The sequence below is a fragment of the Semicossyphus pulcher genome, unplaced genomic scaffold (assembly GCF_022749685.1).
Source record: "Semicossyphus pulcher isolate SPU_LCO1_2020_fin unplaced genomic scaffold, fSemPul1.0.p SCAF_41, whole genome shotgun sequence".
NCBI classification, from domain to species: Eukaryota; Metazoa; Chordata; class Actinopteri; order Labriformes; family Labridae; genus Semicossyphus; species Semicossyphus pulcher.
Window position 1 is genome coordinate 643,454 of NW_027211717.1, and position 70,847 is coordinate 714,300.

General features: G+C 41.8%; 3 protein-coding genes across 4 annotated transcripts; 1 reads left to right on the top strand and 2 right to left on the bottom strand.

Moving 5' to 3' along the window:
- Nucleotides 1-2,980: 2,980 nt before the first annotated feature.
- On the bottom strand, nt 2,981-12,090 carry nmi (N-myc (and STAT) interactor). The gene is made up of 10 exons (XM_069680788.1): nt 12,002-12,090; nt 11,885-11,919; nt 11,683-11,775; nt 10,255-10,413; nt 10,057-10,173; nt 9,590-9,752; nt 8,482-8,588; nt 8,172-8,358; nt 7,775-7,878; nt 2,981-3,766 (listed from the first exon to the last, which is right to left on the bottom strand). Exons 2-10 carry the CDS (start codon nt 11,909-11,911, stop codon nt 3,569-3,571), a joined length of 1,155 nt encoding a protein of 384 aa, XP_069536889.1. The 5' UTR covers nt 11,912-11,919; nt 12,002-12,090; the 3' UTR covers nt 2,981-3,568.
- A 1,243-nt stretch (nt 12,091-13,333) lies between these two features.
- Nucleotides 13,334-22,150, top strand: ubxn4 (UBX domain protein 4). The gene is made up of 13 exons (XM_069680776.1): nt 13,334-13,524; nt 14,184-14,286; nt 14,765-14,793; nt 15,060-15,178; nt 16,511-16,703; nt 17,371-17,449; nt 17,549-17,603; nt 17,865-18,029; nt 18,408-18,535; nt 18,702-18,804; nt 18,938-19,069; nt 19,176-19,390; nt 21,344-22,150. Exons 1-13 carry the CDS (start codon nt 13,443-13,445, stop codon nt 21,480-21,482), a joined length of 1,542 nt encoding a protein of 513 aa, XP_069536877.1. The 5' UTR covers nt 13,334-13,442; the 3' UTR covers nt 21,483-22,150.
- A 255-nt stretch (nt 22,151-22,405) lies between these two features.
- On the bottom strand, nt 22,406-38,413 carry itgb2 (integrin, beta 2). Of its 2 annotated transcripts, XM_069680761.1 has the most exons (16): nt 38,389-38,413; nt 36,572-36,623; nt 35,948-36,045; nt 34,613-34,814; nt 34,024-34,194; nt 31,665-31,906; nt 31,214-31,372; nt 30,969-31,064; nt 30,796-30,885; nt 30,543-30,680; nt 30,273-30,463; nt 29,698-29,930; nt 29,384-29,603; nt 29,005-29,219; nt 27,493-27,659; nt 22,406-23,556 (listed from the first exon to the last, which is right to left on the bottom strand). In XM_069680761.1, the coding sequence occupies exons 2-16, from the start codon at nt 36,618-36,620 to the stop codon at nt 23,491-23,493; spliced, it is 2,337 nt and encodes a 778-aa protein (XP_069536862.1). In that variant the 5' UTR covers nt 36,621-36,623; nt 38,389-38,413; the 3' UTR covers nt 22,406-23,490. The 2 variants fall into 2 exon arrangements, with proteins under 2 accessions (XP_069536862.1, XP_069536863.1); XM_069680762.1 differs by lacking the exon at nt 38,389-38,413 and having other exon boundaries at nt 35,948-36,073; nt 36,572-36,589.
- Between the last annotated feature and the right edge of the window lie 32,434 nt (nt 38,414-70,847).

Genomic DNA, 70,847 nt, shown 5'->3' on the forward strand with positions numbered 1-70,847 from the left:
AGTTGTCATCAGAATGATAATAAAATCTGCCTTTTTCTAAGTAGGGCAAGTGATATGTTAACCAATTCATGACTAAAGTTAAAAGATTATTTGCACACATAGTAATTGACAAGTTTCAACTTTAATTTGATGTCATTGATATCATCAAGGCAATTAAATAATTGCTTACTACAGAGAAATCTGGAACTTCTTTTTTTTCTTTCTATTTTTTCCCACCCATGTCTACAACTGAAGCTGGGGGCACCTCCCTACCAGTCCTGCTCTGCCTGCTTTCTTTCTTTGGAAGAAATCCAATTTGTTTTCATGCTGCAATAGTAGCACGCAAATCTTACTTTACATTTTGCACAATACATTTAAATATGCATGCATGAACGAATGCGACATGCAAAACTTACTCGGGCCTAAAAATGTACAAAAGACAGATTGACATACCTAAGGTTAGCTATTATGACAATAATCAAACAGTCGGGTTTGCTAGCGAGCCGGGATGATGACAGAGACCTGCAAAACATTATCATGTCAATGAAAAAATACAAGGGAAACATTAGTTAACTACAGTTAAAAAGTTTTTAACGAAAATACCATAAAGCAGCCGACTCTCACTTGTTTAGTCCAATATGGGGGATTTATAATTTCCTTCCAGCAAGAGGGGATGGAGGATTCAAAATCTGGGCTGACCAGAGGCTACAAAAAATAGGAGATATTTACAATCCGGACGGTACACAACTGAATGTCTTTTGAAGAAATTGTTGTCAAATATAATATAGCCCCTAACCAGTTCTTTAATTACTAACAATTGAGAAACTTCATAACAACACAGCAAAATCAATCAGTAACTATCCCAGGACTGCAGTGAGAGGGGCTTAATCTCCAAAATGCATAATCTTCTGGTAGGTGAATCCTTAGAAACGTCAGTAAAAAGGCTGGACGCATGGAGAGAAGATTTGCAGGAAGACATCAGTACTGAGGAGTGGTTAACTGGTTAATGTGTACATATATGACTCCAGATAAGCTTAATAAATTCAACAGTGCTATACCAGATGTTTGTATAAAATGTGAAAAGGAAAGGGGCACACTGTTTCACTGTTTTTGGCAATGTTCTCAAATAAAGTTCTGGGAAGAAGTGAGACAGCACATTGAAGATATGTTAATCAGACAAATACCTTTAGATCCAAAGCTCTTCTTATTGGGGATACACCCAGCTACCATTAATATAAGAAGGGAACAGCGAATATTTTTAAAAATAGGCCAGTTGTTGGCCCAAAGAGTCATTGCAGTAACATGGAAGGAGGTGGATAGGCCGAGGATAGGTAAATGGATTTCAGAATTATCTACAATTCTGCCCTTAGAAAAGATAACACATGCTAATAAGGGTAAACAATCAGTCTTTCACAACATCTGGGACCCCTTCATACGTTTTCTAGAAAGAACAGACTTATCCCATGTGGTGGAGGCACCCAGAGGTGACCAATAATGTAGCCCTCTGCAGTTCACCTGGACAAGATATATGGTGATAGGTATACAATTTTCTGGCATTTACCCAACCTAGGATGATCCTCAACCTACAACCTTGTATCATATTCATTTATGTATATTTGTTGCTTTTTTTGTTTTATTTAGTTATTTTTATTGTTATTCTTTATTCTTATTTATTTTTTACACATGCATGTATGTGAATTTGTGTGTGTGTGTGTGTGGGGGGGGGTGTTATGTTTTGGTGGTTGTATGTACAGACGTGGGTTAGCGTTAACACATCACATGTGGAGTGCTAAATCCTGTTAAAATAAATAAAGATATTGTTACGCAGCACTAACCACTGCATCACCATGCTGTCTGATAATAATGATAATAACAGAAAAGAATCAAAGAGAAGCAGTGATTTTATCCATTTTATCTTTTATCTAATAACTACAGACAGAGTTACACGTGTAAGTGTTAGTAACACAGTCAGATGATAAAACACTTAATGATCTTATGATTCTTTAATGATCATGATAGACAGTAAAACAGAGAAATACACAGTCTAACCACAAACGCTAAAAAACTATATATAAATGTGTGATTACAAATGAGATTTATATGTGATTAAATCCACACACTCTGTAAGATTAACGTAAACTACTGAATTAAACATAAATATAAACATGATCAAACATGAACATGATCAAACATGGTCAAACATGAACATGATCAAACATGGTCAAACATGAACATGATCAAACATGGTTAAACATGAACATGATCAAACATGGTCAAACACGATCAAACATGAACATGATCAAACATGATCAAACATGGTCAAACATGAACATGATCAAACATGATCAAACATGAACATGATCAAACATGGTCAAACATGATCAAACATGAACATGATCAAACATGATCAAACATGGTCAATAATGATCAAACATGAACATGATCAAACATGATCAAACATGAACATGGTCAAACATGATCAAACACGATCAAACATGAACATGATCAAACATGATCAAACATGAACATGGTCAAACATGATCAAACATGAACATGATCAAACATGATCAAACATGAACATGATCAAACATGAACATGATCAAACATGATCTAACATGAACATGGTCAAACATGATCAAACATGAACATGGTCAAACATAATCAAACATGAACATGATCAAACATGATCAAACATGAACATGGTCAAACATGGTCAAACATGAACATGGTCAAACATGGTCAAACATGATCAAACATGAACATGATCAAACATGATCAAACATGAACATGGTCAAACATGGTCAAACATGGTCAAACATGATCAAACATGAACATGGTCAAACATGGTCAAACATGATCAAACATGAACATGATCAAACATGATCAAACATGAACATGGTCAAACATGGTCAAACATGATCAAACATGAACATGATCAAACATGATCAAACATGAACATGGTCAAACATGAACATGATCAATTATGATTAAACATGACCAAACATAGTTAAAGTAACAATCTCAAACCTTTTCATTTAAACAAACGTTTTAAGCCCCTATCTATTGCCGAATGAGGTATCACCCTAAATCACAAGTAGCGCCCAGTTAGCGACACGTTTTCCATCACCCAGCAGTGGTTGGTCTGCCAGACAGTGTAGGTGGAGCTAAGCGGCTGTACTTCCGGTTTCTGTAGCATTGTGAGGGAACAGTAATCTACTATGGCCGAACAAAAAAAGAAAAGATGGATGACTACAGATACAACTTCAAAAAGAAGTGAAAATCCAAAGAAGAAGAAACAAACTCGACGCTCAGATGAAGCAAACAGTCTACAAACGAAAGCGGGGAAGATCAAGAGTTAGAACCATGACAAAGGGAGATAGAGTGCTCTCACAACTAACAATTATCACCAGTGGGAGGCGCTCAAGAGCACTAAAATTGAAATCTTCGAGATTGTATCTTTAATCATGATTATGATGATGGTCGAACATGAACAAAAACATTAAATCAGGTCGTTTCCTCCGACACAAAATCAATAACTCCCACACAGACAGAAAGAAAACAGACAGGTGTGGAGGGGTTGTCCTCCTCATCACTCCTCCTCCTCACAGGTGAAGAAGACCTGCAGATCGCTTCTTCCTCTTGGGGCGTACAGGAAGCTGTCAATCTCTCCTCCGTAGTTACTCGGTTTCTGGAAGTAAATCTCCAGGTAATCCTGCAGGTCCTCCGGGTCCAAAACCTCCTCGATCCCGTCCAGCACAATGGTTCTCCTCGCTGAGCCGCAGAACGTCTGAAACACACAGACACTTTCATCACTCCTCTTCATCTTCCTCCTCATCATCAGTCCTACTCATCATCGTCATCATGTTTAACATGGATCAGATTGTTCATGCTAACCTCTGATTACAGATAACAATTTATTTCATGATATTTTTAGAAACTTTCTGCTACTTAATTCAGACAAACTGAAGTTATTGTGCTCGGTCCAAAACACCTCAGAGATTCTTTCTCTAATGATATAGTTGCCCTAGATGGCATCAGCCTGGCATCCAGCACTACTGTTAGGAATCTGGGAGTTCTGTTTGATCAGGATATGTCCTTCATCTCCCACATAAAACAAATATCAAGGACAGCCTTCTTTCATCTTCGCAACAAACATCAGACACATCTTGTCTCAAAACGATGCAGAAAAACTAGTCCATGCATTCGTTACTTCCAGGTTGGATTATTGTAACTCGTTACTATCAGGCTGCTCTAATAAGTCACTAAAAACTCTGCAGCTGGTACAAAATGCTGCAGCACGTGTGCTGACAAGAACTAGAAAGAGAGATCACATCTCTCCTGTATTAGCCTCTCTGCACTGGCTTCCTGTAAAATCTAGAATAGAATTTAAAATCCTTCTTCTTACTTACAAAGCTCTTAATGGTCAGGCACCATCATATCTTAAAGAGCTCATAGTGCCATATTACCCCTCTAGAACATTGCGCTCCCAGGATGCAGGCCTGCTTGTGGTACCTAAAGTCTCTAAGAGTAGTGTTGGAGGTAGAGCCTTCAATTACCAGGCCCCCCTCCTCTGGAACAATCTACCAGTCAGGGTCCGGGAGGCAGACACCCTCTCTTCCTTTTAAAGCTGCAGCAGGTAACATTAATAAAACTAACGTTTTCTCATATTTGCTCAAACTGTCACTTTCAACATGCAGTCGTACATGAGAGAGATAATCTGTAAAAAAAATCATGCTCCTCTGGCTCCTCCTACTGCTCCTAATGGCATCTGTAAGAATCCAACGCTCCTGAAACACAACAACCAATCAGGCTGCTGTCAATCACACGCTGCGCAGCACCACTCCTCCGCGCATGCTCACACGGGCAAGCTCAATTTGTTCAGTGTGCGCAGCGTCAGCCGGTTTGTGTCCACAAAGGCTGAAAAACAACCACCAGGAATGAACAAACTGCCCATCCCTCCACTGCCAACGAGACTGACACTACAAAGAGCGTTACACCGAAGAAGAGACATGAGGAGGAGCAAGCTAAAGAGAAAGACTTGGACCGAGACAGAAACAAAACGAGAGTAAACATTGGAGCGGCGTTTCTGAGGTGGAGAGAGCTACGGGAGCTGAGAGGATCAAAAAGCGATGCTGAGTTAGACACTTCTGCTCGACAGGTAATTACCCCAGCTTCATTTCTGCTGTCTTTGTTTCACATTTTCTCAGATGTCTGCGGTTACTGTGACATTGTGTTGCGTTGCTGTTGCAGTCGGGCGTTAGCGTTAACGTTAGCTTGTTCTCAATGCGGCTGCTGTTCAGCGTTGTTGATAAAGCTTATAGTTAGGGCTTGTCATGTCCGCCTGTTAGGTTATGTTTTATTTTATTTTTCCTCCCGTTTCATGTCTGGTATATCCTGTTTTATTTTGAAATCACTCACCCCTGTCTCTGTTCGAGGTCTGTGTCCTGCCCCTCCCCCATCGTGTGCTCACCTGCTCCTGATTGTGCTCTCCCCAGCTGTGTCTCATCAGCCCCATTACCTCGTGTATTTTACCCTCTGTCTTCTTCTGTCTCGATGCCAGTTCGTTTGTACCTCTGTGCCGCGTTCCAGCATTCTGTTACCAACTCTCGTTTTTGAATACTGATCTGACCCTGTTTTGCCTTCTGACCTTGCCTTTTACTGTCTCATGTTTTTGGATACCTCTGCCTTATCTGACTGCTCATCTGTGTACCAAACCCTGCCTGGCATTAAACTGTGTGTTTGCATTTCAGTCCTTCCTCTTGGTTCCTGGTTCATGACAGGCCTGGCTCAGGCTGGGACCAGCCCAGAGTTTTGCTGCTATATGCTTAGATTGCCAGGGGATCTGACACACCGAGCTCCTCTCTCTCTGTCATATTAATGCAGCTCATTAACTCTGTATCTTCTGGTCCCATTAACATTACTAACCACATATCTTCCCGGGAGTTCTCGTGCTCCCTTGTCTCTTAGGTTCCTGGGGATCGTTGCTGCAGACCACCTGCTGCTGTGGACCTGCTCGACTGCAACAACTACTAACATCAGCCTTCCCCATAGTATCATTATTGTTGCTACTAATGCTAATAGTAGACCTGTTGACTTCAACTGTTACAATTACTGTTGTCAGCCTTTATCATGAATATGCTGTTCTTGCTAATCTTGACACGAGTGTGCCACTATTATTGGCATCGTAACCATAAGTATGTATTATCTGTAGTTGTTGTTGCTCTCTCTGCCTGTGTCTATCCTGCTCCTCCCTCTCTCCCTCTCTCCCTCTCTCCCTCTCTCGGCCCGTCCAGTCTCTTCAGATGTCCAACATGAGTCTGGTTCTGCTCGAGGTTTCTGTCTGTTAGAGGAAGTTTTTCTGTCACTATGCTGAATGTTGCTCAGAGCTGCTCATGGTGATTCATGTTGGTCTCTCTCTGAATAACAAAGAGTACGGTCGAGACCTGGGGTCCGTTTCAGAAAGGAGGTTCAACAAAGCCTCAGTCTAACCCCGGACTGTGGTTTGACTTACTCTGAGTTAAAATTCGCTGGCTTTTTGGTTTCAGGACAGCTGATCAGAGTTAGTTCAATCAACTCTGAGTAGGTTCAGCCGGAGTTAAGTGCGTGCACGCTGACTATAAAAAGCCAGCATTAATGGAGCCCCGACACCACGATTCACCATGGCAACGGTACACAAAAAGAGGTCCTCCTACGTCACACCAGTGGAGCTCGAAATCCTCACGCGGACTTTCAGCGAATACGAGCATGTTTTTAGAAACGTAAAGTAACACGGCTGCAGCTGCAAAAGAGAGAGAAGCGGCTTGAGTGAACGCGTCAGTTTGAACTGGTCTGTTTATTTAATACTTAATCACGACCGGAAGCTAAAATTTATATTAATTTAGGAGCAATGCAGCGGGAGAAAAAAATATACATGGAAGCAGCTAAAAATAAAACAGCAGAACATCATTGAAAGGTGCGGCTCAGGCAGAACAGGCTCATGGCTGAACCTCACTTCAGTCAGATTTTAAATATGAAACAGATTAAATATCATTCAGTGGCTGTTTTAATGTGCATCAGCTTTATCCCTAACATGATGCTGACTTCACATACATTATAATTTATGTTGATTAAACTGAATGTGTTAGTTTAAATAAATACAAAATCCAATAACTTACGGCGTCTTATCTGAGCGCTCTCGGCAGTGGTGGTGGAAAATCTACACATGATGACTTTGACACAGATTTGTCTTTAGATTTTTTTATCATAATTATAAAAGACTTTTGCAAAGCAGTCAGAGCAGCACAGAGACGCAACGTTTCTTCTTTTAATTTGTAACCGCTCAAACACACGCGTGAGACGGGCTGAATGAACGAGGAAGTGAATGAGGGTTTTATATTCTAGAGGGAGGAGACAGAGAGAAACTCTGAGTGTCCTGAAGAAAACCTGCTTGTGACCAGGTGAGGTTCACAGACTCAGTTACCATAGTAACCAACTCAGAGTTAAAGTTACCTCTCTTTCTGAAACGGCAAACCCGAGGTTTCCCTCATTTCAGGGTTAACAAACTCGGGGTTTCACTAAACCCGCTTTCTGAAACGGACCCCAGCTCTGTCTGTAAAGTGTCTGAGAAAACTTTGGTTGTGATTTGGCGCTATACAAATCAAATTTGATTTGACATTAATGAACAAAATAAAGTTTTTAAAACCATAACCCCACCAAGTACTCTTTACTGTATGTTAGTATTACATCATGGTACCACGTCTTATATGTTAGTACTGTATTTCAGTATATATGTGTTATTACAGTATCTGTATGTTACCTGAAACTTGCGTAGCTCATATTTGTAAACGTGTCCCACTTGAACGTTGGCCTCAGAGTCCAGACCCACACGATACTCCCTCCTCAGGGCCAGACTGTGTGCAACTACACACACACACACACATAAGCACACACACACACACACACACATACGCACACACACACACACACACACACACACACACAAACAGTTAGTACTTATGACCCACAAACATGAAGTCATTTAAAAATTTGTTCAAAGAGAAACTTTTAGACTGAAGCGAACATACTAAGTATCATCACTTTATTATACACTACGCCTCAGAATCTGTCAGTCTGTCACTTCCTGTCTGTGTGCCACTTCCTGTTTGTCTGTCTCCTCCTGTCTGTTTGTGAATTCCTGTATGAGGTTTTTTTACCTCCTGGGTGGAGGAAGGTGATCTGTGCCGTCTCGGTGTTCTGGTCGTACTGCACCTCCTCCACCTCTCCTCCCCCTCGGCTCGGTCTGGAGAAACTGATCTCCAGCCGGTCCTTCATCCTTTCCTCTGGCAGGGAGGACGGGACATTATAAACAGACAGCTGCTTCCTGGATACCTGCAGGAGAACCTGAATCATCACACAACAGAGTTGAATATTACTGCTTTATGTCACAGGGTATTATACAATAATATACTGACACACACACACACACACACACACACACACACACACACACACACACACACTAACCTCAAACTTGGCAGCAGGGTCGAGACTGATTCGGTTTGGTTTCACATTTAGAGTCACACGATCACAGGACACAGAGCAGTTCGCCATCTTCAGGATCTGAGATGCAACTGCAGCACACAGATATTCAGATACACAGATACACAGATACACAGATACACCAATACTGAGATACATAGATACATAGATACAGATATACTAAGATACACAGATACACATTTGACAGCTCTGTTGACCTTGATCTGTTCCGGATTAGCAGATTAGAGGAGGAACGGCGAGAGGAGACGTAACTAAAACAATCACTACACTGAAGTTTCCATACCTGTGAACGTTAACTTCAAAACAACACAAGAAGCTGTTCTGCTGTTAAACATGCCGGCGTGCAGGATCCTTGCTGTTTTTTCAGGAAGTTCAGTGTGTGTTTGGGTTAGTGGAAGTGGCTACGGCGGCTCCACCCGCTAATCTCTACTCTGGCTCCAAATGACGTCACCATCACAAAATGGCAGCGCATATCACAGGGGCTGTTTTGGCATCGATTTCATACAATGAGAGCAGATGGAGACGCATTGTCCATCTTTATATACAGTACAATCATTGGCCCAGATATATTGATCAGTCTGGATATATTGATCAGTCTGGATAAATTGATCAGTCCGGATAAATTGATTGTGCAGATATAAAACAGAGTTCACATGATCAGCTGTAAACTGAATAAAACCAGACGTGAACAGCAGTAATGAGGTTTTTTATTGTTTCTATGAAAACAATCATATTAAAGAATGTTTCTACTTTATTTAAAGGCTTTGTAGTTCTCTCATTGATTGATTCAGATGAAGTCACATTCGGACCTCCAGCTAAGCTTCAGTTTACGTTTGAATTCAATGTTTTGACCTCAAAACTGAGTTTATTCATACAAAATGTTAATTTTGAGTTTATTTGTGAACATTTATCACTTTCTGTTTTCACTTATCATTTATCATTAATGTTAAAATAAAGTGACTCAGTGTCGTTTAACTTTAAACATTTATCAGACTTCAGATTTATCATAATCATTATTTCTGTTTTCACTCATATTAAATATGTATAATAAATCTCTCTGAGTCTAGTGTACCTTTCTCCTCCTCGAAGGTGATGAGCGCCTGACCTCCTCGCAGAGGAGCAGAGGCTCTCTGACTGATGACAAACTCTCCTCTGATTGGCTGACAGTTGTCCTCCACCTGCTCGTCACTCTGATCAATGAACTCAATCTCCGAGTCTGGAATCTGAGCGTAGATCTGAGGGGTGGAGGAACACATTTCAATAACTGTTGTGGGGTTTATTTCATTTCAGTATAACTGTTGTTGTTTTAGATTGATTATGTGTGTAAATGTCAATGTACCGACATAATGTTCATCATCAACAGATTAAAACAGTTGCAGTTTGAGAAAAAGTCAGTCTGTTCATTAATAACATCACAACATGAGTCAGTACATTGACACATCTTACTTTTGGATAGTTATTAATAATCAGACTGAGTCGAACAGATTTCAAGAACGTTGCAGGCTGTTAGTTGGTCCTCAGGACTCTCTCCGTCCTCACCTTGAACTTCTGCTTCAGTCTGGCAGACTCCGCCTTCTTTGCCTCCAGTTTATCTTGACGTGTCTTCAGTTTGTGGATCAGATCCTGTTTGTGTTTACTGAGACTCTGAATCTCTCTCTATCACAGAATCAACAGATACAACATGAGTTTGTTTTTTGTTCATACTTTATTATCATGTCAGGTGTTACTCGACTGTACCTGAATGGCCTTCAGGCTCTCAGTGAACTCCTTCTTTAACTCCTCCTCTTCTTTAGAAAGAGCCATCATCTCCTGCTGAGCCTTCCTCTTCACATCCTCTTCATCAAGTTTCTCCAGAGTCAGACGGGCTTTGTCATCCTCAGCTTCTTTGCTTTTCGTCTGAAAGAAAAACAGGAAGCGTTCATCGTGAAGACACCTGACAACGGCCTGCTCAGAGAGTGAGACCTCCTGTTACAGGACGAAGCAAATACAGATTAAGATGATGGTGATGGATTAACAGATTCATCCAGTAAGCAGCATGTTAGGCAGCAAGTGAACCCTTTGTCCTGAAGTTGATGTGTTGAAAGTGGAAAAGTGGGCAAGTGTAAAGATGTGAGCGACTTTGACAAGGGCCAAATAGTGATTACTAGACGACTGGGTCAGAGCATCTCCAGAACTGCAGCTCTTGTGGGGTGTTCCCGGCCTGCAGTGGTCAGTATCTACCAAAAGTGGTAAAAAGAAGGAAAACTGGACAACTGGCAACAGGGTCATGGATGGCCAAGGCTCATTGATGCATGTGGGGAGCGAAGGCTGGTCCTGTGTGATCCGATCCAACAGAAGAGCTGTTGAAGCTCAAAGTGCTGAAAGAGTTAAAGCTGGTTCTGAAAGGTGTCAGAACACACAGAGCATCACAGGTTGTTGTGTATGAGGCTGTGTAGCTGCAGACCGGTCAGGGTGCCCATGCTGACCCCTGTCCACCGCTGAAAGTGCCTACAGTGGACACATGAGCATCAGAACTGGACCACGGAGCGATGGAAGAAGGCGGCCTGGTCTGATGAATCACGTTTTCTTTTACATCATGTGGATGGCCGGGCGCGTGTGCGTCTCTTACCTGGGGAAGACATGGCACCAGGATGCACTATGGGAAGAAGGCGAGCCGGCGGAGGCAGTGTGAGGCTTTCGATGTTCTGCTGGGAGACCTTGGGTCCTGTCCTTCATGTGGATGTTACTTTGACACGTACCACCTACCTGAACATTGATGCAGACCAAGCCCACCCCTTCACGGAGACAGTATTCCCTAATGGCAGTGGCCTCTGTGGAGCGTCTGTGGGATGTTCTGGACAAACAAGTCCGATCCATGGAGGCCCCACCTCGCAGCTTACAGGACTTAAAGGATCTGCTGCTCACGTCTTGGTGCCAGATACCTCAGCACACCTTCAGAGGTCTGCTGCAGTCCATGCCTCGATGGGTCAGGGCTGTTTAGGCAGCAAAAGGGGAGCTACACGATACTAGATAGGTGGTCATAATGTTATGGCTGATCGGTGCATTTGTTTATTTATTACAGTATTTATTGTTTAAGTACTACAGTTTATATTGTTTATGTACCACAGTATATATTGTTTATGTACTACAGTAGAACAGTGTAATATTCAGTGCTTAACCTCTTACCTTCCAGGTCTCGAGCTCCTTCTTGGCCTCTTTCAACTCAAGGTCTTCCTCACCCGGAACCCTCTGAATCCCCGGACCCATAACCTGGTCCACCTGATAATACAATTATATATAAATACAGTATAAATATATAAATTTAAAAAACTGTCTAATTAATAAACAGACTGCGCACGAACTGTTCAGAAGGTTTAGTCGTTCTTACCTCGCTATTTTTCGCCATGTCAGCCATGATCCGATCTGAAGGACGGAAACGAAACTTTGTTAAGAAAATAAGAGAAACAAAACCAGTCATATAAAGTGTTTAGATGCTGTAAAATACCTGTTCGGTATATTTGCTGATTAATCCTTCTGTCGGAGAGTTTTAAGGAGAGAAAACAGACAAACGGCGACAGCAGTGACGTTTCTGACTGAATCAGATCAAAAGTGAAAGTTAAAACTGAAGTCGACTCATACGACAGGCTCTGTGGTATGGAAGTCCAAGTGGGCCAATAAAAACAAAAATAAACATTGTTAAACTCTGTAAACAATCGAAAGTCTAAATATTGCTATTTGACTCAGTGTTTCCTGTCCTGCAAATTTTAACTGAATGCATTGAAATAGATATTATTATTATTGTTATTATAAGTGCAAACAATCATATTTAATATCATCAGTGTTATTCTTTAGTTTCACACATAAACACAGCACCACTGTGGCTGTCACAAATTGCAGAAGATCAAGTACACTGGACCCAATTTTTTTAAAATTTGGAAATGTTTTTATAAAGGCAATCAAAATGTTATACAATGGCAACAACAGCTCTGTCAAACTGCCCTGTGGTACATCACCCAGATCTGACATAAAGAGAGGAATTCGCCAGGGCTGTCCCATCTCTCCCTACCTTTTTGTACTTGTAGGTCAAGTTCTTAATTTATTAATAACCCAACATTCTTTTAAAGGCATTAATTTTTATGGTAGGCAAATTAAAATATAGCAGCTAACTGATGACACTACGATTTTTTAGAAAACAAAACAGAAGTCTCCAAAGCCTTATCTGTCATCAAATCATTTTCTGAAATATCTGGTTTATATCTTAATGTAAATAAGTGTGAAATCCTTGCCCTAAAAGGCACCACAGACACAGAGATATGTAGTATACCAGTTAAAGACTCGGTAAAAATATTTGGGAATTATAATCACGCAGGATGATAAGAAATTGATGAGTGATAATGTGGACCCAGTAATTGCTTTTATTAAAATGAAATTCAATTCTTTGTTAGCCAGAGATTTATCTCTTTATGGTAGAGTTCTTCTCAGCAAAGCAGAGGGACTGTCAAGAGCCTCTCATGTCTTCTCTTCTGTCGATGTCACCAAACAGAAGACGTCTTGTTTCGACAAGCTTCTCTTTAACTTTGTTTGGAAAAATTTGCCACATGAGGTGAGAAGACGGTGATGAACAGAGGGAGGTCTTAATGGGAATATATGTCAGATTTTTGTGATGATTTGCTGGTTCGCCGGCGTAATTTACCGTTTGGTTACAAAACACAATGCTTTGTGAAACTGACTTCGAAATATTTTGTTCAAAAACCAGTTTCAATAAAAACGGTCACATGGAAAAAAAAAAAACGGTCACATGACCCAAGCAGGAAGTGTCGTCTGCCAGCTGATCTGTTTAGGCTCGGAAGTAGAAACTGACAGCTGACTCTTCATGAATTCATGTAACTGTTCGCTTAGGTGGTTAGCAGCGTCTCCAAACAGAGGCAGAGACACAGCTAGCAAACATGCTGTGGTTTGAGGGCTCCATTCCTGACGCCATTGCCGCTGCTAAACAGCGGAGCTCCGTCTTTGTCGTTGTCATTACAGGTATGTGTTTGTCGGTTAGCAGATAGCTTACGCTAGCCTGCACATTCATCAAGTTATAAAGAAGCACAGCGCTGGCATGCTAGCCTGCTAGCCATGACAGTTGTACTAAGCTATTAGTCAGCTAGCTGAACCCACCAGCAGATAAATGAGAACTGTTGTTACTGATGTTTGAGGACAAAAAGACACAGTAACTATATTTCGAACAGTGATGCACCAGCTGCTAATGTTGGTTAGCATACTGCAATTTTTAACGCTATCGTAAGAGCTGTCAATTTGTCTACAACAGCACATATCCGGATTAAGTTACCGGAAGACTGAGCACAGGTTGGTTGATTCCTTTAGCTTAGCATAGTCGTAATACAGTTCAGTTATTTTTAAAGAGAGATTATAACTGGACACATCAGGACTGACACTGCTGACACGCGGGTACAAATGACATCCAATCAGCGTCTTTACAGTCATGTAAATTAAACGTCATCAGTGTGAACTGAGTCATTCTTATATAACAGTAGTAATAGTATTAGTAACGGTATATATAAATACAGGTTATATATGAATTTAGGTTACATAAAGTTTGTAGTAATAGTATTAGTAATATGTAGGTTGAATGTGTTGATGGTTTAATGTTACTAAACTCATCACTGTCTCTCTGTGTCCAGGGGACGACGAGCAGTCTGCACAGCTGATGTCAAGCTGGGAGGAGGACAAAGTCTCAGAGGCAGCAAACAACTGCTGTGTGGCCATCAGAGTGGATGCAAAGAGGTGCTGATGTGTTTACTTCTGAATAACAGTTAAATGGGGGGTGACTTCTTCTAAGATATTAACCAAGTATGTTAGTAAGATGTCAAGATGGTTTTTTCTGCTTACTATTTATCTGATTGGTAACTGGTATAACCTTCATGAAGCTGACTGTACCAGAACTAACCCAATAGATAGATTACATGGATGGATGGATAGATTACATAGATTGATGAGTGGATGGATGGATGGATGGATGGATTGATAAATTCCATTGCTTGATAGATGAATAGATAGATAATAAGTAGATAAACAGATAAATTCCCTCATGCTTGTTATTGATGTATAAAAGAGGCCCTGCAGTCTTCTCACTCTCAGATAAAGAATAGATACCTGAATATCCTAGTCTAAGTATTCACCTGATCCGACAGGTGTTTGATGTGGTACATTTAAACACACGTGATAAAGTGTTAATATTTCTCCATGCGATTCTTTTTCACAGTGAGACATGTGTGCAGTTCTCTCAGATCTGTATCCTTTTATTTCATAATATAAAGGCTGATTTACTGTTGAGCTGTTACATAGAGGTAGTTTTACTGATGAAAGGAAAGTTATTATTTTCCATGCTCATCATAACTAATTATAACTTTGACAGGTCATATCATCAAGACTGTTTTCTTTTTACCGTTCTTTAATATCATGGTATGACTGCTGTGATTAGTCTCCCATGAGACTGACTGTTTATGCTGCTAATGTAAGCACTGGAGGGGGCTTATTCCTTAACCCCCCATGTGAAGATCCAGTGGTGTGTATACCGTCAAGCTTTTTCATCGGCGAGAACGGGATTCCTCTGGAAGTCATCGCTGGCAGTGTGTCTGCCGAAGAGCTGATGAAGAGGATCCACAGAGTGAAGCAGGTACAGGAGGCGAGGCTGGCTTACATAGTGAAATATACTATACACAGTGAAATATATTTACATGCAGTGAAATATACCAATCAATCAATCAATCAAATTCAATCAAGGCTCTACCTCCCACACTACTCTTAGAGACTTTAGGTACCACAAGCAGGCCTGCATCCTGGGAGCGCAATGTTCTAGAGGGGTAATATGGCACTATGAGCTCTTTAAGATATGATGGTGCCTGACCATTAAGAGCTTTGTAAGTAAGAAGAAGGATTTTAAATTCTATTCTAGATTTTACAGGAAGCCAGTGCAGAGAGGCTAATACAGGAGAGATGTGATCTCTCTTCCTAGTTCTTGTCAGCACACGTGCTGCAGCATTTTGTACCAGCTGCAGAGTTTTTAGTGACTTATTAGGGCAGCCTGATAGTAACGAGTTACAATAATCCAACCTGGAAGTAACGAATGCATGGACTAGTTTTTCTGCATCGTGTTGAGACAGGATGTGTCTGATTTTTGTTGCGAAGGTGAAAGAAGGCTGTCCTTGATATTTGTTTTATGTGGGAGATGAAGGACATATCCTGATCAAACAGAACTCCCAGATTCCTAACAGTAGTGCTGGATGCCAGGCTGATGCCATCTAGGGCAGCTATATCATTAGAGAAAGAGTCTCTAAGGTGTTTTGGGCCGAGCACAATAACTTCAGTTTGTCTGAATTAAGTAGCAGAAAGTTTCTAGTCATCTAAATATGACTTATAAAATATATGTACAATTAAATATATTTATATACAGTCAAATATATGTCAGATTTTATACAGTGATATATTTACATACAGTGATTTATATTATGTACAGTGAAATATATTTATATAAAATATGAGAGAAAACAAAGGATAAAGGTTAAACGTAGTTAAACGAAAAGAAATGAAATATGAAGAAGTAAAACCACGACAAACACATTAACATCACATTACACACATCATCACATAAAAGCCTTTTGTTTTAAGAGGTGATTTAAAAGATGTCACTGATTCTGCTGGTCTTATCCGGAGAACTTGACTTTAGTTTGCTGTCCAAGCTCCGTCAGAGGAAACTCTTCAGCAGCACCTGTTTTTACACTCATTTATAATACCAATCATATTTATTCTGCCAACATTTTACCTGTATTACAAACATACTGCTGCTCATTAGATTGTTACCTACCTGTATGAATGAACACAGGATGTGAGGGGGAAGCCATTATGAAAGTACATCACAGCCCTTCTTAACACCTGCACTATGTCATATAGCATATAACATAAAAGTAATAGTTCTTCATAATAAAGATCTTTACCTTTTTGCTGACAGATGCACGCTCAGCAGATGGGACCAGACACGAGTGCCCCTGTCGAAGCCAGCCCATGCGACAGCGCAGCCTCAGAACTGGCTCCAGATCCAGTCTCAGAACTGGCTCCAGATCTAGTCTCAGAACCAGTCTCAGATCTGGTCTTAGATCCATCAGTGCCCGGCATGTCAGCAGCAGCACCAGAAACAACAAAAGGTGAGAGATTCTGAATCACTTGAACATGAAACTTTGATCCTCATGTTCCTGTAGCAAAAAGGCAAATATCGCATGTTACAGTTCTATGAATCCTGTGGGGCGCTAGAGGTGGTGCTTTAAGCACTGAATTAACAAAAAGTTTGACAACCTTAAATTACATATTACAATTGCCCATTGTAGAAGGGTTTGGTGGTGGACAGGGGTCAGCATGGGCACCCTGACCGGTCTGCAGCTACACAGCCCCATACACCACAAACTGTGATGCTCTGTGTGTTCTGACACCTTTCTATCAGAACCAGCAGAAACTCTTTCAGCAGTTTGAGCTACAGTAGCTCTTCTGTTGGATCGGACCACACGGGCCAGCCTCTGCTCCCCACACGCGTCGCTGAGCCTTGGCTGCCCATGACCCTGTCACAAAGTGTTTGCTGCCTCACATACATGATAAACGTACCCCACCCACTGACAGGAGCCATTGTAACGAGATAATAAGTTATTCACTTAACCTGTCAGTGGTCATAATGTTATGGCTGATCGGTGTATATATATATATATATGTGTGTGTATATACAGTATATATACACTCACCAGCCACTTCGTTAGGTACACCTGTACAATCTAAAGCAGTTGGAAATTGTAACGTAAGTAATCCAGTGAACTCTCTTTGCAGCTTCTCTCTCAGTGACTCCGGCTGAAGAAGAATCATCACATTCTCAGAGTGAAGAGAACCTGGAAGCTAAAGTGGAAAGGTGAGAGCACACCTGCACGTGATATTTAATCCGTTTACTGTCCTCTAATGTTTCTATTTTTAAAAAAAAATATATATTTAATCAATACTTTTCTGTCAGGTTAACAAAGAAACTGGAGGAGAGACGAGAGCAGAGGAAGATCGGAGAAGAGGAGGTAAGGAGACATTTAGTGATGGCGTATAATCCCAGCTGTGCCAGCAGACGGTGCTGTGCACAGTAGAGTTACACAGTATCACTGTAACATTGATACTTGACTGTAACATATAAATATATAAATATAGAGTTTATACTGTATATACTGTATATATATTATACTGTAACAGAATAGCTCAGAGTCTTTGCAGCCACACACTCAATAATACTTAATAATAATAACTATTACTATTATAAGTAATGACCGTGACCTGTGTCTTAGAATGAAATCAGGAAGGAAATCGAGCGGAGGAAGGTGGGGAAGGACATACAGGACTTCAAAAAGAAAAAGGAAGAGGAGAAGACCAAGAGACTCCTGGAGGAGAGGAATCGAGAGAAGGCCGAGGAGAAGGCTGCCAGAGAGCGAGTTAAACAGCAGATCGCCTTGGTATGATCATCCTACATCTTCTTTACAGCTAATTTTGTTTCCCCTAACCCTAACGAACATCAAATCAATTCATCAGTGGATAAAAAACAACTGAAGGGTTCAAGTACTTTAACAGCAGTGAAACAACTACACAGTGATGGTGATTGGAGTGACTTAGTGAGTGAGGACAGTATGATGTTTAACAGTGTGGTGGGTATGACATGGCTCTGTTTGGTTTTATTTTATTTTTTTAAATTTTAAGTGTTACACCTCAATTCATTCATTTTGAACTCTGCAGGTATACAGTTTAATGCTGACATTAACCTTAGTTACTCATCTGTTCAAAACCGAGTAGACATAAAACATGTACATTAACTACATGGTCCCTCTGTGCTGCAGGACCGAGCTGACCGAGCAGCTCGCTACGCTAAAATCCAGGAGGAGGACAAAGCTGCTAAACAGGCGCAGCAGCTGGTCAGACAGGCAGAGCAGGAGGCCAGGAAGGAGGTGCAGCTCCGGGAGAGGAGGTACACACTTTACACAGGAGTAATGTGTGCCTGTGTGACACACACAGTGACACAAGCAGTGGCATGTACATGCATATATCTATAAATGTATGTATTGTCTGTATGTTTGTATAAATGTGTACACTGTCTGCATGGATTTATCTGAAATATGTCCATGTGATATCAGTACTGTAGCGAGGATACAGTTCCGGCTACCAGACGGCTCTTCCTTTACTAACCAGTTCCCGTCACAGAGCAGACTGCAGGAGGCGCGACACTTTGCTGTTCAGGTCAGTTTCTGGCCGTTTCCTTACAGTCGCTGCTCTTCTAGTTGTTGATATTTAATTATTTAAGTGGCAGACTGAGTGGGCATCACAGATAGCTGGAAACCCCTCTGACTGTTTTGTGCTTCCCCTGTTTCAGGAAGTGGGAAATCGCTATGGCAACTTTTCCCTGGCGACCATGTTCCCTAGGCGGGAGTTTACCAGTGAAGACCTGGACAAGACTCTGCTGGAGCTGGAACTGGCTCCCAGTGCTTCCATAGTGCTGCTGCCGGTGAGGCCGTGTAACGTGTGTGTTGTGACGCTGTAACCTGTGTGTTGTGACGCTGTAACGTGTGTGTTGTGACGCTGTAATGTGTCTGTTATCCTGTCCTTTGCAGCAGTCCAGCAGACCTGCTAACACCGTGGCTCAGTCCTCTGGGGGTATCTGGGCAGTTCTGGGCACGCTCCTCTACCCTCTGCTGGCTGTGTGGAGATTCCTCAGCTCCTTCCTGTTTGCAACCCCGCCCCCTCCTGGCGCAGAGTCCAGGGGCCCCACCCACCACCAGTCCAACTCCTACTCAAAGTCCACACCAGCGTCCGACAAAACAAAGCGGTGAGGGATGGTCTTTGCTCTGTTACAGACAGAAATAACTTAAACAGCAGGATGTAAACGTCTGCCAGAGAATCAACCCCCTACATCTGCATTCTGAGGAATATCACATTGAACAGGTTCACAACGTGTCAAAAACTAACAACAGATCCAGACTACATTCAATTAATCTGAAATGTACCTGAAACTTTCTGAAAGCATCTTAATTTAACCTGTGAACTAAATCTACACCCAGGCCTCGTCCGCATACCGACAGGTGTTATAACAAAAGCCTCTGAGTTTTGGCCTCTGAGTTACTGCTAGTTAATCATGCTGCTAGTTTACCCTGCTGCTAGTTTATCATGCTGCTAGTTTATCATGCTGCTAGTTTATCATGCCGCTAGTTAATCCTGCTGTTAGTTAATCATGCTGCTAGTTTACCCTGCTGCTAGTTTATCATGTTGCTAGTTAATAATGCTGCTAGTTAATCATGCTGCTAGTTTACCCTGCTGCTGGTTAATCATGCCGCTAGTTTACCCTGCTGCTAGTTTACCCTGCTGCTAGTTAACCATGCTGCTAGTTAACCATGCTGCTAGTTAACCATGCTGCTAGTTTACCCTGCTGCTAGTTTATCATGCCGCTAGTTTACCCTGCTGCTAGTTTATCATGTTGCTAGTTTATCATGCCGCTAGTTTACCCTGCTGCTAGTTTATCATGTTGCTAGTTTACCCTGCTGCTAGTTTACCCTGCTGCTAGTTAACCATGCTGCTAGTTTACCCTGCTGTTAGTTAATCATGCCGCTAGTTAATCCTGCTGTTAGTTGAACATGCTGCTAGTTAATCATGCTGCTAGTTTATCATTTTGCTAGTTAATCATGCTGCTAGTTTATCATTTTGCTAGTTTATCATTTTGCTAGTTAATTATGCTGCTAGTTTATCATTTTGCTAGTTAATCATGCTGCTAGTTTATCATTTTGCTAGTTTATCATTTTGCTAGTTAATTATGCTGCTAGTTAATCATACTGCTAGTTTATCATGCTGCTAGTTTAACCTGCTGCTAGTTAATCATGCTGCTAGTTTACCCTGCTGCTAGTTTATCATGTTGCTAGTTTAGCATGTTGCTAGTTAATCATGCTGCTAGTTTATCATGTCGCTAGTTTATCATGTTGCTAGTTAATCATGCTGCTAGTTTACCCTGCTGCTAGTTTATCATGCCGCTAGTTAATCCTGCAGTTAGTTGATCATGCTGCTAGTTAATCATGCTGCTAGTTTATCATTTTGCTAGTTAATTATGCTGTTAGTTTATCATTTTGCTAGTTAATCATGCTGCTAGTTTATCATTTTGCTAGTTAATTATGCTGCTAGTTAATCATACTGCTAGTTTAGCATGCTGCTAGTTTAGCATGCCGTTAGTTTATCATGTTGCCAGTTAATCATGCTGCTAGTTTACCCTGCCTTTAGTTTATCATGCTGCTAGTTTATCATGCCTTTAGTTTATCCTGCTGCTTGTTTATCATGCTGCTAGTTTATCATGCCTTTAGTTAATCATGCCGCTAGTTTACCCTGCTGCTTGTTTACCCTGCCTTTAGTTTAGCATGCTGCTAGTTTAGCATGCTGCTAGTTTAGCATGCCGTTAGTTTATCATGTTGCCAGTTAATCATGCTGCTAGTTTACCCTGTTGCTAGTTTATCATGTTGCTACTTTATCATGTTGCCAGTTTATCATGCTGCTAGTTAATGATTCTGCTTGTTAATGATGCTGCTGGTTAATCACGCTTTTTAAATAAAACAGATCCGTTTTGTTGTTACCCATACAAGTGTTTGTACTGTGTTTGTGGTTAGTTCCATTAATAAAGGTGTGTGTGTGTGTGTGTGTGTGTGTGTGTGTGCGTGTGTGTGTGTGTGTGTGTGTGTGTGTGTGTGTGTGCGCGCGCGTGCATGTGTGTGCGTGTGTGCATGCATGCATTGCTTCCACACAGAGAATCTCTCTCCAAACAAACTCTGGAGAAGCGTCCCAAAGACTTCAAGAAAGACGGTAAAATCTGTCGGCTGAGGACCCAGGAGGATAGTGAGGACGACAACAACACCTGGAATGGGAACTCCACCCAGCAGATGTAGCATCCCTACAGGCTTTCTACTGTGATAGTTTGACCCCTCTGTTCTCTTACTATGTTCCAGGCTCTGCTCCTTCGCCTGCATGGTGATAATCAATAATCATAAACTGATCCTCTCTGGGCTTAGCTGAGTGTATTTGTGTGATCCTGATTCTGTCTCCTGAGCGGCTCAGATTACTGCTGGTCCAGAGTCCTTCTCAGATCTATCAGAGGGTCCCACCAGGTCTCTGTAAACCTGGTCTCTGTAACCTGGTCTCTGTAACCTGGTCTCTGTAACCTGGTCTACATAGACCTGGTTTCTGTAATGAATCAGACAGTCTGGTTTACAAACTCCTCCTGACAGTAAACTTTGTTGGAATCTGAGCCGTCTTTACCTCATCTGATGGAGTCTGCATCTGGAAATTGTTTATTTTGAAAAGTTTAACTGACAGTGACTCACCTGGGTGAGTACCTCTGGATGAGTACCTGGCGTTTGAACTAAGATTTAGTTTAAGATGTAAAAATATTTCATCAGACCACTTGCAGCTGCTGGCAGAGGACTGTACTTCTGCACACACACACACACACATACACGCATATGTTGGCAGTATGTGTTTCTACTAGTTAACAATGGGTGGCTTCTGTATTTCTCCTTATTAACATTGAAAATTAAAGCAGCCTGTTTTTCAGAAACCCTGAAATGTGTCTTGTTGTCTGTTAACAATGACTTAACGAGTTAACCAGTTAACTAATTCATCCTGACTTATGTCCTTAACACATGGGTGAATATGTCTAGACCCAAAAGATGTCAACTTCTGGAACCCAGCGCTTTAATTCCTTTTAAAAATATTTTTCATTTACTTTTATTTTGAAAGGTCACATGATGAGTGCAACCAATGATCAGCTAATCACATGACAATGTGAGATCAGCTCATCTCTGTAGTCTGGTTGATGATGTAGATACTTGAACTTTATTGAGTAAACCACATTTAATCCCACCAATTTGTTTCCATATAAAAACAAGTAATTTTTACATTTGTTCCATAAGGACGTCTGTCTTGCATTTACTCTTATCAGAAAAACATATTGATGCCAAGCCTACACATATACACCAATCATCCATACAATTATGACCATTAAAGTAAACAACATTGAGTATCTCATTACAATGGCACCTGTCAGAGGGTGGGGTATGTTAGGCAGACAGACATTTAAACTGGGAAAATGTTTAAAACCTTTTGACCATTTTATTTTACATGCATTTTGGTTTTGTAGACATAAACAATTATTTTAAGTTTAACATCTACAGAAAAACAGCTCTTTACTACAAAATAAGTACCAATATATAATAAATGATACATCCATTCATAATGTTACACATACTGTACCTCTCATGCTTTGTACATTATAAGCTACACTACATAAAATATCTCGCGTGCGTTTTATAAGCATAACTGCATAATTTTTTGAATAATAAGTAATGATAAACTCTGGGTACAGTGGTCACTCAAATGTCTCACTCTTCAGTGAAGGTCCGTTGGTCACAGGTCTCACTCTCCAGTGATGGTCGGGTTGGTCACAGGTCTCACTCTCCAGTGAAGGTCTGTTGGTAACAGGTCTCACTCTTCAGTGAAGGTCCGTTGGTCACAGGTCTCACTCTCCAGTGATGGTCGGGTTGGTCACAGGTCTCACTCTCCAGTGAAGGTCTGTTGGTAACAGGTCTCACTCTTCAGTGAAGGTCCGTTGGTCACAGGTCTCACTCTCCAGTGAAGGTCGGGTCGGTCACAGGTCTCACTCTCCAGTGAAGGTCCGTTGGTCACAGGTCTCACTCTCCAGTGAAGGTCGGGTTGGTCACAGGTCTCACTCTCCAGTGAAGGTCGGGTTGGTCACAGGTCTCACTCTCCAGTGATGGTCGGGTTGGTCACAGGTCTCACTCTCCAGTGAAGGTCTGTTGGTCACAGGTCTCACTCTTCAGTGATGGTCGGGTTGGTCACAGGTCTCACTCTCCAGTGAAGGTCCGTTGTTCACAGGTCTCACTCTCCAGTGAAGGTCGGGTTGGTCACGGTGGTGGTGGCGTTTTGGAACAGAGGGTTGACATCCTGGGAAAAACCAACAATTATTTTTATTTTCTAATTTGTTTCAAATTTACTGAAGTTCAAAACTTCTACAGAACAAGCACATTCCCAAAAACAGTGTCACTGATGCTCAATTTCTTCAGCACAATGCAGAAGGAGGACAGTTACTTTCCCAGTAAAAGCTGGTATTTCAGTGCTGGCAAAGTCTTTAACAACAGCGGCAATGGGCTGGTTCTACCAAAAGGCTGCTGTTGTCAATAAAATATGGGGGGGTGAACTACCTGTTTCCTCAATCAAATCAAATCACACTTTATTTATAAAACACTTTTCGTACAAAATTGCTGAGATGAGGATTTCCGCTCTACCCACCAACGGGGCTCTGTGGTGGAATGTACCCCCGTTTTGGAAGTCTCCTGTTTTTTCGGTTTGTGTTGAGTTGTTAACTGGCATTTTCATTTTGTTCACAAAAGTTTGGGAGCACATTTTTATGGAGTAGCAAAACGTTATTATGACTAACGATATGAAGATAATGTCGCTGAATGTAAACGGTTTAAATGTACCACTGAAAAGGGAAAAGGTTATGATAAGAGACTCACTTATCTCGGTTCGAACATGGAAAATTAAAAAGATGTGGGTACAGAAATCTATATTATAGCACATACAAAGAGGGACCCAGAAGAGGTGTTGTAACATTAATATCAAGCACAACTCAATTTGATTATGAAAAGGAATTCAAAGATAAAGAAGGGAGGTATATTATAGTAAAGGCAAGATTAGAGAGTCTCAAAAGAACTAAAATGCAGTCAACACAATTCATGTCACTGGATGAGATGGGGATGACCGGTGTTTGGAGAAACCTACATCCTTTGGAAAAAGATTTCACACATTTCTCTGCTGCTCATAAAGTATATTCAAGGACAGATTGTTTTTATGAATGTAGGTGATATCCACAGAGTAAAGGAATGTAGGATTGGCAGGGCAGACGTGTCGGACCATAACCCACTCTATTTAAAAATACAACTTAATAACAGACAACAACAAACAGTATGGAGACTCAATGTAGGAATATTAAACAATGAACAAAGAAAGGAGAATAGAAGAGCAGAAATAAAAAGACACATAGAAGAACGATAACGGAGCAGTAGACCAGACAGTACTCTGGGATGCAATGAAAGTGGTCATTAAGAGAAAACTGACAGCTGAGACTGCACATGTAAAGAGGGTTCAGTTGGAGTCAGACAGAACATACACTGGAAAATGAAGGAAATCGGAGCAGGACTTTCAGAATACAAAATTCCAAAGATATATCAACATCTCAAGGAATCGAAAACATGAAACATACTCGTTACGAACAACAAAATATTACTCGAAGTGGAAACAAGAAACAAGTTATTTTAACAGACCTTTTACAAATCAGGCTCAAGGGCTACTAAGCTGTTAGCAAAACGTATACGTAAACAGCAAGTAATTAATAATATACACAAGATCAGAGACCCTCATACGAACAAGTTAACATATATATACCAGAGGACACAGAGAAAATATTCCAGAGACATAAGGAGGAATTAAACACACAAACCACATCTGCAGATGAAGAGGAAATCAGAGCATTTCTTAATTCATAGATCTGCCTTCAATTGGTATATACAATTGAGACACTAATGGCCGATGTAACAACCGCTACTCCTGGCTTCCTTTAATTGGACACTACAAAACTACACCATCATGGACTGAAGCAATTACATCAGTTATCCCAAAACTAGGAAGGGACAAGGAATACTGTGGGAACTATAGACCAACCTCATTGCTAAATGTGGATTATAAAATATGTAAAATAATTATTTAGAAATGATTAAGCACCTTTATGACAGAAATGATCGAGGAAGACCAAATAGGATTTACAAGAGGACGTCAAACTCACGATATTATCAGAAGAACCCAACATATAGTAGATCAGGCAGGAAAGAAAAAACGTGGTACTGTGTTAGTAAGTGTAGTGCAGAAAAAGCATTTTGGGTCAATTGGAAATTCCTTTACATGGCGCTAGAACGATTCGGATTTAACAGTAAATCAATACAGTGTGTGAAGACATTATACCAAGATCCCACTGGTAGAAATAAAATGAATGGAAACCTAACAGACAAATTTAGAATACAGAGGTCAACTAGGCCAGGATGTTGTCCGTCACCCTGTCACCTTATTTGCTCTCTTTATAGAACCTTTGGCAGAAGACACTTCGTCAAAACGCATAAATTAAGGGAGTTATGATAAATTGTATAGAACATAAAATAGGACTTTTTGCTGACTACGTCATAGCCTTTCTCAAAAAGCCGAATAAATCATTACCTGTACTGATGAAACTCCTAGAAACATATGGTCACCTCTCCGGATACAGAATTAATATTTCAAAAACACAGATACTAACATTCAATTATACTCCATCAAAGTTGATTCAGGAAACATTTAGTTTCAATTGGAATCTAAAGAAAATAAAATATCTAGGTGTCACCATTACTAAAGAACTATCTAAACTATACAAGGCAAACTATAACAAGATAAATCAAGAGATACAAAAAGACATTGAAAGATGGTCTGCTCTACTGCTAGATTTTAACTCAAGAATTGAGATCATCAAAATGAATGTTGAACCTTCATGTTCCAATCCCTACCTATAGAGGTCCCCCAAACACAATTTGTTACCTGGGACAGGATAATATCAAGGTTTATATGGGGAGGCAAAAAGCCGAGAGTAAAGTACGAAACTCTCCAGCTACCAAAAGACTAAGGGGGTAAGGGTGCCAATTTAAAGGGGCTATATATAAGATTTCACATATATTCATCAATGAAATTTCATTTTTTATTGCCAATGTGTGAAGGGATAGAAGAGGAACTGATATTGAGACCTTCCCCAACTTCCTCCGTTAGCCCTAACAGCCTGTGGGCTGCTTTTTATTTAAAGCACTCAGGAAGGTTTTTCCACGAAACAAGAGGATGTAACGTATCTAGTGTTCGCGAGTACCTAACAATGTGCAACACGAGACAACGCAAGCTGTGAAATGGAGATGGATAATGCCAACAAACGACAGCACCCACAACGACACCAACACAAACTACACACAAGAATAAAAACAAAAAAAACTTTTATCTAGTGAAGCCCGTCTGACCAAACAGGAATGTGATCGACATCAGGGGGAAACTAGAATCAACGTCGGCAGGGCCTGCGAATCATGGAGACCTTCGACTGCTTTGGGGATCAAAACAGACCCAGGACTTTTTTTTCTCTCACAGCACAAGAGCTTCATCCCAGCTCTCACCAGCCGCCCTGCCCCGCCTGGCTAATGTTCGCTGATGCTTGTGATGATTTGCTGGTTCGCCAGCGTAATTTGCAGTTTGTTACAAAGCTCAATGCCTGAGTCATGCAGTGTATTTATGTTAGAGCTAGTTGGCTAACCTTAGCATGCTTGCTAACATTATGACTACCAAAATACTATCTGAGTGTGTATGTCGGTTATTTAGCTTGACAAATAACTTTGCCAGCTAACATGACAAACGGTATTGATTTCGTAAATTATGTAGCAGAACAAAGCAAATGTGTATAACTCCCGATTGTTTTCTATTAGCCAATATCATTGCATTACCCGCCTAGGCTAAGGTTTGCTAGCCTGCTGTAAGCTGTCAACAAGCTACCGTTCGGCCAGTTAGGAACAGTGGATAGAGATAGTAGAGGAAATATACAAAATGGAAAAACTGACACAGCGATTACAAAAGGCACCAATGGAAGAAATGGACACTGTTCAGGACACATTACAGCAACGAGGATTCAAACAGAATTTGTATTTTTTTTGTACTCACCTTTTATTTTTGTTTGTTTACTTGTTTGTCTACATGTTAATTTGTAGGCTTTGTATGTTTATAAATGCCAAAACGCCCAATAAAAACTAAAGATATATGCAGTCTCACCTTTCCCCACTTGGATTTCTTCTTTTCATTTTCAAATTTCTTGAATTCTTTTACATCCTTCATGTAGATGAGGATCTTGATAAGCATCAGCAGCAGGATGCCGATGAGAGCCACAGACGCGATGGATCCAGCGATGATCGCTACGACGCTGGGCGGTTCTGGACAGTCTGGAGGAACAGGGATGAATTACGGAAGAGTTAAAACACATGCTATTATGCATTAATTGCTACTGCTATTGACAAATAATCAAATACTTGCATGGTTGTCTGCTGGTCACTTTTAGACTCAAATGTCTGAACAACTATGTGATTAATTGTCAATCATTTTGAACAGATGTACATGATCCCTGAGGATGAATCCTTTTTAACGTAAGAGACTTTTCCAGGTATACCACGGTGAAGTTAACTTTAATAATTTGACTAAAATGTAAATAATACAATGCGTGGCCACAGTTTGCTTCAGACATTCATGTTCCCCTGAGGATGGTTTTAATAACTGTAGTAATTCTCTAACTTTCCTTCCGGCACCATCATCAGGTCATTTGTATGAGTCCAATTCTTTGGTTATGAACAAAGGCCTGCAAAACTTCCCATAAGCCTCAGCTTCACTTTGTGTTTAGTGCTTGTTATGATCCTCAGGTTTGGTGTGTTTGTTTTGTTGTTTTTGTGGTGCTTCTTCTCTCCCCCTCGTTGATTAATTTACGTCCATGCCAGATCATCTGCATCACAGACGTCACCTGTTCCTCTGCAGGATTCCCCCCTAAGCCACGCCTCTGGACCGCCCACCTTCATTTGCCATCATTGTTCCCAGCTGTTTGTCTAATCCGAGAATCTCTAAAAGCCACTCAGCGGACTCGATTTCTGTTCATATCCGTATTTGCACCACACTGAGGGAGTTTTCTTTGTTAGCAATACAGTTTGTTTATGGGTGGCTGCTTCTATGTATTTTTTTTTTTTTTTGCACAGGTAAAATTAGTGTAGTAAGAAAGGGTTTAATTCTCACTTCATCATTTTCTTTGAACTCAGCAAAGCAGCACGTACAATGTGAGGTAGGAATATGTTTGAGTTAGAGGAGCTAAATGAGGCAGGGAACAAAGGGCTGCGGGACAAATCAACAACCCAACTTTCTGTTGAATTGTTTTTAGAAAGCTTCTTATAATTTTTTTGTTTATAAACCTTTTTTTGGCTTGTAAACAATAACCGGTTTGTTTGCCTGATTACATTTAATGTAATCATGTTATGTTGTAACAGTGCTGTTATCAAATGTTAGCATGTCTGAACATGGTAATTACTGCTAACATTACCATCTTATCATTATTATTATGAACATATTGACAGCGTATGTAAGCATTTAGCTAAAAGCACTGCTGTTTGTCAGTACAGCTTCACAGAGCTGCTAGGAGAGTGTTAGCCTTGTAAAATCTTATCTGTAAAAAGTAGTGAAACCACTAACTGTGCTTTGAAATGATGTGTTTAAATTTAGGGAGTTTTCTGTGGTTGATGAGTAGCTCACCTCTCTGTGTCAGAATCTCAGCCTTGTAGTTATCCATTCCGGTTAGCTGCTGCAGCTTGAATTTGATCCAGCAGCCGTTCGAGTCCTTCTGCAGGCACTGTTTGCTTGTTATGGTAAACTGCTCAACCATCTCAGCATCAATGCTTCTGCTACAGGCCACACTGCAGTTTTTTTTAAAGGCACCGGAGTCAAAGCCCAGGCATTCGATGCAGTTTCTGAAAACAATTTATAGAATCTGTTAATACTCACGTAAGTAATTGAGCTACTTTACTCACTAATAAACAAACACTGGCAAGTCCCTACTTGTAATTAGGTGAAGTAAAAGCTTTGATAATAATTTGATAATGAAAGTAGAGCATTAGTCTTTAGAAGTACATACAGTTTGGTCTGACAGGGGTCGGGGCAACCGAGGCAGGTCTGACACCGAGGTCGCTGGTATTCCCCCTTACACTCGCAGCGGTTACACTTACAGCTTCCTCTGCCAAAGCACACTGTGCTGTTAGCAGTTCGACAGCCCTCTTCAGACGTCTTACACTGACAGGCGGAGCCCTCGTAGCCCGTGTTACATTTACATGTCCCACAGTTGCATTTCCCGTTACCTACAAGTGTAGAGTTAGAGCTCTCATGTACTTATTTATGCTTGATTTTGTGTGTACAACTTTAAAATGTAGATTATCAGGAGTGAACATCTACCTCCACACAGTTCATTCTGGAACTTCTCACAGTGTTCATCGTCACACTCGCAGAAATCACCATGGTAACCGATTCCACTCTCTGTGGAGTGGCACTGACACCGACCACACACACAGTCTCCCCGGCCCTCACACTCGGTGCCGTTCTGCAGCCGACAGGAAGCTCGCAGCGAGCGCTCATCTCTGTCTCCGACCGAGCACTCACAGAACTGTCCGACAAAGCCTTCACTGCAGCTGAACATGATTGAGAAGATTTAATGTGACTGGACACGACTTAGAAAATAAAATCAGGCTAATCATTAAATTAATTATTTTCATTATTTCTATCAGTTAAAAAACATTTTTTGAGCTGTGTATTTTTACGACCTGTAATAATACAAATGACACATTTTGTAATAACATATGACTGTTTGCTAGTTTGAGCTCCTGGATGAGACTTAATCTTAAACCATCAGTTTTCTCATTTGTTGGTTGAAGTAGAACTAAAATAATAACTTTATGTACATGCTCATGAAATCTAAAGACGTTTCACTACCTGATAAATCACTGACGCTGTGTCTGAGGTGTAAATGTTACCTGCAGATCCCACAGTTGACTCGTCCTTTGCCTGAGCAGTGTTGGCGGGTTGTGGTCGTAGAATTTTCACACTGACAGTCACATTCTGTCGATAAACTCACTGTCAGCGTGTCTTTGATACCCAGAGGTCTAATAGTGAAAGATTTTCCCGTCATGCACGAGTAAGCTGTCACCGTGACGTCAAAAGAAATCTGCAGAGAGCAGGTGTTATACATTTTTACAGCATTTTAAATATCTTGACTCAAAGGTGAAATTAAAAAAAGGACTCACCTCCTGTCCCGCACGGACGTCGTCACAAATTCCTTCACTCTCCCCTGGTGGTCCGGCATTCGCACATTTAGGGGTGTAGAAGACCCTCACTTTGTCGGGCAGATTGTCGTGAGTCAGAGTAACTTTGGAGGACAAGCGCTATATTTTTAAACATACAGATGTGAACAAAAACAATTTCTTCAATTTCAAAGTATAAAGAACAATAGTGAAAATAAATGTGCACACAAAGAAAATCTTAAAGATTATGACTTACAGCATAGGCTTTTTCAATCAAACCAACCACATTTCTAGAATCTGTTGACAAAACTCCAACCGCCGAATTAGGAATGATGTGGGAGAGTTGCTGCAATAAAACATTAATTTGTAATGTTTAAGGTGTTATCTTAATTGAAAAAAAGAGATACAAAAGTGAAAATGTATGTTCACCGTGTACACGCTCTCTACTTCCTTTGTTACTGCAAATATCGTCTGAATATTGTTTTTTTCCAGCTGCGTTGCTAGTTGTCCAACAGACGGGTAATCCTGCACAACAATCAACAAAATTTGTAAAATAATGTTCATGTCAAGTGAGTGATATTTAATAAGAACATTAGTGCTGATAATAAGTCAGGCATCAGTAATGATAACATGGCACTGCAAACCTTTTTGACCTTCTGGGACTCTGTACTTACTATCTGACTGCTCTTGGTGTAAAGGTCGTTCACCATGTGGCATCGCTCATCATTCGGTTCCAGTATGCCGGCCAGTTTACCATCGCCAGCCATGTGGAAACCAGCATCAGTGGTCAAAACGATGAGCCGGGTGCTGCTGTTCCTCCAACCAATTTGATCCTATTTAACAAAGACCAGCAAAATTCAAATGTTCCATATTAAATAATAATAAAATATTTTACAAAGACCAGCACAATTATTTTATTTTTGACTCATAGTGATGAACTCATGCTAGCTTTCTCTGTGTAACTCACTGTATGATGTAGTGATCGATTGGTTGAATGGTTGATTGAATGATTAATTTAATGGTTGGTTGGTTGATTAATTTATTAAATGACTGATTGAATGATTTGTTGGTTGGTTGATTTTTTGATTGATTGATGGTTAGTTAGTGGATTGGTTTAGGGCTTACCCCGCACACTGTGGCCTGCATCATGGCGTCCAGACTTCCTTCAGGAGTGTCCAGGTTTCCAGAGATGAACTGCTCCGTCACCTTCCTCGTGAACTCTTTTGCGCTTGGCGTCATATTGAGAACATGTCTGTAGCCAAAGGCAGCCTGGCACTGCTGGTCGTCTTCATCACAAGGTTTCTGCAGCTTCTGTTCGTTGGTGTTGGTGTAAGGAAGAACAGTCTTATCGACAAAGGCCCCAAACCCTGAAGTTATAGACACAGATGTTTTTTTATTCAATTTTTTCTCCTTTTCAAACTTAAACATTTCAGAACACTCTTTGTCCTCTAGCTTTAATCTCATATTTGTCCTTTTAATCATTGACATCATTTTTTAAATTGGCTTCTGTCTCCACACACCTTCAATCTTCAGTCATCACAGTTAAACAGACAAATATTCATGTTATTCAATGTTCATATGAAGAGGCAGCTCAGTATCTTTCTGCTCTCTGTTCTCACCTTTAAAAAAAAAAAAAGTATTTAACCTTTATTTAACCAGGCACGTCATTAAGAACAAATTCTTGTTTAAAATGGCGGCCGGGCAAAAGGCCTCTTGAGGGAATAGGGGTAGGGGCTAAAAAGGAAATGTCAAAAGTTAAAAAGGCAGCAACACACATTGAAACATCAACATGCAGTGCCTACATGGCATGCAGTTTAGCACACAAGCATTGGGCAGGTAGCTAGCAGGCAAACAGTGACATACAAACAAGACAGGCGAAGCATACACAAGCAGCATGACAAACAGGCAAGACAAAAAACAGCAGAAAATGACCATTATATGCACAGGACAACAGTAAGCAGCAAACAGACAGATTAGTTGATTTTTTTTGTTTTAGGTGGAGAAACAGCAGCATGTTTCAGTGAGAATGTCCGTAATAGAGTCCTTGAAAACTGACGTTGAGATAAAATTGTCCACTTGAAGTGTTTTGTGTAGATTGTTCCAGTCCTTGGCTGCAGCAGCCCAGATCGAGCTCTGAGGGCGGATTCACACCAGCCTTGTTTGTTCCGATTGAACCGAAACCTGGAGTGTTTGTCCCCTTGGTTTTCGTTTAGGTTGGTGTGAAAGCCGGAATCGAACTCTGGTGCGGACCAAACAACCGGACCATGGTCTGCTAGAAAGGCGGGTCTCGGTCCGTTTTCAAACAAACCACGGTCCGGTTTGATTCTGGTGTGAACATAAACTGACTTAAAGTAGGACCAAATACAGGAAGCAAAACAAAAAACTTGCCTTGCAGAGACACGCAGCAAGATAGGACAGACGTGGGGGAGCAATGAGGAAATAGAAATATGGGCTGACCAAACTATTTCACAAATGCTTGTGGAAACGTAGGAGAACACGGAGGTGTTCAAACTGTTAAGTGAAAAACTAAAGGAGAAAGGAACTGAATGATCTGGAACAATGTTGGTTAAAAGTAAAAAACTCTGACAATAAAACATTAAAGTCGATCTTGTTGAGTGTGATTGATCAGTCTGCTCTCCCTCTTTGTTTACTCCAGGGAGTTTCCTCGCCTACCAAAACTTTTAGTTCGCTGGTAAAAGCTGCCGTGTGAACACAAACCAAACTCGAGGCAAAATGCAACATTGTAATAATTTGATCTTTGATTCGGACCAAACAAACGGACATTAGGTGTGAATGCGCCCTGAGTAACAAGTTGAAACTCAGGAACAGGCAACTAGAGAACACGAACAGATGAGATAAGAGATCAGGTTCTGGTTTATGTTAAGGTTCTGGTTTTAGTACCGTTTCAGTTTAAGGTTCAGGTTCACTCGGCTGGAAATTATAGGCAGAATCAAACATGAATAATCACAGGCAAAATGTGGATATTAGCCTGTTAGCCTGTGTCTAATGGGGGCGACAGAGAGGCATATATATCAAAGCAGGACTGAGGAGGATGTCGCGTTGATCTCATACATCAGACGCATCACAGACTTCCTCCACTTACTTTTTCTGACACAAACTATACTTAAGTATTTTCGTATACTAATAAGAAAACTGCTACAGTCAGGGAAGAATTATATGAATTACTGAAACAGAAGCATGACAGACACGATGTGGTCACAAACCTCATATGACCTCATGTGACAAACCAGTCAATGATTAAATCAATACTTAAATTTACAAACAATTCTTTTGATTCAATCTATTTAAAGTCACTCTTAAAAAAATACCATCTTATTGTCTTTTTTTGTGTATTACATATCCAGGTATTGGTTACCAGGTTGTGTTTACTGATACATGATGCGTACCAAATAATTTCTTGGTAAGTTGTGGCTGTATTATAAAGTGTTACCACATATTAATATAAACAACTCTAATAAATTACCTATTCGACCATGGTCAGTGATTTTCTCCAGAGCTACAAAAAGATCTTTTCCCAGTTCTTTGACATTTTTTAAGTCGTCTTTCATGGAGTAAGACAAGTCCATCAGGTAGTAGAGATCCACTGGATAACCCTGAACTCTTTTAAAGGAAACACTGAAGGTCTGAGAAAGTCCTGAAAACACAAAAGATACAATCAGTGATGAAAGAAAAGACTATGAAAAACTAACATATCATGTATTACAAAAGTAATATTATAATTTTCATATATGTGTCACAACAACAAATACTATTGTTTGTATAAAACAAGAAATATTACCATGTTAATGTGTAAATAAAACTAGAAATACGAAAGAACAGAATTTCTTATAAAAGTATTTGAAGTCAGCTGATACTTAAAATATCAACGAACACTAACGCAGAACTTTTTTGTACAGTTCTGCACAGATCCAGTTGAAAGTCCAAGAAAACAGGTATCCAAAGTATCTTTTAATTAATTGAAGCATTATTATTGAAGGTAACAGGTATGTGTTCTATCTTTTAATAAATTACTGCATTATTATTGAAGGTGAGCATGAAATGATTGCACTGACCCGGTCGTAGTCTCAGACGGATCCTCTGTGGACTCAGCTGGACCGGTTCTTGCTGGTTGAATGACGCAGACAGTGGATCTTTCTTTTCAAAGTCCAGATGGTTCTCAGGAAAGATGATTTCTTCGCTCCTGCAGCCTTTTTCCAATAACTTAGCTTTGGTGTCGCAGCGAACTGCTTCCTGTCTGCCTGCTTTGGTGAAATTCTCAATAAAAGAGAAAAGTATTCACCTTAGTTGTATGTTACATTATATAGTGAACTACAGTATGCTATAATTAGTGAAAATGAAGCCAGTCTGTTGGAAACTCTTTTTGACAAATACTGTGTTGAATTTACAATTATTTTATTGACTAGAGATAATGGCTATTGAGCTACTGGAACACTTAAAACGTAAAACTGTGCACGTTTTGTTAAAATAAATTAAACAAAGACGTGGTTTTGGTCAACGTTAAGATAAATACCACAATGTACGAGAGAGCAATGTAAAGTATACTGCACACTGTGTATAGCGAAAAGGATGTGTAACATTGCCGAACCATTAGTAGTAGTGAAGTAGTGTGAATGAAGTCAATATGCACCTGAAGGAAAAAAAGCAACAATTGACCCTGCTAAGATCCTGTAGCTGATGTCACTGTCGCTAACAATATGCTAATCTCAAACCAGCTATGATATTAACAAACTCAAAGTGACTGCTGACAGTTTCACATCAGACAGTGTGAACAAAAAAAATATCACCAATACTGCTGGTAATGTGTTGATAGCAAGATGCATTAGCTTAATAATAAACTGGCATGTAGCTTTGTATGTTTTTTAACTCATCAATAAGGAGGCACACATGTCGATAGTCACAAGTTGTACTAGTGATGTTGTTGAGTTCTTCTACCTCAGTACGTGTAACTGCAGGCTGATTGTTCACCAGGTGACAGCTTTATAAACAGCCGGTGTTTTGGCCGGCTGTGGTTCAGTGGTAGAGTTGGTCGTCTCTCAATCAGAAGGTTGGGGTTCAATCCCTGACTGCTACAGTCACATGTCTAAGTTGGGCAAAGCACTGAACCCCATATTCCTCGTGGTGGCATAGCCATCAAGAATGAAATTGGCACTTAGGCCTTTGCCGTCAGTGTGTGAATGAGTGCTAATAGGTGATTGTGACATGTAGTTTAAAAGTGCTTTGAGTGGTCGGAAGACTAGAAAAGCGCTTTGTAAGTACAGTCCATTTACCATTAACTGTAGGATGGTCAGGTTACAGCTTTATGAACAATAGGTGTTATTAGTACTGTGCGTGGTAGGTTGATGGCCACTGCTGTACATAGAGCACAGTAGGTAAACTCTGATTCTCACCAGCTGTTTGCACCACACACAGAACGGTCCAGATCGGATACAGTCACTGCAGGAGTTGATCACAGACTTTGAGCAAACTTCTTCTTGTTGACACAACCCTGTAAAGAAAAACAGTCTCAACAGAAACTGAACAATCACCACATATTCTGTTAAATATTAAGAATAGAAACAAAAAAAACTTTGACTTTCAGTTTAAATCATCAAACCTCAGTTCTTAAATCACTGAAACCTGCATAATTTTTACAAGACGAAATTTAGGGTTAGGGTTATTAACCAATTCAGATAATGTGGGTGTCCATTTTTTGTTGCTTATGAGCACTGCATTAGATACAGTTGGTCATAACATTTGATGTACGGTGGGTTAGGGTTAGTGTTAGGAGGTTGATTATGGAAACTGTGTCTTTTAGAACTATTACTAAAGTCCTTTAATGAAACTGTATGGTGTTACATTATTCAACACCTTCATTTATCACTGACTGTTTTCATTTTATGTCCAAACTCATTTCTTAAATCTTCCTCTGCCTACCTTTCAGAGGTTCCCTAATGAGTCCAAAGACAGTTCTTTTACAATAATAATTAATAAAAACTTTTAAAACAATGAGATTGAATGTTTTGTTAAGTTACCATTTGTACTCATCAGCAGGAGCAGAAGAAACAGCTGACATGGATCCATTTCCTGATGACAAACAACAAACAGACATTCACAAGATGTCACTTCAGGTTTGAAACTGTGACCTCTGGAGTTTAGAAAAGTTCTGTGCTGATAAGTATGAAAATATTTGCTCAAATCTAAAATTACAACCATGTGTATGAATATAGATGCAACTGAAGTGTTTCTTTGAAAACAGAACAAAGTTCTGACTTTATTTTAAAAGCAGAAACAACCTTCAAGAAGATTAAATTTGAGCTCTTTCATTTCACTATTTTGAAAACAGAATGTATGAATGTTGGTCGATTTGTGATTATTTGGGAAAGTAAATGTAATTTAAAATCAGCATAATGTAGTTTTTGTTTACTTTTTTGTCATTTTTGAGATGTTGAGTCAGATGTGGAAGTTATATCCTTTACCAGAAAAAAATCTTTAAATTCAAGTGAATACATCAGATTGATAAATAAACTAAAACTTAGTTTGGGTCATGACTCACTTCTTTAACTAAAAATCATGTCCTCTGAGCGTCATGCAATCTGGGGGCATATTAAGAAATACATAAGACTAAATATAACAGTCCACTGTGTGAGCTCAGTTTAACACCAAACTCTAACATTGTGTTTCCAGTACACAAATGCGTCTCTCTTAACACCATATAAGGTAAACAGGGAAATGTTGTGACATCAGTCATTTCCTCTTTGTGACTCTCGCAAGAGAACGTTTTCATTTGTTTCTAATTTTATTCTGCTTCTTTGAGTTCAAATTAATTGATACTGTTTAAAACAGCATAAAGCTTTCAGTGGTTAAATGTTGAGGAAGCTGCTGATGGATTATTGTGGATATTTTACCTTTACAGTACATAATGTACTGCAATACAACACTGCCAAGGCCTCATGAGTGATCATCGATTTAAAGTAACAAATCTACGAACAAGTCTTTTTACAGTTTAAGTTCGATAACTGTGTCCAACCATTGAAATGGTTTACACCGTTCTTCAGACTCACAATGAAGCTTCATCTGTAGTCTGACAAAATACGCAGTAAATATGGATACTTTATGTTATAGTTTGTACATTCAATGCAGCTATTAGCTGTAGGTCGACTGAATAAAAAACACATTAAAGTCAAACCACTAAATGATTAGTCTCTCACATAAAGTACAAACAGCAGTTTATAATGTAGTTGTAAACTCGAACTACACCCAACCTAACTTCTGTTTTGTTACTTCCTTTTGTTCTAAAGTGTGCAGGTTCTAGAACGAGGCCCATTATAAAGCAGCATTATGTCCATTATTAAGTATCATAATTCCTTTGATTACACTGCATTATGCCCGTTTTGACTGCAAAGTCTTTTCATTTAAATTACAGATGTTTTCAAATTACAGTTTAGCATTAAGAACCAAATTACAATACAATTGATGGTACCTTTTCTCAAAAATGGGTCTGTCACTATTTCTTTCAGCTTCCTCAAAAAAAGCTTTTCTTCCTTGTGTGGCTTGATATGAATTTCCATAATGGCACAAACCCTAAGTCTGACCACGTAGACATTTCTTTTATATGATCGTCGTCTGACCTCTCAGAATTTATAAGAACAATTAAATATAGTTTTTCACAACATTTTTAATCGTGTTAAATACATTCATTTTGTCTTTTTTTCCATACTTTATCTGAAAAACCCAACACAAGCATCTTTTATGTAAGAATATCTAAAGATTATACAGTGAGGAGGGTTAGAAGAGTTAAAGAAACATTTCTTATTTAAAACTAAATCTTTCTAAATGAAAATGAACTTACCAGTGACAGTGGGAAGCAGCTCTTGTCTGTGGTTGACAGTTGCATTAAACACTATTTTGGTCTAGAGACTCCACCCATATGACAGGAAGTGTGAAGCAACCACCCAGGGGGTTCATAGGAGGGTTGTGTTATAACATGTGCAGTACACTTGGCCCGAACTGGAGACTTAAGACTTTTATTTGAGTCATACATAATTCACTGAAATAATGTGTTTAGACTAGAGATGTGTGAACTGTGAAATGTCTTTAGACTTGTTTTGCTGTTCTGTTCCACTGTTCTCATCAAAGTCGTTTCCAAGAACAACATCTAATTTTAGAAAAGAAAAAAAGTTATCTCGCACAACACCAAAAAGCAGACAGACATGCCAATAAATGAAAATGAAAATAAGTTATTATGGGTAAAAAAAAATTACCACATGAAAAGCTTTTTTAGTACATTATTTAGTACATACTAGAAGTTTTTCATAAGTCTATGGCTTGAGGTAAGTGTTTTGAGGAGGATTTTGGAGAAAGTATGTAAAGGATTTGTCGCAAAGGTAAGTCCATGAATTTGTGGATGATTTGTTGAAGAAATGATTCCAAATAAAGCAACCTGAAAAGGCCTACCCATGATTCCTTAAAGGCCCTGGAAACCCAAATCCACAATAGTCTTCTAACTATGTACTTTAGGGTCTTATGTACACACTAATAAGCATCTAAAAAGTTCTAGAAATTGGTTTTAATACAAACTCAAAATATTGTCATTTCTGTCTTTGTAAACTTCCCTGACATTGGCCTTGAATTGGGCGTGGTTATGCTATGGTATTGATCATGTAATAAATTCCTTGAACCAATCGTAAAATAATCAACCTCAGTTGTCCTGCCCTGACAGGTGCAATAAAACTTCTCTGCTCATCTGCCTCTCTGAGTCTGAGCTAACATGTCTCCACATATAGTGAAGGAAATAATTATTTGATCCCTTGCGGATTTTGTAAGTTTGCCCACTGACGAAGAAATTAACGGTCTCTTATTTTAATGATAGGTTTTTATAACCTTAAGGAATTGATTTGCATTTGATTGAGTGGAATAAGTATTTGATCCCCTGGCAAAACTTGACTTAGTACTTGGTGGAGAAACCCTTGTTGGCACAGAGGTCACACTGAAATCCTTGTTGTGATTGGGTCCGGTAGATACCCGTCGGTTAGGAACCCAACCCTACTGAGTTGTAGAAATAAAGGACTGTCTAACATATTTAGGGCCCGAGCACCAACGGGTGCGAGGACCCTATTGTAACTGTAGGGATTCTTCTTCTTCTTCTTCTTATTAGGGCCCGAGCACCAACGGGTGCAAGGACCCTATTGTAACTGTAGGGATTATTCTTCTTCTTCTTCTTATTAGGGCCCGAGCACCAATGGGTGCGAGGACCCTGTTGTAACCGTAGGGATTATTATTAGGGCCCGAGCACCAATGGGTGCGAGGACCCTATTGTAATTGTAAGGATTATTATTATTCTTTCATTGTCATCGAATTTTGCATTTTTCAAGGCTTAAATGTCCTCAGAGCATCATGAAACTGCGCACACTCGTCAGGTCTGGCGAAAAATTTGATATTTTATGGCCGTCTGCCACGAGATCACCAAAATGGCTCCATAGCGCCCCCTAGAAAATTGCAAAAAGGCCCCCCCAATAGAGGTTACTTTCACCTAGGTCTCTGAAATTTTGTAGGTTTGTTTATGGGGTCAAGACACACAAAAAAGCCTCTTGCACCCATACCTCAAACCCAACAGGAAGTCAGCCAGTTTGCTTTGAATGTCAGAAAAAGGGCGATTTTTGGCTGTTTTTGTCCATTTACAGGGTCGATACTTTAACGAACTCCTCCTACAGACTTGATCCAATCAACTTTAAATTCGGTCAGTGTACTGACAAGACATTGAGGATTAAAAGTTATCAAAGGCTTGACGTTTTTCGGAGGGGGAGTTGCCTTTTTGGGGGCTCAAAGTTACATGACGAATTTCGAACCAGGAAGTGGCCTTTAACTCGGCCGTACAAGTTCCAATGTGACCCAGACTTTCCATGTTTGATAAGGCTCCCGGCCTGTACGCGTTAATATACCATACTTCACTGATACTCCAAGCTCCCTCTACTGGCGGCAGGAAATGTCAGGACATTTCATGTTTTACGCTACGAGCTACTATTCAAAGACGGTACAACATATCCTCCTCAAATGTGTCTCAGTAGGGACCTAAGACCTGGATTAAGGTCTGGGGAAAACTCTGTGGCTCTGCCTCGGGAAATGTGGTCGTGGGGGCGCGGCAAAAAAACTGTCGCCAAAATACTTCGCCATGAAACTTCAAACCGCCATAACTCAACTGTACATCAACATATCTGCATCATATGTCATGTGCTTAATAAAAGTCCCATTCTGAACACATCTATATTGAACATTTGCATAACAGGCACAACGCCATCTACTGGCAACCAGGGGCGTTTCTAGACCCCCTGGGGGCCCTAGGCAAGAAGGACCATGGGGCCCCCCAGAATCATGATGAATGAAGTCCAGGACTACAGATCAGTAAAGAAATCTTTTATTAAACAATTAACATATAAAATAAATAATCAATAACATAACTATCTGAATGCAAACTTTACATACAATATATAAATAACAGAAAAACAAACATAACTGAAATGTGCAAAATTTTCAGAATGATAAAAACGCAACCAAGCAAAAAAACAAACAAACAAGGAATTGAAGTGGAACGGAAGAACTTAACCCTTGCTGTGACACCTTGGTCCTATATCCACAGTACAATAGTAGTGCCTTTTTTTTTTTTTTTTTTAACTGCTGCTTGCGGGCCTTGGCTTCTGCAAATACAGCCACTATTTCTTCCATATTTAAGGACCTCCGAACATCTCTTTCTATGGAAATCAGTGCCAGTCCTGTGAGCCTCTCCTGGCACATGGTTGACCTCAAATAAGTTTTGATCAACTTTAATGAAGAAAAGCTCCTCTCACCAGAGGCAACAGAGACAGGAAGAGTCAAGAGGAGACGCAATGCAATGCTTAAATTACTGTACAGATCCAGAAGGTTTTCACTGTATATGTAATTTAACATGTCATTTGGGCAGGTGGAGGCGTGGTCTGGAAACGTGGAGACAGCAGAATTGATCTCCAATTCTAAATCCTCTGCCTCAATGTCATGCATTGTTTTCTCCAAGTTCTTGCAACTTGCACGAAGCTTGCCACTCTTTAGCACCTGTTGCATGCTTTTCTTTGAAAACAGGAAACTGTAGAGAACATAGACATCTTCCATTTTTGAGAATCTGTCATTCAGGCTTCTAAGGGCTGTGTCTACTAAAGGGAGAAAGAACTCCCTTTTGAAGGACTCTTCTGGACTGGACTGGGTTTCTGCTGCTCCCTCATGCTGAAAGCGTTTTGCTGCTTTTCTCTGCCTTTTCTCTGGAAGCTCCATTTCAATTTCCAGTTCTTCTGCAATTTCTACTGCATCAGATTGACATGAAGCAAGCCCACTGTCCCTGAAGTTTTCCAGGTACTGCCTCACTCCCTGTGTTTCTGTTCTAAGAGTTTCCAGAGAAACATCTGGACTTTGCAGCAGCTTGCTCACAAGGTTAACCTGGTACAAGACATTGTACCAGATCATGGTGCACAACAGAAAACGCCAGGACTTCAGCTCATTATGCAAAGCATTAGCAGTGGACATTGTTTCCGAATCCCTCTTCTCCACTGCAAATGTGTGGAGAGCCGACAGTGCTTGGATAATCTGTGGCAGTTGGTATCTCACAGCCTTCACACTTTCAATACGAGCCTCCCATCTTGTTGTGGACAAAGGTTTAGGGGACAACTGCTTTACATGCTCCTTCAGAATTGCCCAGCGTTGTACAGATGAACTGAAGAGATTGTAGAGTCTTTGCAGCACACCAAAAAACGAGATGGACAGGACTGATGACTTTGCAGCATCTGCCACAACCAGATTGAGAGTGTGACTGCTGCAGGGGACACACAATGCCTTGCTGTTATTCTGCAATATTCTTGCCTGAACACCTTGTTTTTGTCCCATCATGTTGCTTCCATTGTCATATGACTGGCCACGACAGTCAGAAATGTTTAGATTATGTTTCTGCAGATGTTCCAGCAGAGTTTCAGTCAGACCCCTACCAGTTGTGTCCTCAATGTCAATGAATCCAATGAAATGCCCAGCAATAGAGACACCAACTGATGGTTCACAATTCATAATCCTCAGAACAATGGAAAGTTGTTCTTTGTGACTGATGTCAGATGTGCAGTCCATGATGACAGAGAAGTACTTTGCTTTGGTCACTCTTCTCACTATCTCTTGAAGAGTTTTGTCTCCAACAAGGGTTATTATTTCATTTTGAATGACCCCACTCAAATAGTGTACCTTTGTTTCTTTGTTTTGAATTCTTCTAATGTGCTCACTCAGCACTGGATCGTACTGTGCCATCAGTTCCACTAAGGAGAGGGAATTCCCATTGTGATGGTCATAGAGCACATTTGAAGGCCCTCTCAAAGCTTGATTGCGCTCAGCCAGATGGCAGATGATAGAAATCACTCTTCTGATGACACCTTTCCAATGCTCAATCTCAATCTGCAACAAATTCTGATGGGTTTGGTCTATGGTTGTCCTAGTCTGCAATCTCTTCTGCAGGTCATGCCAGCTTCTCATATTCTCACAATGCATTTTTGAATATTCATGTTGTTTGAGGTGATGAGCTAGGTTCTTCCATGCACAGTAGCCACTACTGCTTAAAGCGCTGTCACGCTTTCCAAAAAGAGTGCAAGAGAAACAAAATACTGCGTCTGTACTGACAGAGTAAATTACCCATGAACGTTGGATCTTCTCACCATTTCTCATTGTCATTTTGTAATTTTTTTTGGTGAATCTCCGAGGTGGGTTTTCTGAATTTTGGGGGAAGTCCATGTCTGTTATTTGGAGTGGTCCTTTTCTCACAATTTGACACCGAGCATTGTCGTCGATGGCTTTTGGCCACAGCGCAGGATCATCTGATATTATTTGAGTACCTTCTGGTGATGTGGTATCATGGGGCGGTGAAGAGGTGGTGACGGAAAGATGTGGTGTGGCCTCAAATTGTAAAGGTGCTGCCATGCTGCTGCTGCATGAAGCTGCCATCATGTCCTGCTCATCTTCCTCAAGGTCCCCCTCATGATCTGAGGTTGATATTGCTAGACTGAAAATAGTAGAAGAAACAATTGTTTAAGAAAAATATTTGTGTAGTCATATTAAATCAGATAGATCCCATGATATATTTTAAATGGGAGAGCAAGTCACTGTAATCTTAACTTTAAAAAGGAAACTAAATAAGTTCCTACTTTGATGTGTAGAGGTCTGCTGCTGCTGCTGCTGCTGCTGCTGCTGCTGTTGTTGTTGTTGTTGTTGTGGGCCAAAAAACTTCAACAAAGCACCTTGAGGAAGAAAAAAGAAAAGAGCACAATGTATTTGGTTGGCTTGCGTAAAGTAAAGTAAAGAACTGTGCATGCTACACAAACACAACATTTGCGATCTGTATGGAATAATTAATGAACATCCATTTACAGTAACTACTTTAATGCTTCATGTTAACATTTTATTTAATGTAACATTTAGGCTATAGCAGAAAATGTATGGATAGATAGGATAGGATATACTTTATTTATTCCCGAAGGGAAATTCAGTTGTCCAGCAGCTCACATTTAAAAAACATAATTCCAAATACAAATTAGCACCAGTTTCGACAGACTAAACTGACAGCAGAATTGATGCTGGTATCAGTTTTAACATTTGACAACAAATGCTTTATTCTGGGAGGAAAATATCATTGGCATTGGCAGCAAAGGACTAACTTATTGTGTGGCTATGAATGTGTTTAGAAGAAAATGGCTGAATTCACTTTACACGGAATCTGCGGAGTGTCTGCTTTCTTATGCGACGCTGTTTCATTGTGTAGCATAATGCTACGTTAGCCACCAAACGGCCAAATTCTGCGATATGAATTTTGATATTTGGTAATTCATTTAGTTAGTGTTTGGAGTATATAGGCTTATATATTCTTGTAGCCCAGGTTCTGCTGTTTAATTTGATGTGCAGCATGGCTATATTTTTTTGTGATCAGTGTTCGTATGAAGCTTATCTGTTACAAATGTTTTGATTTGCACCCACTTGGGGGCCCCTCCGGCTCAAGAGGCTAATGTGCAGTAAACTTATTTGGTGCCTGGTGGATGATGTTTGGGATAAAGTGGCAGGCTGGCTGGCAGCACTACTTTTTTATAATGTAACACACATAGCTTCCACATTCCCACTTACCACTGTCAGTTTTTTCTTTTCATCCTCTTCTTGTTTTTTTTTTCGTTTCGTGTGCCCAGAGTGATATGTTCGCTTCATTTTGTTTGTTTGTGTTTGACCGGCACCGCATGTCGATGCCGGCTAGTAAGGGGGCCCCATTAGGGAGATTCCCGACGTGTCATTGCAGTGTCTACGGGGGTTTCAAGTTGTGTCGCTGTTGAGTCTGTCAACACATCAGCAGACCATACTGTAATACATGATAAACTAAAAACATACATTTCTAAAAGCTGCATGAGTGTATTTTTCAGTGCTAGCATGAAAAAACATAACAAACCTGCTGCTCAACCATCCTGCTCTCCCCGGACGAGTTCCTCTGTAAGAAAACACACCATTGTTGGTTAATATACAAGTACGGTTTTACCAACACTTACATTGCATACTATGACTTTACATTGACCAAATCTCTATTTCACAACTACATTGCAAGTGCATTACCTTCCTGCTCTGTCCAACAACAGACCACTCAAAGGGGTTCAATGGAGGATGTGGTGATGTTTCCTTCCCCTTCACCACCACCCTCGGAGTGAAACGCGCTGCCACGATCCTGGATGGAGGCTGCATCTGCGACTGCGCACGTGCAGAGACAGACTCCAGTTCCTGTAACAATCATAATTTCATTAATGCATCATTTGTTAAAATGAACACTTACAAAGTCAAGAATTACAAACAATTCATAGCATACATGACTCTGATGACTCATAGCATACATGACTACAATTAACACAGTCAACAATAAACCCTCCAACTACATCTAAACAGAAAGATTTTTACATCCAACTTAATGTATAAGCAGCATTCCACAACAACTGTGCAAAGATAGGCATCCCCTCATCATCAGACAAATGGATCTGTTCAAAATACATGACAATATATCAATCACATGCACTCCATATGTATCTGGCATAAAGTGCTCTAATCCTAAATTTAACTGGTCTAACCAGTGCTCAATAATCTTGGTCGCCGTTTCCGACGTCCAATGCACAGGGTCTTTTGGACCCACCTGGAAGAGGAGTTTGTTAAGATCGGTCAGGAAACTGTATTTTTTTGTAATGGTCTTATTTAACTGTTGAATTAGATGTAGTTGGTCTCTCTCTAGCCTGTTTGAATAATTGATCAACGGGATCCGGATTGTAGCGTTTGGGAAAGTTTGTTTGGCTGTCATATACAGATGTTGGAGCTGTTTATCGGTCGTAGTGGTGAGCAAACGTTTAAGGCAGTTGTTAAGACCTATGGACAGGACGACCTCCCTCATCTCCTGTCGTGGTTCGACCTTCTTTAAGATTTCGTACATATGGTAGATTTGAGCGCCTGGGAAGCTGTCTACCTGTACGTCTGGGCTCCCAAAGGGAGGTATACGAGAGAGGTTGGAGTCACCTATAATCACTATGGGTTTGACTATTTGCAAGTTCCAGTCTCTGATCTTTCTGTCCGTGGTTTGGTGTCTCTTCGGTTCGCCACGTGTGATGGTTGCTGGGGGTGCCCTGTCAGTGCTCCTGGAGGTCTTGTTGGACTCAGAATAGGCAGTTCGGTCAGATTGACTTTTCACATTAGTGCCTTCCTTCATCACAGTGCCAACCAGGGTCTTATGCTCGTCTGCAATCTGCTCATTGTCAGGGGCCCCCAGTTCAGCAACCACCAAGGTTTCCGTTTCTTCTACTATCTGCTGAGAAGTGACACTGGGGGTTTCTACCAAAATCGAGTCACCTTTATCCACCACCACATTACTGTATATAGTTTGGTTATTGTTGTTTTCAGGTGTTTGTACCGTTAGTTCAGTCTGGTTGTCACTCTGGTTCTTAGTTTGTGCGGGGCTCATCCCCCTGGTGGTGGTTTTGGGGGATTGGCCCTGCCCTAACTCTGTCTCATCCCTCCTAGCTTCCTCCGAACAGGGCAGGTCTTCCAGAATCATAGGGGGTGGAGGACTGCTTGTCGCAGTCTCCCTCTCCCCCTCATTTGTGGACCTGGGGCTTTTGGATAAGCTCAACCTGCCGTCATTGGAAGCTGATGTGATCGTGCTAAGTTGAGGGAGAGAAGAAACAGGTTTACATTCACGAATCCTTTTTCTGGGTGTAAGTTGTTTTAACCCATCTTGTGTGTTAAGGATTCTTCTGTTGCCTGAGATATTTGTTTTTGGAGGTGAGGGAGGACGCTCTGCTGTTTTCCCTCGGGCCCCGGAGCACCCAGGGGCCCCCTGTATAACAGGAGAACCTGGAGTGGTCTCTATCTGAGCTGCGATGGTAAGTATTCTAGGCTGAGCTGGGGGCTGCGGCAGTGGCGACTTCGGACGGGAGTTGGGAGGAGAAGCCCTGTGTTTGCTCTTATTATCTGTCCCTAAGGTGGTTCCAAGCTCTCCCTCAGGAGTGGGCAGGGGAGGGAAATCGTTCCCCTGTAACTGTGCCCAATCTGGATCTAAGGCTGGTGCTGTGGGAGTCATTAACATAGATCTCAAGACTTCGATGGAGTATTGGGTGAGTTTGCGGCCATATCTGGCTCGGGCCCACTTAAGGGCTCTGTGATAGGCCTCAAGCTGAAACTCACCTATTTCTTTTAAGCTGGTCGAGATAATGTGATCATAGTGATCTCTCATGATTAAAAAGTTCTGCCTCATCCACTCGTCGGTGTTCAGTTTTACTTTGTCTAGAGTGTCCTGATTGGGTGATGAAGGTTTGATGAATGTGGTTAGTCTTTTGACTTTATTCATCATCCCCTTGGGAAAGGAATCCCTATCCAATGAGGCGGTCACTATTTCAGAGTGGTGGATGGCTTGTAATAGCTTAAAGTACCTTTTAGTCAAGTCAGTTATCTCCCTGCGTTCTGTTTGTCCTGATCCCCGGACAACTGCCGAGTATGGTACAGAAGGAGAGGGACGCCCCCCACCCGGTTCCGTATTTTGGTGGCCACTGTTCGCCCTGTGAGCACGTTTGGAAAACCCTGGTAGGTTACTCATATTTTTTAGCTTGTGCCTATGTTAGGCTAAGAGGTAAATTGAGTTAATAAAGTGGGTTAGCCAATAATGGGAGCTGGTGCAAAATCAAGAAAATGCTAAAAAATCAATTAAAAAGATTAATTAAAAAATTAAGAACCAATAAAAAAATTATCTTTAAAGGAAAGCAGATCAAAATTAAAATTAATTGGTACTCAAGGGTCTAGGTTTTGGTTAGTAATTGAACAGTCTACAGCTGTTATTTAGATCCCGAGTTAAAAGAAAGTTTCTACCCAAATAAAATCAATTTGATCAAATAAAAACCTTAAAAGAGCAATTCAATCAATTAAAAGGAATTAACAATAGCCTATTACTATTTGTTAAAAACAGTTAAGAAACTCCTTTGAGAAAAGATCAGAAAAGGTCCAAAAATTAAAATAAAAAAAACATTAAAACTCAATAAAAGCAAATAAAAGGTTCCAGAAGGAACAAATAAAATTATAAAATCGAAAACAGGAGGGAGGAGGGAGGGGGAAGGGAAGGGGAGGTAATCTCCTGTACAAGGTAAAGCCTGTTTAGAGGCCGAAGGTGTATTTCAAGCCTGATTTTAGTCTTAACTGAAGACCTTTGTCTCCCTCTAGTGGTTAAACCCGGCTATTGCTTTCCTTTGAAAAGGATACTTTTGTAGCTGGAAAACACATTTCAGAGACAAACAATTCAGTTTAAATCAAATCAAAGCAGCTAGGCCAACAAAACAGTTCCTAGTTCCTTAGAGAGAGTTTGGATTAACATCAGATGTTTCTTTCAACACAACAAATAGTCACAACAACAGGAGTCCCTTTTTCCTTTTTCTTAAGACCTTTTTAGAGCAGGTGGTGTGTTTGTGGTGATATCACCTTACAGATGAGTCTTAGTCCCGTCCAGTTACTTTCCTTTTGGATAGCTTGTTGTTGCTTTTTGTCCTCAGGAAGGCTTTGTGTGGGTTGGAAGGTCCTCCGATGTCCACCTGCTCAGGCTCCAATGTTTGTTGTTCTTTGTTGGTTCTGTTCATCAAACTACTCTACAACAGGTTACTACAAGAACTTGATATTAAAATAAAAAACTTGGGCTCAAAGTCCCTCTAAAAATGGCTCAAGCTGATTAAAAAACAGGTCTATTAAAATTGCAGAGGAGATTCACCTCCCGTTGGTGTGAGGCCTTGACGTTTCGCCTTAGTCGGCTTCCTCAGAAGGTGAAGACATGTGGGGAGAGTAGCAACTATATCATTTCCTGGAAGGGGTGTGACCAAGGAGCACCCAACTTCCGATTGGTCCATGGGCGGTGCCCTTCATTCGTTACCTCGTTTAATAAGTCCCAAGATTTAAACAGGTACCCCTTTGGGTTCAAATAGACCCGGTTGGATGATTATAGTTACTATTTTGGTTTCAACTTATGTTTAGGAATATAAATAAAATAAAATATGAAATAAAAAAAGTTAAAAAATAATTAAAAACTACTAAAACAAATTAAAATAGGTTCATTTTTAAATTTTGTTCTTATGACTGGACAAGGGACACAGGGCTTATTATCTTTGTGAATTAACAATGAGGGATTGGTAACTAGGCACAGGCTAGGTTAGGTTTGGGACCAAGGTTTTAATGTTATAAAACATTAAATGCACGGGCTCAAGTTGTTCCTTTTTGTACTTTTTCATTGTAATATTTATATGTCCTGTGTCCCTTTGTCTTTAAGGTCTAAAATGAATTTAAAAACAATTGTGTTTTAGATAATTAAAAAATAATTTAAATGAATAAAACAGGAAGTAAAAAGTACACCAACTCCCTATAAAATTAAAAGTACCGTTGTATAATGAGATAAATAATAAATAGGTTTAATATGGTTGTTTTAAACAGACAGGCAATCGGATGGATGGTGAGTAATGTTTCGAGCATGCCCCGGTGGGGGCCGGTTCCCTTGAGAGAACGGAGACAAACAGTAAGAAAAAAATGGTTAATAGACAGAAAAATATATTTGATTATAAAGAAAAAACAGAAATTAATGAACTTAAAAGTACAGATTAGAGGTAGGGTTAAGGTTAAGGGAAGGGGGTTGGGGATAGGGAATTGGTTTATGGCCTGGGGTTCAGGTTAGGAGTATGAAAGGTTAAGGTTAGAGGTGGGGGGTCGGACAAGATGTAAAAATGCCGACGGTTAGGGTTAGGGTGAGGGGATGGGAGAGGTTAAGTTTAGATATAAGGGTCAGGGAGAGTTGTGAAATCCCCTGAGGTTCAGAGGGTTAGGGTTAGGGTTAGGGTTGGGTTAGGGTTAGGGGCTGCCGGCCTCCGTCCTACTAACTGTATTTTAGAAATTTGTTAGTGAGGGGTTCAGTGGAGGTTCCAGAGTACGTCACTTTGACTTTCTGTGAGAGGGTTAGGGTTAGGGTTGGGGTTGGGGTTTGGTTTGGGACCAAGGTTTTAATGTTGTACAACATCAAAATGCACGGGCTCAAGTTGTTCCTTTTTGTACTTTTTCATTTTAATATTTATATGCCCTGTGTCCCTTTGTCTTTTAAGTCTACAATAAATTTAAAAGATATTGTTTAGGATAATTAAAAAATAATTTAAATGAATAAAACAGGAAGTAAAAAGAACACCAATTCCCTATAAAATTGGAAGTACCCTTGTATAATGAAATAAATAATGGATAGGTTTAATGTGATTATTTTTAGGCAGACAGGCAATCGGATGAATGGTAAGTGAGGTTTCGAGGAGGCCCCGGTGAGGGCCGGTTCCCTTGAGAGATTGGAGACAAACAGTAAAAAAAGAAAAAAAAGAGGGTTAATATACAGAAAAATGTTTTTGATTATAAGGAAAAAACAGAAATTGATAAACTTAAAAATACAGATTAGAGGTAAGGTTAAGGTTAGGGATGGGGAAATGGACAAGATGTAAAAATGCCAACGGTTAGGGTTAGGGTGAGGGGATGGGAAAGGTTAGGGTTGGATTTGAGGGTCAGGGAGAGTTGTGAGGTCCCCTGAGGTTCAGATTAGGGATGGGGAAGGTTAGGGTTAGGTAGGTGTTTCAGGTCAGGTGTACAAGGCCGGAGGTTCGGATTAGGATGAGGAAGTGGGAGAGGTTAAATTCAGGTTTGGGGATCAGGGAGAATCATAAGATCCCCTGGGGTTCGGGTTAGGGATGAGGAAAGTAGAAGTGAGGTCTTGGGTTCGGGCCAAATGAAAAAGGTGGATTAATGAGGATGCCAGGATAAGGGAGGGAGAAATGCCCATGAATCAATTTGATAGTGGTTGCTATACAGATAATTATGGTCTATGTAGGGTCAATTCCTCTGCAGAGAGACGAACTGCAAGACAAAGAAAAACATTAAGCATGCAAGGATACGTCATATTAAAGAAGAAAAGGAAATGATTTTTAGATCATTCCTGGAGATCAATATATACAACAATCAGGTAAGTGTTTAGTCACACACAGGTAAGTTCACTTCTATATTTCAGAAAATATTTTCATGTCATAAGTCATTGCATAAACATTTTTTATATAGGTTTTTATTTTTTTGTCTCACAGTTTTCAAAGCTCTCTTTTTGCAGGAGATATGGAATGCCCGTAATAATAGTAAACCATTTTTATTTTCCGGTTGCATTTCACCGCAGGAGGTCCCATGCATCGTTAATCTCGGGTGGAGGAGTTCTTCGTCAGGAATCAGGTAAGTGTAACATTCAATCACCATGTATTCAAAAAAATATAAATAAATCAATAAAGTGCTCAAAATAAGTGCTGTATTAAAGTGCTTCAACCAATTTTAAATCAAATAAATAAATGACAAAATTCATATAATCCCTCAAGGGGAACAGGTTCAAAGAACATATAAAGCATGCCAGAGTTCGACCACCATTTTGTTTGTGTGGAAGTATCATTTAAGTTTTCTTTGTATAGAAACTGAATCTTTTGGAGGATGCTGTCAAGACTACATGCAACGAATTGGCAACTCTCTCCATCATGCAGGAGTTCTGTCAAGCTTCAACTCACAAGTTAGTTTTCATGTAGCATAATTGCTGGCATGCAAATAGGGAGAAAAGCCCCCTTCAAAGAAAATACCAATCATAAGGTAAGTAAACATAAAATAAATGCAAATCATGACGTTAAGATAATAAGGACAAACAAAAATATTCAGTCGCACACACTTTATTTGATTCCCTCCGAAGGTCTCTGCGAGAAGGGGAGGGGGAGGGGGGGGGGGGAAATAAGGAAGGGAAGAAAAGTGGAAATCCAGAGACAGGTTATTGATAAGGTAAGTAGCTGTTTGAGTCTGTCTCCGAGGTTGTTAAAAGATAAAGGGACGTCGGCCCCCAACGCGGGGCCCCTGCTTGTTGTTTTTATTATTAGAGTTTCTCATTGAGACCTAAGGGGAAGACTGTTTGAAGGATAGCAATCCATCTACTTTCCTTGTATTTCCTTTGTTTTGTAGACCACATTAAGTTACTTTCTAAGCCTCTGTACTTTAGGTTTTCTTTGCCGTATTTTTGGAAATGTCTGTACAGGACCGTGTCGTTCGTGGCTTTGGAAATCCTCCCCAGGTGTTCGGAGATTCTTATTTTAAGGGGCCTGCCCGTCTCCCCTATATATAGTTGATTACAGTGCATGCATTGGATGGAGTAAATGACGTTCGAGGTGTCACGCTGTATCCTCTGCCTGACCGGATGTCCTTTGCCTGAGGCTTCGTTTATAAGATAAGGTACGTAATACAATAAAAGAGAGTCCGTTTTGAGTTTTTTCTTTTCCAGTGCAGTGTGAACGAGGGTGTCCTTTAGGTTTTTGTTCCTCCTATAGGCAGTGATTACTTTAAACTTTTTCAAAGGTTTACAAGTTTCCTGTGCTTCCTGGAAATGAGCTTTTATTTTCGTGCCAAATTTTGCCAGGTTGTGGGAATAAGTGACCACCAATGGGACCAGGGGGAGGCTGTCCTCCCCCCCTCCCCTTTTATATCCCTTCTGGGCACGGAAGATGCCTGTGACCTCCCCTTTAATTTCCCTGAGGAACCGTTTGGAGTACCCCCGGTGCACCAGGACCCGAAACAGGACGTTCGTCGCCTCTTCTACGTCATCCACGTACGTACATATTCTGTTAAAACGAATTAGCTGTGACTTAATTAGACCCCTATATGTGTGCTGTGGGTGGTAGCTGTTTTTGTGTAAGAGTGCGTGTCTATCTGTGTCCTTAAAATAGACCTTAGTTGCTAGCCCTTTCTCCGTCGCACCCGAGGCGTGGGTAAAGAACACCTGCGTGTCCAAAAACTCTACCTTTTCCGTTTGTAGATTGCATTTAAGTTTAATCTTAGGATGGTGTTCATTGAGCACGCGTAGAAACTCCCTAAAAGAAGTCTCAGTGTCCCCCCACAGGCCAAAGATGTCATCTAAATAACGGAGGTAAATTAAAGGTAGCTTGCTGCACTTTTTAAACGCCGTTTGTTCCCATTCAGCCATATAGATATCTGCATATGCCGGAGAATACTTTCGTCCCATTGCACAACCCGAGACCTGTAAATAATTTTTATTGTTAAATTCGAAGTCGTTCCTAGTTAAGGTGATTTTTAACAGTTCCAAGATGGCGTCGTCCGGGCGGTCAGGTTTCGGTTCCCGCCTGAATGCCTCTCTAATAGCCTTCAGCCCCAGTTCGGTGTCTATATTGGTGTACAAGGAGTCTACATCAATGGAAAATAGAAAACTGTTGGTGGGAACCTTCAGGTGTTTCAGCCTATTTACAAAGTCGTACGTGTCCTTGACATAACTGGGATGCTTTTTGGCCAACGGGTTAATGTAATGGTCAATGTATTCTGCGACGCGATAGGACTCAGACCCACAGTCGCTGACTATCGGTCTGCCCGCCGGTATTTTAAACGGCACCGGCCAGGATTCCGGGGCTTTGTGGATTTTCGGGAGGAGATAGAAAAGGCGTGAGCGAGGTTCATCTGGTCCGAACAGGTAAGTTCTTTGTTTTGCTGTTATGAATTTTTGTACATATAGTTCCGATATTATTGTTCTGACAATTTCCTGTGTTTCAGGCTGCATCGAGTTCGAAAGCGGAATATAATATTCCGTGTTTTCTAATTGTCTGTTGGCCTCCGATAAGTAAGAGTGTTTGTCTTGTAGGACGATTTGGCTGCCCTTGTCTGCAGGTTTTATGATGATGTTGTCAAGTTTGCTTAAGGATTTTAAGGCGCGCTTCTGGTCCCTTGTGATGTTACTTTGATGAACTGAAGGGATCGTCAGTTGGTCAAAAGCGGCCTCATCTTTCCTGATCAATTCCTGCGTAACAGACGAGAGGCAGCCTGGGTCCGGTACCCAACACGAAGGTTCTGTAAATGGAGTGTGTGGAAAATCCGTTTCATAATCAAAGTAGTCCAATAATTTTATTCTTCTGTGATAATTAAACAAATCTTTTCGAAGCTCGAGCTTATTTGGAGATCTTGGCGTTGGGATGAAAGTGAGCCCTTTCTCTAACAACTCTTTCTCCGCAGGTTTGAGGCTATAATGGGAGCAAAGAACCATAACGTTAGACGAGGGGGGATCGGTGGGACCTTTAACCCCCCTCACAAGTTTAACTGGTCTAGCCAGTGCTCGATAATCTTGGTAGCCGTTTCCGACGTCCAATGCACAGGGTCTTTTGGACCCACCTGGAAGAGGAGTTTGTTCAGGTCGGTGAGAAAACTGTATTTTTTTGAAATGGTCTTATTTAACTGTTGAATAAGATGTTGTTGGTCTCTCTCAAGCCTATCTGAAAAATTAATCAACGGGATCCGGATTGTAGCATTTGGAAATGTTTGTTTGGCTGTCATAAAGAGATGTTGGAGCTGTTTGTCGGTCGTAGTGGTAAGCAGACGTTTAAGGCAGTTGTTAAGACCTATGGACAGGACGACCTCCCTCACCTCTGGTCGTGGTTCGACCTTCTTTAAGATTTCGTACATGTGGTAGATCTGAGCGCCTGGGAAGCTGTCTACCTGTACGTCTGGGCTCTCAAAGGGGGGTATGCGAGAGAGGTTAGAGTCACCTATAATCACAACGGGTTTGATTATTTGCAAGTTCCAGTCTCTAGTTTTTCTGTCCGTGGTCTGATGTCTCTTGGGTTCACCCCGAGTGGTGGTTGCTGGGGGTGCCCTGTCAGTGCTCCTGGAGGTCTTGTTGGACTCAGAATAGGCAGTTCGGTCAGATTGACTTTTCACATTAGTGCCTTCCTTCATCACAGTACCAACCAGGGTCTTATGCTCGTCTGCAATATGCTCATTGTCAGGGGCCCCTAGTTCAGCAACCACCAAGGTTTCCTCTGCTGTCTGCTGAGAAATGACACTGGGGGTTCCTACCAAGATCGAATCACTTTTATCCACCACCACATTACTGTATCTAGTTTGTTTATTGTTGTTCTCAGGTGTTTGTACCGTTAGTTCAGTCTGATTGTTACTCTGGTTCCTAGTCTGTGCGGGGCTCCTCCCCCTGGTGGTGGTTTTGGGGGATTGGTCCCGCACTAACTCTGTCTCATCCCTCATAGCTTCCTCCGAACAGGACAGGTCTTCCAGAATCATGGGGGGCGGAGGACTGCTTGTCGCAGTCTCCCTCTCCCCCTCATTTGTGGACCTGGGGCTTTTGGATAAGCTCAACCTGCCGTCATTGGAAGCTGATGTGATCGTGCTAAGTTGAGGGAGAGAAGAAACAGGTTTACATTCAATAATCCTTTTTCTAGGTGTAAGTTGTTTTAACTCATCTTGTGTGTTTAGGATTCGTCTGTTGCCTGAGATATTTGTTTTTGGAGGTGAGGGAGGACGCTCTGCTGTCTTCCCTCGGGCCCCGGAGCACACAGGGGCCCCCTGTCTCACAGGAGAACCTGGAATGATCTCTATCTGAGCTGCGGTGGTAAGTATTCTAGGCTGAGCTGGGGGCGGCGGGAGTGGCGACTTCTGGCGGGGGTCGGGAGGAGAGGCCCTGGGTTTGATCTTGTTTCCTGTCCCTAAGGTGGTTCCAAGATCTCCCTCTGGAGTGGGCAGGGGAGGGAAATCGTTCCCCTGCCCCTGTGCCCAATGGGGATCTACGGCTGGTGCTGTGGGAGTCATTAGCATAGATCTCAACACTTCAATGGAGTATTGGGTGAGTCTGCGGCCATATCTGGCTCGGGCCCATTTAAGGGCTCTGTGATAGGCCTCAAGCTGGAACTCACCTACCTCTATTAAGCTGGTCGAGATAATGTGATCATAGTGGTCTCTCATGATTAAAAAGTTCTGCCTCATCCACTCGTCGGTGTTGAGTTTTACTCTGTCCAAAGTGTCCTGATTGGGTGATGAAGGTTTGATGAATGTTGTTAGTCTTGTGACTTTGTTCAACATCCCCTTGGGAAAGGAATCCCTATCCAATGAAGTGGTCACTATTTCAGAGTGGTGGATGGCTTGTAGTAGCTTAAAGTACTTTTTAGTCAAGTCAGTTTTCTCCCTGTGTTCTATTTGTTCTGATCCCCGGACCACCGCTGAGTATGGGACAGAAGGAGAGGGACGCCCCCCACCCGGTCCCGCATCTTGGCGGCCGCTACTCGCCCTGTGAGCACGTTTGGAAAACCCTGGTAGGTTACTCATCCTTTAGCTCATGCCAATGTTAGGTTAAGAGGTAAGTTGGGTTGATACCGTAGGCAAGCCAATACTGGGAGCTGGTGTAAAATCAAGAGAATGTTAAAAAATCAATTTAAAAGGTTAATTAAAAAATTAAGAACCGGAAATAAAACAAACAGCAGTTATTCTAATAGTTGTTAAAAAAGAAAAATGAAATTCAATAAACTGCTGATTATTCAATCCCGAGAACCATTCTAAAATAAACCAATAAAATTAGTGAGGAGAATAAAAGTAGTAAAAAAACTCTTTAGAGGGAAAACAGATCAAAATTAAAATTAATTGGTACTCAAGGGTCTAGGTTTGGATTAGTATTTGAACAAGCTGCAGCTGTTATTTAGATCCCGAGTTAAAAGAAAGTTTCTACCCAAATAAAATCAATTTGATCAAAAAAATAAAAAAATAAAAAAATAAAAAACCTTTAAATGAGCAAATCAATCAATAAAAGGAATTAACCAAAGCCTATAGCTATTTGTTTAAAAATAGTTAAGGAACTCCTTTGAGAAAAGATTAAAAAAAAGGGGGGGGGTTTTCAAAAATTAAAATCAAACAACATTAAAAATCAATAAAAACAAAATAAAAGGTTCCAGAGGGAACAAATAAAATTATAAGATCAAAAACAGGAGGGGGGGAGGGAGGGGAAAGGGAAAGGGAGGTAATCTCCTGTACAAGGTAAAGCCTGTTTAGAGGCCTAAGGTGTATTTCAAGCCTGGTTTGAGTCTTTATCAAAGACCTTTGTCTCCCTCTAGTGGTTAAGCACAGCTATTGTTTTCCTTTGAAAGGGATACTTTTGTAGCTAGAAAACACATTTCAGAGACAAACAATTCAAACTCAATTCAGAACAGAGCAGCTAGGCCAAGAAAACAGTTCCTAGTTCCTTAGAGAGAGTTGATTAACATCCAATATTTCTTACACAACCAATAGTAACAACAGGAGTCCCTTTTTCCTTTTGTCTTAAGACCTTCTTAGAGCAGGTGGTGTGTTTGTGGTGATATCACCTTACAGATGAGTCTTAGTCCCGTCCAGTTCCTTTCCTTTTGGATAGCTTGTTGTTGCTTTTTGTCCTCAGGAAGGCTTTGTGTGGGTTGGAAGGTCCTCCGATGTCCACCTGCTCAGGCTCCAATGTTTGTTGTTCTTTTCTGGTTGGTTCTGTTCATCAAACTACTCTACAACAGGTTGCTACAAGAACTGTGATATTAAAAATAAAAAACTTGGGCTCAAAGTCCCACTAAGAATGGCTCCAGCTGATTAAAAACAGGTCTATTAAAATTGCAGAGGAGATTCACCTCCCGTTGGTGTGAGGCCTTGACGTTTCGCCTTAGTCGGCTTCCTCAGAAGGTGAAGACATGTGGGGAGAGTAGCAACTATATCATTTCCTGAAAGGGGTGTGACCAAGGAGCACCCAGCTTCCAATTGGTCCATGGGCGGTGCCCTTCATTCAATACCTAGTTTAGTGAGTCCCAAGATTTAAACAGGTACCCCTTTGGGTTCAGATAGACCCGGTTGGATGATTATAGTTTCCATTTTGGTTTCAACTTATGTTTAGGAATTAAAATAAAATAAAATATGAAATAAAAAAAGTTATAAATAATTAAAAACTACTAAAACAAATTAAAATAGGTTCATTTTTAAATTTTGTTCTTATGACTGGGCAAGGGACACAGGGCTAATTGTCTTTGTGAATTAAAAATGAGGGATTGGTAACTAGGCACAGGCTAGGTTAGGTTTGGGACCAAGGTTTTAATGTTGTACAACATCAAAATGCACGGGCTCAAGTTGTTCCTTTTTGTACTTTTTCATTTTAATATTTATATGCCCTGTGTCCCTTTGTCTTTTAAGTCTACAATAAATTTAAAAGATATTGTTTAGGATAATTAAAAAATAATTTAAATGAATAAAACAGGAAGTAAAAAGAACACCAATTCCCTATAAAATTGGAAGTACCCTTGTATAATGAAATAAATAATGGATAGGTTTAATGTGATTATTTTTAGGCAGACAGGCAATCGGATGAATGGTAAGTGAGGTTTCGAGGAGGCCCCGGTGAGGGCCGGTTCCCTTGAGAGATTGGAGACAAACAGTAAAAAAAGAAAAAAAAGAGGGTTAATATACAGAAAAATGTTTTTGATTATAAGGAAAAAACAGAAATTGATAAACTTAAAAATACAGATTAGAGGTAAGGTTAAGGTTAGGGATGGGGAGTTGGACAAGATGTAAAAATGCCAACGGTTAGGGTTAGGGTGAGGGGATGGGAAAGGTTAGGGTTGGATTTGAGGGTCAGGGAGAGTTGTGAGGTCCCCTGAGGTTCAGATTAGGGATGGGGAAGGTTAGGGTTAGTTAGGGTTAGGGTTAGGGTTAGGGTTAGGGTTGGGTTAGGGTTAGGGTTAGGGTTAGGGTTTAGGGTTAGGGTTAGGATAGGGTTAGGGTTAGGTTCGGGACAACGGATCCTGCTTTCTAGAGCTGTCAGTTTTAACTGACTTGTGCTTCTAAAAAAGACAGGGAATGCATAGGCCATCTGTGGATTCCCTGATTCCAACCTCACTCTGATACTCGGCAGGTCGGGCTGAGAAAGCATGTCAAATTTATTTAGTGTTCAGTCCAGTGGGATATCTGGTGTCGAGTTGACGAATCCAGTATCTCTCTGTCTGCTGCCGTTGTGCAGCTGTCCAATTAATGTTGTGTTCGAGTCCGCTCACTTCTAGTGATTGAAGGCCGTGTTCCAGAAAATGTGGGACTAATTTAGTGTGCATTTCTTTCTGGTTCTTAATGTTATATCTGTGTTGTGCCAGTCGGATTCGGATGGAATTCCCTGTTTCTCCTATGTACTGGCTCCCGCATTTATTGCATGTGATGATGTACACGCAGTTTCTTGTGTCCAGATTGATTTTCTGGAGGATGGGAAATACCTGTTTGGTTCCCCTGTTCTTTACAGATTTTTTCTCTTTAAAGAACTGCGGTTTGTTTTTGTGTGGTTGTCCCGGTTTTGGTTTTAGTTTACTTTTGACTAAGATGTCCTGTAAGTTTTTGTTTTTCCTATATGCTGATATGATCCTAAATTCCTGCATCACAGAATTGTTCCTTTGAGTGTCTTCAAAGTTCCTTTTGATTCTGTTGTTAATGTGGATACTTAGGCTCGAGTAAGTTGTTATCAGGGGGATGGGAGTTTTGAGGTTCTTCTCCTTTGTTTCCAGAAACGACTTTCGGATTTTCCTCAGGAAGCTCCGGGCGTAGCCTCTTTTCCTCAACGACCCATATAGAGTCTGAGTGGCCTTTTCAAATTCCGTGGACTGGCTGCAGATTCTGTGGAATCTTAAGAGTTGGGATTTAACAAGTCCTCTGAATGTGTGTTTTGGGTGGAAGCTGTTTTTGTGTAGTAATGAATGTGTGTCAGTATCTTTGAAATAAACCTTTGTGTCTAATGTGTTAGTGCGGTTAAAATCAGGGCCTTTGTATGTGGTGGTGTCTAAGAAATTAATTGAGGAGTTATGTGTGGTGTGTTTAACTTTGATCGATGTGTGGTGCGTGTTTAAGATGTTCATGAAGTCTAAAAATGTGTCTGTGCCGTGTGTCCATGTGCCCCAGATGTCATCTAAATATCTAAAGTAGTGTGTGGGTTTGTGTGTGCATTTCTCGAAGACTGTTTCTTCCCAGTCAGCCATGTAAATGTCCGCATAGGCTGGTGCGAATTTCTTGCCCATTGCTGTCCCTTTGATTTGGAGGTAAAATTCCTGGTTGAATTCAAAGTCGTTTTTCGTCAGGTTGATGAACAGGAGTTCCAGGATTTCTGCATCCGGTCTGTCTTTGTCCGGGTATTTGTTGAACCATTTCCTAACTGCTTTTAGTCCCTCTGTTGTTTCTATGTTGGTGTATAGGCTGTCTACATCTATACTGAATAAAAACGCAGACTGTGGGACGGTGATGCCTCTGATTTTGGCTACAAAATCATAGGTGTCCTTTATGTAGCTAGGATGGCGGTTCGACAGAGGATTTAGAAAGAAATCTATGTATTCTGCCGTCCTGTAGGATTCACTGTTGCAGTCAGAGACAATCGGCCTTCCTGATGGAATCTCATACGGTTTAGGCCATGTGTCTGGTGCTTTGTGAATCTTGGGTAGTAGGTAGAATATCCTGGCTCTGGGTGCTTCTTTTCCCTTTAGGTAGCTGCTCTGTTTCGTATTTATGTATTTTTTGTCCAACAGCGTATCTATGATTTTATTTATGTCCTCCACCGTTTTTAGGTAAGTGGGTTCCTGTAGTTTCCTGTAGTGTTCCTGGTTGTTGAGCTGTCTCTCAGCCTCCCAGATGTACTGTTCTCTGTCCATGATCACTATAGCGCTTCCCTTGTCTGCTGGTTTAATGACTATGTTTCTGTTTTTGGCTAGGTTCCTGAGGGCTGTTACCTCCTCCTGCGTTAGGTTACAGTGATCTCTATGTTGTTCTGGCAGTACGTCTAGTGCTTCCCTGTCTAGGGTGATCAAGTCGGTGATTTCCTGGGCAATTTGTCCCCCTCTAGGCTCCCATTTGGATGTGGGCATGAAGGGTATCCTGTCCTTTTTTCTCTTGTTTTGGAAAAAGGCTGCCAGTTTTAGTTTCCTGTGGTATATTCCTATGTCCTGTCTTAGGTTATTCCTCTGTTGTTTGTGGATATCTAGCGTGGGGATGAAGGAAAGTCCTTTTTCCAGTAGTTTTATTTGGGGCTCTGTCGGTTGAAAGTTGTTGGCCAGGAGTACTATGTTCTTGCTCCCCTCCTCAGTTTGTAGGCTTGTGGGGATGTCTAGTTTAAATGCGTCATCCAGTGTTGCAGCATCTTTTCTGCTGTTTCTGTGGTCCAGTGGACGTTGTCCCTTGCTGTTTTAAAGTCCTGTTTCCGCAGTTTTGGGATGTGATTCGTATTCTCCATGATGTACTTATTCAGTGTATCCAGGTTCCTCTGTTGTTCCGGGGGTAGTGTGTCCGAGTAGTTGATCACCGGGATGTAGATTTCTGCGTCCGGGAATGCAAGTTTGGATGCTCTGCGAGCCTTCTGCACCTGCTTTATTGTTGTTTCCTTTGGTTTGTTTTCCCTGTTATTGATCCCGAAAGAGAGCACTACTTTCTTCACCGTGGTGTTGTCCCTGTGTGCTTGTAGCAGCGGTTCCACGTGGGAGAATTTAGCGCCCGGATAGCTGTCAATCTGGACATCCTCGTTCGTGTGTGGTGGGATGTTAGCCAGATTCGAGTCACCGATGATGAGACAACTTTTCCGGGTTTTCAGGGACCAATCCAGGTTTTTCCTACTGGTGTTTGGGTGGCGTGTTGGTCTGTAAGTTGTTTTGGGAGTCTCGGTAGAGACTAGTGTCCGTTGTACAGTTACTACGGGGAAGATGTGCGCCCTGGGAGGAGTGGGGGAGGAGGGAGAGGAGGCTGGAGAAGCCGGTGCAGTGGAGAGGTCAGGAAACGGGATGGAGAGAGAGGGTGAAAGTTGATTCAAGTTAGGGTTAGTGTCCGGGGAAAGATTAGGGGACAAGGCAGCAGGAGACGGGAGCGAGGGAGAGGATGGAGGTGGGTTAGGGTTAGAGTCAGGGGAAGGATTAGGAGACGAGGCAGCAGGAGCCGGGGTAGAGAGAGAAGATGGAATTTGGTTAGGGTTAGAGTTAGGGTCGAGGGAAAGGTTAATAGATAAGGCAGGAGGGTTCAGGTCAGGCATGCAGGGTGAAAGGTTAAGATTAGGCACAGATGAGTGAGAGGTGTGGGTAGAGAGGAGGGAAGCAGAAAATGGAGAGTGAGAAGGGAGGAGAGAAGCATCCAAGTTAGATGCTGGGGAGATGAGGGAGGCAGGCGCACAGGATGCAGAGGCAGTGGGGGAGGCATGCAGGCGGGATCTCGGTCTAGGTGTTGGAGTGACCGAGTGGGTAGAGAGCTGCAGGGAAGAAGGTGCAAGTGGTGAGCCTGCCGGGGAAATCTCAGACGGCTGGAAGGCCGGAGGGGGAGTCGCGGCTGGTTCTGCGTTGCTCCTCTTTTTATTCTCACGGCTCCTGTTGTTCGGCGTGCGTCGGGTTTTTGGAATCTGAGGGAATTCTGTCTGTGACAGTGCCGGCGTGTCTGCAGGGGCGATCCTTGGAGGGATCGTCCAGGGGGCAGGATTTTCATTCTCTCCTGTGCTAGCACTCTGAGAGCTGTTGCCGGTCTCTGTCTCCCTCTCGGTTTCCTCCGTCAGCACGCTGTACCGGTTCTGAGTGGTGGTCGGTGGCTGTGAAGGTGTTGTTTTGGGGCTGTTTACGCTGATGATGATGGCCCTGGTGTGCTCCAGAGAGCTCCTGTGCAGTCTCTTGCCGAGGTTGTTCCAGGCCCAGCGTTGAGCTACTTCCCATGGTTCTCTCCAGTTTCCTGTGAGCACCTGGGAGAGCTCTGCGGACAGTCTGTCGATCTCATCAGTGTAGTGTCCATCAAGGATTACTCGAGTATTGTAGCCCCAGTTTCTAGCATTGCCTTCCAGGAGGAGCAAGGTTTTCCCTGTCGGGCAAGCTGGTTTGATGAGATCCATCAGTTCCTTCATCTTGCGTAGCAGGCTGGGAGGATCCGGTCTGGACTCTTTGTTGTGGTCCACGCTGACAGTAATATTGCGCAGGTGGTGTACCATACGGATCAAATTAAACATTATTCTCACCGTGATTTGAAAAGAGCTCTGACACTGTGTCATTTGTCTTTTCCTGTGGTGCTGTGTGTGTGCTGTGGTGTAGCCTCTCTGGTAGTGTGTGTTGTCAGCCCGGGGCTGGCGTCTACCTTTGTGGCTCATACTTACCTAACAAATTTAACAAGGCTTTAGTTGGCACCGTTAGGTATCGACCTGTGTTAGATTTGTGTTTTTGTGCTGTAGGCTGAGTCCTCCGGAGTGCTGTTTCTGCTGGAGGGCTGCTGCAGCGTGTGGAGAGGTCCTTTGTGAAGGTCTCCTGAGTAAACTGAGTAAGGTATCAACCTAAGTCAGTTTTGCTCCTTGTTGGTCCTCTGTGGAGAGAGTTCTCTTCCGTGGAGGGAGGGTTCGTCCTTCTGGTTCTTGCTGGAGGTGGAAGCTTGTCCTTTTTCTCGGTGTGTAGGTCGCGACGTTTCGATCTGGTTAGATCTTCATCAGGCAGTGTGGCTGCTCAGTGTTTTGCTGCTCTATTTGTGTCTGTGTATTTTGGGCTCCGCCCGCTTTCTCCGCCCCCTCCTTTCTCATTGATCGGTTTGATCTGGACAGTCTGCCAATGGCAGGGCTGCTTCCCCAGAGGCACGAGCTGGTTAGGTTCGGGACAACGGATCCTGCTTTCTAGAGCTGTCAGTTTTAACTGACTTGTGCTTCTAAAAAAGACAGGGAATGCATAGGCCATCTGTGGATTCCCTGATTCCAACCTCACTCTGATACTCGGCAGGTCGGGCTGAGAAAGCATGTCAAATTTATTTAGTGTTCAGTCCAGTGGGATATCTGGTGTCGAGTTGACGAATCCAGTATCTCTCTGTCTGCTGCCGTTGTGCAGCTGTCCAATTAATGTTGTGTTCGAGTCCGCTCACTTCTAGTGATTGAAGGCCGTGTTCCAGAAAATGTGGGACTAATTTAGTGTGCATTTCTTTCTGGTTCTTAATGTTATATCTGTGTTGTGCCAGTCGGATTCGGATGGAATTCCCTGTTTCTCCTATGTACTGGCTCCCGCATTTATTGCATGTGATGATGTACACGCAGTTTCTTGTGTCCAGATTGATTTTCTGGAGGATGGGAAATACCTGTTTGGTTCCCCTGTTCTTTACAGATTTTTTCTCTTTAAAGAACTGCGGTTTGTTTTTGTGTGGTTGTCCCGGTTTTGGTTTTAGTTTACTTTTGACTAAGATGTCCTGTAAGTTTTTGTTTTTCCTATATGCTGATATGATCCTAAATTCCTGCATCACAGAATTGTTCCTTTGAGTGTCTTCAAAGTTCCTTTTGATTCTGTTGTTAATGTGGATACTTAGGCTCGAGTAAGTTGTTATCAGGGGGATGGGAGTTTTGAGGTTCTTCTCCTTTGTTTCCAGAAACGACTTTCGGATTTTCCTCAGGAAGCTCCGGGCGTAGCCTCTTTTCCTCAACGACCCATATAGAGTCTGAGTGGCCTTTTCAAATTCCGTGGACTGGCTGCAGATTCTGTGGAATCTTAAGAGTTGGGATTTAACAAGTCCTCTGAATGTGTGTTTTGGGTGGAAGCTGTTTTTGTGTAGTAATGAATGTGTGTCAGTATCTTTGAAATAAACCTTTGTGTCTAATGTGTTAGTGCGGTTAAAATCAGGGCCTTTGTATGTGGTGGTGTCTAAGAAATTAATTGAGGAGTTATGTGTGGTGTGTTTAACTTTGATCGATGTGTGGTGCGTGTTTAAGATGTTCATGAAGTCTAAAAATGTGTCTGTGCCGTGTGTCCATGTGCCCCAGATGTCATCTAAATATCTAAAGTAGTGTGTGGGTTTGTGTGTGCATTTCTCGAAGACTGTTTCTTCCCAGTCAGCCATGTAAATGTCCGCATAGGCTGGTGCGAATTTCTTGCCCATTGCTGTCCCTTTGATTTGGAGGTAAAATTCCTGGTTGAATTCAAAGTCGTTTTTCGTCAGGTTGATGAACAGGAGTTCCAGGATTTCTGCATCCGGTCTGTCTTTGTCCGGGTATTTGTTGAACCATTTCCTAACTGCTTTTAGTCCCTCTGTTGTTTCTATGTTGGTGTATAGGCTGTCTACATCTATACTGAATAAAAACGCAGACTGTGGGACGGTGATGCCTCTGATTTTGGCTACAAAATCATAGGTGTCCTTTATGTAGCTAGGATGGCGGTTCGACAGAGGATTTAGAAAGAAATCTATGTATTCTGCCGTCCTGTAGGATTCACTGTTGCAGTCAGAGACAATCGGCCTTCCTGATGGAATCTCATACGGTTTAGGCCATGTGTCTGGTGCTTTGTGAATCTTGGGTAGTAGGTAGAATATCCTGGCTCTGGGTGCTTCTTTTCCCTTTAGGTAGCTGCTCTGTTTCGTATTTATGTATTTTTTGTCCAACAGCGTATCTATGATTTTATTTATGTCCTCCACCGTTTTTAGGTAAGTGGGTTCCTGTAGTTTCCTGTAGTGTTCCTGGTTGTTGAGCTGTCTCTCAGCCTCCCAGATGTACTGTTCTCTGTCCATGATCACTATAGCGCTTCCCTTGTCTGCTGGTTTAATGACTATGTTTCTGTTTTTGGCTAGGTTCCTGAGGGCTGTTACCTCCTCCTGCGTTAGGTTACAGTGATCTCTATGTTGTTCTGGCAGTACGTCTAGTGCTTCCCTGTCTAGGGTGATCAAGTCGGTGATTTCCTGGGCAATTTGTCCCCCTCTAGGCTCCCATTTGGATGTGGGCATGAAGGGTATCCTGTCCTTTTTTCTCTTGTTTTGGAAAAAGGCTGCCAGTTTTAGTTTCCTGTGGTATATTCCTAAGTCCTGTCTTAGGTTATTCCTCTGTTGTTTGTGGATATCTAGCGTGGGGATGAAGGAAAGTCCTTTTTCCAGTAGTTTTATTTGGGGCTCTGTCGGTTGAAAGTTGTTGGCCAGGAGTACTATGTTCTTGCTCCCCTCCTCAGTTTGTAGGCTTGTGGGGATGTCTAGTTTAAATGCGTCATCCAGTGTTGCAGCATCTTTTCTGCTGTTTCTGTGGTCCAGTGGACGTTGTCCCTTGCTGTTTTAAAGTCCTGTTTCCGCAGTTTTGGGATGTGATTCGTATTCTCCATGATGTACTTATTCAGTGTATCCAGGTTCCTCTGTTGTTCCGGGGGTAGTGTGTCCGAGTAGTTGATCACCGGGATGTAGATTTCTGCGTCCGGGAATGCAAGTTTGGATGCTCTGCGAGCCTTCTGCACCTGCTTTATTGTTGTTTCCTTTGGTTTGTTTTCCCTGTTATTGATCCCGAAAGAGAGCACTACTTTCTTCACCGTGGTGTTGTCCCTGTGTGCTTGTAGCAGCGGTTCCACGTGGGAGAATTTAGCGCCCGGATAGCTGTCAATCTGGACATCCTCGTTCGTGTGTGGTGGGATGTTAGCCAGATTCGAGTCACCGATGATGAGACAACTTTTCCGGGTTTTCAGGGACCAATCCAGGTTTTTCCTACTGGTGTTTGGGTGGCGTGTTGGTCTGTAAGTTGTTTTGGGAGTCTCGGTAGAGACTAGTGTCCGTTGTACAGTTACTACGGGGAAGATGTGCGCCCTGGGAGGAGTGGGGGAGGAGGGAGAGGAGGCTGGAGAAGCCGGTGCAGTGGAGAGGTCAGGAAACGGGATGGAGAGAGAGGGTGAAAGTTGATTCAAGTTAGGGTTAGTGTCCGGGGAAAGATTAGGGGACAAGGCAGCAGGAGACGGGAGCGAGGGAGAGGATGGAGGTGGGTTAGGGTTAGAGTCAGGGGAAGGATTAGGAGACGAGGCAGCAGGAGCCGGGGTAGAGAGAGAAGATGGAATTTGGTTAGGGTTAGAGTTAGGGTCGAGGGAAAGGTTAATAGATAAGGCAGGAGGGTTCAGGTCAGGCATGCAGGGTGAAAGGTTAAGATTAGGCACAGATGAGTGAGAGGTGTGGGTAGAGAGGAGGGAAGCAGAAAATGGAGAGTGAGAAGGGAGGAGAGAAGCATCCAAGTTAGATGCTGGGGAGATGAGGGAGGCAGGCGCACAGGATGCAGAGGCAGTGGGGGAGGCATGCAGGCGGGATCTCGGTCTAGGTGTTGGAGTGACCGAGTGGGTAGAGAGCTGCAGGGAAGAAGGTGCAAGTGGTGAGCCTTCCGGGGAAATCTCAGACGGCTGGAAGGCCGGAGGGGGAGTCGCGGCTGGTTCTGCGTTGCTCCTCTTTTTATTCTCACGGCTCCTGTTGTTCGGCGTGCGTCGGGTTTTTGGAATCTGAGGGAATTCTGTCTGTGACAGTGCCGGCGTGTCTGCAGGGGCGATCCTTGGAGGGATCGTCCAGGGGGCAGGATTTTCATTCTCTCCTGTGCTAGCACTCTGAGAGCTGTTGCCGGTCTCTGTCTCCCTCTCGGTTTCCTCCGTCAGCACGCTGTACCGGTTCTGAGTGGTGGTCGGTGGCTGTGAAGGTGTTGTTTTGGGGCTGTTTACGCTGATGATGATGGCCCTGGTGTGCTCCAGAGAGCTCCTGTGCAGTCTCTTGCCGAGGTTGTTCCAGGCCCAGCGTTGAGCTACTTCCCATGGTTCTCTCCAGTTTCCTGTGAGCACCTGGGAGAGCTCTGCGGACAGTCTGTCGATCTCATCAGTGTAGTGTCCATCAAGGATTACTCGAGTATTGTAGCCCCAGTTTCTAGCATTGCCTTCCAGGAGGAGCAAGGTTTTCCCTGTCGGGCAAGCTGGTTTGATGAGATCCATCAGTTCCTTCATCTTGCGTAGCAGGCTGGGAGGATCCGGTCTGGACTCTTTGTTGTGGTCCACGCTGACAGTAATATTGCGCAGGTGGTGTACCATACGGATCAAATTAAACATTATTCTCACCGTGATTTGAAAAGAGCTCTGACACTGTGTCATTTGTCTTTTCCTGTGGTGCTGTGTGTGTGCTGTGGTGTAGCCTCTCTGGTAGTGTGTGTTGTCAGCCCGGGGCTGGCGTCTACCTTTGTGGCTCATACTTACCTAACAAATTTAACAAGGCTTTAGTTGGCACCGTTAGGTATCGACCTGTGTTAGATTTGTGTTTTTGTGCTGTAGGCTGAGTCCTCCGGAGTGCTGTTTCTGCTGGAGGGCTGCTGCAGCGTGTGGAGAGGTCCTTTGTGAAGGTCTCCTGAGTAAACTGAGTAAGGTATCAACCTAAGTCAGTTTTGCTCCTTGTTGGTCCTCTGTGGAGAGAGTTCTCTTCCGTGGAGGGAGGGTTCGTCCTTCTGGTTCTTGCTGGAGGTGGAAGCTTGTCCTTTTTCTCGGTGTGTAGGTCGCGACGTTTCGATCTGGTTAGATCTTCATCAGGCAGTGTGGCTGCTCAGTGTTTTGCTGCTCTATTTGTGTCTGTGTATTTTGGGCTCCGCCCGCTTTCTCCGCCCCCTCCTTTCTCATTGATCGGTTTGATCTGGACAGTCTGCCAATGGCAGGGCTGCTTCCCCAGAGGCACGAGCTGGTTAGGTTCGGGACAACGGATCCTGCTTTCTAGAGCTGTCAGTTTTAACTGACTTGTGCTTCTAAAAAAGACAGGGAATGCATAGGCCATCTGTGGATTCCCTGATTCAAACCTCACTCTGATACTCGGCAGGTCGGGCTGAGAAAGCATGTCAAATTTATTTAATGTTCAGTCCAGTGGGATATCTGGTGTCGAGTTGACGAACCCAGTATCTCTCTGTCTGCTGCCGTTGTGCAGCTGTCCAATTAATGTTGTGTTCGAGTCCGCTCACTTCTAGTGATTGAAGGCCGTGTTCCAGAAAATGTGGGACTAATTTAGTGTGCATTTCTTTCTGGTTCTTAATGTTATATCTGTGTTGTGCCAGTCGGATTCGGATGGAATTCCCTGTTTCTCCTATGTACTGGCTCCCGCATTTGTTGCATGTGATGATGTACACGCAGTTTCTTGTGTCCAGATTGATTTTCTGGAGGATGGGAAATACCTGTTTGGTTCCCCTGTTCTTTACAGATTTTTTCTCTTTAAAGAACTGCGGTTTGTTTTTGTGTGGTTGTCCCGGTTTTGGTTTTAGTTTACTTTTGACTAAGATGTCCTGTAAGTTTTTGTTTTTCCTATATGCTGATATGATCCTAAATTCCTGCATCACAGAATTGTTCCTTTGAGTGTCTTCAAAGTTCCTTTTGATTCTGTTGTTAATGTGGATACTTAGGCTCGAGTAAGTTGTTATCAGGGGGATGGGAGTTTTGAGGTTCTTCTCCTTTGTTTCCAGAAACGACTTTCGGATTTTCCTCAGGAAGCTCCGGGCGTAGCCTCTTTTCCTCAACGACCCATATAGAGTCTGAGTGGCCTTTTCAAATTCCGTGGACTGGCTGCAGATTCTGTGGAATCTTAAGAGTTGGGATTTAACAAGTCCTCTGAATGTGTGTTTTGGGTGGAAGCTGTTTTTGTGTAGTAATGAATGTGTGTCAGTATCTTTGAAATAAACCTTTGTGTCTAATGTGTTAGTGCGGTTAAAATCAGGGCCTTTGTATGTGGTGGTGTCTAAGAAATTAATTGAGGAGTTATGTGTGGTGTGTTTAACTTTGATCGATGTGTGGTGCGTGTTTAAGATGTTCATGAAGTCTAAAAATGTGTCTGTGCCGTGTGTCCATGTGCCCCAGATGTCATCTAAATATCTAAAGTAGTGTGTGGGTTTGTGTGTGCATTTCTCGAAGACTGTTTCTTCCCAGTCAGCCATGTAAATGTCCGCATAGGCTGGTGCGAATTTCTTGCCCATTGCTGTCCCTTTGATTTGGAGGTAAAATTCCTGGTTGAATTCAAAGTCGTTTTTCGTCAGGTTGATGAACAGGAGTTCCAGGATTTCTGCATCCGGTCTGTCTTTGTCCGGGTATTTGTTGAACCATTTCCTAACTGCTTTTAGTCCCTCTGTTGTTTCTATGTTAGTGTATAGGCTGTCTACATCTATACTGAATAAAAACGCAGACTGTGGGACGGTGATGCCTCTGATTTTGGCTACAAAATCATAGGTGTCCTTTATGTAGCTAGGATGGCGGTTCGACAGAGGATTTAGAAAGAAATCTATGTATTCTGCCGTCCTGTAGGATTCACTGTTGCAGTCAGAGACAATCGGCCTTCCTGATGGAATCTCATACGGTTTAGGCCATGTGTCTGGTGCTTTGTGAATCTTGGGTAGTAGGTAGAATATCCTGGCTCTGGGTGCTTCTTTTCCCTTTAGGTAGCTGCTCTGTTTCGTATTTATGTATTTTTTGTCCAACAGCGTATCTATGATTTTATTTATGTCCTCCACTGTTTTTAGGTAAGTGGGTTCCTGTAGTTTCCTGTAGTGTTCCTGGTTGTTGAGCTGTCTCTCAGCCTCCCAGATGTACTGTTCTCTGTCCATGATCACTATAGCGCTTCCCTTGTCTGCTGGTTTAATGACTATGTTTCTGTTTTTGGCTAGGTTCCTGAGGGCTGTTACCTCCTCCTGCGTTAGGTTACAGTGATCTCTATGTTGTTCTGGCAGTACGTCTAGTGCTTCCCTGTCTAGGGTGATCAAGTCGGTGATTTCCTGGGCAATTTGTCCCCCTCTAGGCTCCCATTTGGATGTGGGCATGAAGGGTATCCTGTCCTTTTTTCTCTTGTTTTGGAAAAAGGCTGCCAGTTTTAGTTTCCTGTGGTATATTCCTATGTCCTGTCTTAGGTTATTCCTCTGTTGTTTGTGGATATCTAGCGTGGGGATGAAGGAAAGTCCTTTTTCCAGTAGTTTTATTTGGGGCTCTGTCGGTTGAAAGTTGTTGGCCAGGAGTACTATGTTCTTGCTCCCCTCCTCAGTTTGTAGGCTTGTGGGGATGTCTAGTTTAAATGCGTCATCCAGTGTTGCAGCATCTTTTCTGCTGTTTCTGTGGTCCAGTGGACGTTGTCCCTTGCTGTTTTAAAGTCCTGTTTCCGCAGTTTTGGGAT

Excerpts from the sequence above, each read along its gene's own strand:
- nmi (XM_069680788.1), bottom strand. The coding sequence starts at position 11,911 with ATGGCTGACATGGCGAAAAATAGCGAG. Across the intron at positions 11,776-11,884 it reads ACATGGCGAAAAATAGCGAG|GTGGACCAGGTTATGGGTCC; the intron begins GTAAGAACGACT and ends TTGTATTATCAG. Across the intron at positions 10,414-11,682 it reads AGGAGCTCGAGACCTGGAAG|ACGAAAAGCAAAGAAGCTGA; the intron begins GTAAGAGGTTAA and ends TTTTTCTTTCAG.
- ubxn4 (XM_069680776.1), top strand. The coding sequence starts at position 13,443 with ATGCTGTGGTTTGAGGGCTCCATTCCTGACGCCATTGCCGCTGCTAAA. Across the intron at positions 17,604-17,864 it reads GGAAGATCGGAGAAGAGGAG|AATGAAATCAGGAAGGAAAT; the intron begins GTAAGGAGACAT and ends CCTGTGTCTTAG. Across the intron at positions 19,391-21,343 it reads GCGTCCGACAAAACAAAGCG|AGAATCTCTCTCCAAACAAA; the intron begins GTGAGGGATGGT and ends GCTTCCACACAG.
- itgb2 (XM_069680761.1), bottom strand. The coding sequence starts at position 36,620 with ATGGATCCATGTCAGCTGTTTCTTCTGCTCCTGCTGATGAGTACAAAT. Across the intron at positions 30,681-30,795 it reads TGATTGAAAAAGCCTATGCT|CGCTTGTCCTCCAAAGTTAC; the intron begins GTAAGTCATAAT and ends TTAAAAATATAG. Across the intron at positions 29,220-29,383 it reads GACCCCTGTCAGACCAAACT|AAACTGCATCGAATGCCTGG; the intron begins GTATGTACTTCT and ends AATTGTTTTCAG.